The 72089-nt window shown below is 33.7% G+C and overlaps 2 protein-coding genes and 1 pseudogene across 4 annotated transcripts; 1 reads left to right on the forward strand and 2 right to left on the reverse strand.

Annotated features, from left to right (window-relative positions):
- Positions 1 to 89: 89 nt before the first annotated feature.
- LOC124372107 (glyoxylate reductase/hydroxypyruvate reductase-like) lies at positions 90 to 18523 on the reverse strand (the record flags this gene model as incomplete). The annotated part of the gene is made up of 7 exons (XM_046830475.1): positions 18332 to 18523; positions 17060 to 17073; positions 14806 to 14877; positions 13574 to 13710; positions 11979 to 12168; positions 1084 to 1215; positions 90 to 256 (listed from the first exon to the last, which is right to left on the reverse strand). Coding segments are annotated over exons 1-7 (715 nt in total), but the record flags the coding sequence as incomplete, so codon positions are not given.
- A 6325-nt stretch (positions 18524 to 24848) lies between these two features.
- On the forward strand, positions 24849 to 53839 carry LOC124372108 (serine/arginine-rich splicing factor 7-like). 3 transcript variants are annotated; one of them, XR_006923310.1, is made up of 7 exons: positions 24849 to 25003; positions 35035 to 35096; positions 44400 to 44553; positions 44760 to 44951; positions 49021 to 49200; positions 50320 to 50368; positions 53070 to 53223. XR_006923310.1 is itself a non-coding variant. In XM_046830477.1 (7 exons), exons 2-6 carry the CDS (start codon positions 35039 to 35041, stop codon positions 50327 to 50329), a joined length of 570 nt encoding a protein of 189 aa, XP_046686433.1. In that variant the 5' UTR covers positions 24849 to 25003; positions 35035 to 35038; the 3' UTR covers positions 50330 to 50368; positions 53070 to 53223. The 3 variants fall into 3 exon arrangements, 2 of the variants coding, with proteins under 2 accessions (XP_046686433.1, XP_046686432.1); XM_046830477.1 differs by having other exon boundaries at positions 49021 to 49176; XM_046830476.1 differs by lacking the exons at positions 24849 to 25003; positions 35035 to 35096 and having other exon boundaries at positions 44412 to 44553; positions 53070 to 53839.
- Positions 53840 to 65747: 11908 nt separating this feature from the next.
- Positions 65748 to 72089, reverse strand: part of LOC124372109 — a 40775-nt pseudogene continuing 34433 nt past the window's right edge.

A 72089-nucleotide genomic window follows, 5' to 3' on the forward strand; every position in this document is an offset into this window, starting at 1 on the left:
AAAGTTAGTTTGATAGTGCAAAGACAATTTGAGCATTGGTTCGTTAATAAATGCTGATGCAGGCACGACTGATTATCAAAGTCTACAACCTCTCTGGCAACATTGATGAGGATGCTGGTGGTCTTTCATCTTCCTGAACTGTTCTAAGCTAAGGAGATGTTTTGTCTCCGGTGTCAACGGAACAGTCAGGAACACAAAGTCACTCTCTGCAAAGCAGCTGGTCCAGAGAAACGTACTTTTGCTCCTACCTCCACTCCTGCAACATGAAGCTCAAAGTAGTAAAGAGTTCAGAATGTTTTTAAAAGTGGTGAACTGTTCAGATTCAGAAATTCTTTATTCACAAACAAATGCACAGAAGGTACAATGAATAGTCACATGAAGAACACTATAGTTAATCAAAAATTATCTAATATCAACTTATAAATATTCTATATTATGGAAATAAATAGTTGTCATATACATATACACAAACACATACATAAATATACACATATTGAGCTAAACCAATCAATTATCCCTCTCAAAAAATTCTTGGAATGAACATAGGAGCTTTATTTAGTAGATGCTCTTTAAGTTTAGTTTTGAAGTTATTAGTGTTGTAATGAGTTTTCAATTCAATTCAATTGGTAAATGATTTATAAACTTTTTCCACATGTATGAAGTTTTCTTTTTATAAAATTCCAGGTGATGACCACAAACAATTATGTTAGAACATTAAATTGATATCTATAATAGAATTACTCAGTATAGAATAAACTTACAATAGCCAAGACTTCCTTGTAAATCATTTTTTTTTTATTTCCATCCCTCAGATGACCTTAGAATAATTTGAGGTACCACAGCATGTCTTGTAACTATTTCTTAACTTTCTATTACTATCCAATTTCCAGCTTATTTCCGTTTGTGATTCTGTTGTGTAAATAAATTTTTACTGGGCCACTTCTCGGTATTTAATTGCTTATTTCCACTTCAACATTAATTAATTGCAAGCTTATTCCCACTATACAGTAATTTTTTATCCTCTCTTAGAAGTGTATACAGGTTTACCTTCTGGGCGTTCACGGCGGTTGGTGTACAACAAACTGGGCAATGTCGAAAGTTTTGATTCTCCGTGCTATCTTAGAGCCAATTGCTCCCAAGCCGACAATCCCAACTGTGGAACCATCCAGCGCAGGACCACACATCCATGTGGGATGGTTCACAACCCAGTTGTTTCTGAGGCACGAACAAAACCATATTTAAAAAATTTTGTATTGTTTGCATACATCCATTTATATACCATATAGTACAGGTTGTTATAATTTGTTATTGACTATGGATAATTTGAAAAGATAACAGGAGTTCAGCTTCTTGCTATTGTTATATGTTACAAAAAAGAACAAAGTTTTTTTGTTACATGTAACAATGGCAAATGTGCCTGTTATATATACACTCAATCGTCATATGGAGTTACAAGTGTAAAATATTCTTCATCCTTCCGTAAAAATATGTTTATGGAATTTAATATAGTTTATTATACCATGCGTGTTAGCTTTATAAAAGGAACTTTTGTATGTTTTGGGATTTGATCCATTAGTAGTTTTAAAGAATTGATTTAGTTTGACACCTTAACCTTTTCATTTTTCTTTTTGACATTTCAGAATGCCCACAAAATATCCCTGTGGCACATGTTCAGTTGGTGTGAGATACTCTGGGTTAAAATGCAATGGTCCTTGTCAGCTATGGTACCATGCTGGCTGCCAAAGTACCAGCGAAAAAGCTCTGAAAAAAATAACTTGTACTGAAATAAATCACTGGAAATGCGTCACCTGTAAAAAAGACTCTTCAACAAACCCTCCAAAGTCGAATCTCTGCCATTAGACTAGTCAAATGAACTTCATAATGAGATAGAGGAAGTTCATGATAAGATTAAAATCTTCAAGATCCTGACGACTTGGAAACATCCCTCACACTAGCTGCTGAAGCTGGAAATGCTTTGTTAGCTGAAAATAGAAATCTTAAAAGAGAATTGTATGATATGACACAGAAGAATTCTCAACTAACTCAGCACATAGGGTCACTTTTGAGCTTGAGAAAATAAAATATGAGGCCAACATTGAAGAACTTAAAAGTCAGATTCAAACCCTAGAAAACAGAAATTTCAGGTTAGCTGAATCTTTACAGGAAGCTGAACTTCAATTTTGTAGAGAAAAAGAATCACACACCAATCTTATACAAGCTTTCGAAGAACAGGATAGGGAAAGAGAATTGGCAATTTTAAACTATGAGAAAGAAATAAAACAATTACATACAACCTTAAAAAAATCTTAAAAACGGTCTCATCAAGAGAATCCTGACTCAGATAAGGAAATCAAAATTTATAAAACCTCGGAAACTCAAACAGAAAACATACAATCACAGTTACTGGTACAAAATTCTGGAAAATCAAACAACCTTACTCTTATTCAAGATATGATAAGCCTGAAAAGCCGCCAAGAGCAAACGGAAAACTCAGTGAAAGCACTACAGAACCAGTTTCAGAGTTATGCCAACAAAATTCAAGACTGGCCACAGGCACGCATACACAGAAATAAAAGAAAAAACAAAGACCCATTTTAGTGTATCCCTACAAATGGCTAAAAATAGGTCAAGTAATCAAAATCAAGTTGTAGCTCCTGCAACACAGATATCTAACTCCAAGCTAACAGAGCAAATAGAAAATACGTCAGTGGTTTGCTCGGATACTGTCCTTCAAACTGACTAAAAGCCCGCCTCTTAACTCAAAGCCATGAGCCAAGGATGAGACATGTGAGGAGTTTTTTTTGCCAAAAACATTGTGTTTTTCAAGGACCACATGATCAAGCATTACAACTGCTTGACAGAGAAAAATAACTCACTGCCTATCTTTCATCCTCGATCTCCTGTGCAGGCTGAAGTCCACCACCACACAATTTTTTATGCCACAGCAACATGACAAACAGCAAATTAAAATCATAACCATCCTTTAATTGAAATCCCTTCTCAAAAAGACCGTATACATCATTTAACAGTCCTTCATCAAATGTAGATTAGAATTAGTAATAAAATTGACCGTTTAAACCATTTTCTTTCCCAAATAGTGAAGCCACACTTAATTGTACTAACAGAACATGGACTGACTCAAGATCAGAGATACAAGATGGCGCCTAGAAACAAAAATTCGTTTGTGTGGTGTTTGTTCTAAAAGGGTCACTAATAGCAGCGGTGGCATTATGTGCGAGGGAATTTTGCAAGAGCTGGTTCCACTTTCATTGTGCAGGAAAATCTAAAAGTGGAATATTCATATTCAAAAGGGGAAAAATCGGATTTTAAGTGTGATGGCTGTCTGGGGCAAACCGGTCTGCTAGACGACTTGAATACATCATTCTAGAGTTGCTGTGGAGTACATCACCTGAAGTTGCTAGTGCTGTTGAGAGCAAAGGAATTGAGGACAGTATGTGTAAATGTTTTGATTTTTATTAAAATTTTGACCGATCAAATTTCTGATCTAACACAAAATCAGCTAGAACTCAGAACTCAATTAAATATTATGCAAAATGAAAATGCCAAACTAACCTCAATCGTGAATAATCACACAGAGGCTATTGGTGACATTTTATATTGGAAATAGCAGTGTTTTCTTATGCTGGTGCCATAAAATCTGCTTTGCCGAAAATTGACTCTTCTTTGGAAACCAAAGATTTGAATTTTACAAATAACTGTATGAAGTCAGTTAGAAGCGTAAATGACAAACTTATTTTGACGCCAGCCAGTTAATTCACCTTTTTCCTGTAAGAGCAAAGAAATTTTCAGTGCTACCACCTAAAACTTTTGCTAACGTGAAAAGAAACCTGTCTGAAATGGAAAAAAACGACAAGGTGAGGTCAGCCAGGCTACATGAGAACCAGGCATTTACCGTCCCACATCACGTCCCAGGTCTGCAAAAACAACAGATGTTCCGTCTGTCCCATCGTCCCAATGTGGAACAAGTGGTTTTGGAAGAGGAACGTGAGTACTCCAATAACGGATTTATTGAAGTGAAATACAGAAAGCGTAAACAAACGGGAAAGGTTAAAAATAACCCCAAAAGATAATCAGTTCTTAACGGGCCGCGCTTCGGTTAATGACGATAGACTGAAGATTGTGGAAAAACATAAGTATATATTTGTTTCTTCTAGGTTTGCCGAAAGGTGTTGAAAGTGACAATATTTAAGCAATATGTTAATGCTCGAGCCAAAGGTAAAAATAATTTTGAAGTGACAAAGTTAAAAAATAAGTTTCCAGGATACAGTTCATTTAAAATAGGTGTCCCTTTGTCGCTGTGGACCACAGTATATGATGAAGAATTCTGGCCTGAAGGTTCTTATGTAAGTCGGTTTTGTGTTTAAACGCCAAAGTCCCCGTGGAGAAAGAAGCCCATGAGGCTTCTTTTTTTGGAAAATGTACAGGCGAATCTGCAAAATACTTAGGCCTAGTTTTTGTGGATCTAAGCTTGTACCCTCTATTGAGGATGGAACTAATGTTGAGGTTAGTGACACTACTACGATTAGGTGCGACGGTGCCTACCCAGGGTCGCCGACACAAGACGTCATATATAGGCCTACCTCAAAGCCTAACCTAAAGTTTACTGTTCTTAAATGTACAAGGTTTGCAAGAAAAAGAAAATATTTTAAGTGTCCTGGGTGATGAAAAATCATTATGACCTGCTGTGTTTTTGTGAACATTGGCTCAGTGATCAGGAACAGGATTGTGTGGATGTGGAGGGCTATGTGCGAGCATCTTTATTCTGCAGAAGTAATCACATTAGAGGTGGAACAGGCATATTATTTCATTTCAGCTACTAGTAACTTAAGGTATAGCGTATAGCGGTGGATCAATTCTGTGAAGAGCTCCATTTTGAATGTACAGCAGTTTTGCTTTCTTACCTCAACCTACTCACAATAACTCTTTATCACTCTCCAGCTGGTGATGCAAATATATTTTTAGAAAAACTGGAGCAGCTTTTAATTTATTTGGGTCGCTTCAAGGCTTACATAGTTATAGGTGGGGATGTTAATGCTAAATTTGACGTCACTATAAACTCGCCTACAGTTAAGAAGTTGAAAATTGTTCTTGCTCAGTTTAACTGTCACTACGTCAAACAATCAACCCACAAGGAATAACAACTGTCTGGATAATATTTTCACAGATATTGAGACATCTGCTTATGAGTACAAAGTTGTATGCCCTGACATAGCAGATCATGAGGGTGTCGAGATGGAAATAAAATGTAATTGTTTGCTGGAAGTTGCGCCCAAAGAAACTCCTGCAGTAAAAATGGTTAGAAACATTTCTGTAAATAGCATTTTGTATTTTAAATTTTGCTTAAGTGAAATGAACTGGCTAGCAACTTCTCAAGTGCAAAACAATGACAGCAGAAACCATGTTTGACCAGTTCTTCAACAAGTTTTTAGAAATATTCAATGATTGTTGCCCTTTGAAGTGTGTAAAAGCTAAAGCTCATACCGTGAAGAAACGGTCCTATTAAATCACATCTTGCGTGGTATACTCCGGAGCTGGAAATTTTAAGGAAGAGGGTGATGGGTTTACCGAACAGTTTTCCAAAACTACTGGGAGCGAACAGGCTCTTAGGGCCTATAAGGAGATCAGATGTCGGTACAGGAAATCAGTAAATCAAGCCAAACTAGTAGCCAATGTCAACTTTATTGAGTCTGCGAGCAACCCTTGTCAGGCAGCCTGGTCTCTTATAAAAAAGAAGACATCCCCAGCCGTAAACGAGACAACAAACATTTCCGCTGATGAGTTCAACAACTTCTTCATCGAGTCAGTACACGCTATCAAGGCTGCGGAGTCACAACCTGTTGCGACTTCAAGCCACTTTCTGCGGAACATCGTGCAACCTCAGCAGCAACTTCATTGGGAAACTGTATCTGAAAAAAACTTGTTGTGTACAGTGAATAAAATGAAGTGCACCAAAAGCAAAGATGTATATGGCCTGTCCTAGTTATATTTTGAAAATGGTGATTAGTGAAATAATGCTGCCTCTTATGCTGTGCATAAACGCTTGCCTTAAAGAGGGTGTGTTTCCTACTTCACAGAAAGTGTCCAGAGTTGTGCCGGTGTTCAAGAAGAATGACAGAAACCAGGTCTGTAACTACCGTCCTGTATCTCTTGTGCCTTGTATTGGTAAAATCATAGAACATGTTGTACATAGGCAATTGTGTACCTTTTTAAGTGAGAATGATATTTTTTCAAACTCACAATTTGGTTTCCGTAAAAATAGATCGACAGTTGATGCCCTTGAGTCCTTAATTTCAAAAATGTTACAGGCTTTCGAAGACAGACGCCTTGCTCAGATCACAGCTTGTGATCTGAGTAAGGCGTTTGACTGTATTGACCACCAGATTCTTTTGGAGAAACTTAATTATTATGGTGTTTGTGGTCACCAATTAGATTTCTTTAAATCGTACTTACTTGGAAGGTCGCAATATGTAGATAATGGTAAGGATCAATCTAAAAAAGTTGAGGTAAATGAAGGTGTGCCTCAGGGATCTATATTAGGCCCAACATTGTTTCTTTTGATTATGAATGATCTGCCAAATAATATTAGTCGATCCTTTACCGCTATGTTTGCGGACGACACTACTTTTTTAAGTGTTGACAGTGATGTAAATAGTCTTTCATTAGTAGTAGAAAACACCATGAAGCAAGCAGTAGATTGGTTTGCAGCAAACAGTTTAACACTGAATCAGGGCAAAACCCAAAATCTTTTATGTAGCTTAAAAAATAGTGTAAGCCTAGGCCATATTGAATCCATCACAGAAATTAAAATATTAGGAATAATAGTAGATAATAAGTTAACTTGGACTCCCCAAATAGAATCAATGTGCACAAAGTTAGCCAAAGTAATTTACTTGCTCAAGAGTCTTTCTTCCATGTTACCATTACAATATTTACGTATAGTTTATTTTGCCTTTTTTCATTCTGTGATATGTTATGGTGTTCTCCTGTGGGGAAACAGCAGTCATGTAAATAATATTTTATTGCTTCAAAAGAAGGCCATTAGGATTGTTACCAAATCTCTAGTCAAAGCTCATTGCAAACCCCTTTTTTGTAGATAGTAGAATTTTAACTGTGATAAACCTGTATATTTTTGTCTGTGTGGTAAATGTTGAAAAATAACTCAAATTTAGTTTCCGTACATAGTGATTGTTCACAATCATGACACTCGCAATCAGTCTAAGGCAGTAATCCCACTTTGCAGATTAAGTAAGAGTACAAATAGTTACAATGTTGTTGGCCTCAAGTTGTACAATAAACTACATATTGCATCCAAGTCCTTACCTCTTAGTCTATTTAAGGTCAGATTTCACAAATGGTTAATTGCTAACCCTTTTTAATGACTTAAAAGATTTTTTTAAAGTTTGATAATATTATAATTTAACTAGGGCCTACTTGTTTATATAGACTATTAATTTTAGGCTACTTATGTTTCATACATTTAAATTATTGTAATAGCCTAACTTATTGTTACAAATTGACTATGTCTATCACATTTTTGTAATGTTTAATGACAATAAAGAACTTATGACTTATGACTTATCACATCAGTAACACTCGACTTGAAGATTTCTGTTTGATAGCAGAATATAGTCGACAAAATCACTTGAAGGGAGGTGTTGCAATTTATTGTAAAGCATCTCTAAGCGATCAGGTGGAAATGGTACAAGTGCAGAATTTCAGTATTGAACTTGTGTGCGAGATAGCCATGGTGCGAGTGAAAACTTTAAACCAATATGTCTATATAATGGGCATCTACCGTCCTCCTCAGAGCTCACTAACTGAGAGCATGGGTGTGATTGCTTCAGTGTTAGACACGGTGCCAACCTGGAAGAGCCCAATTGTTTTAATAGGTGATATTAACATTGACTGCCTTAAACTCGAACATGACCAAGTGCTATTTGATGAGACACTTTTTAGCTACAACATGACAAGAATCCCTCTTCCTTCAACTAGAATAACACCACAGTCACAAACATCAATTGACTGTGTATGTACTAATCAAAAAGGGGATGACGTGTCAATTAAGATCTTAAATTCTGGGATTTCTGACCACACAGCCCAAATTTGCACGCTCAATGTTTTTACAGAAGATACTGGTAATGTTAAAGGACAAAAAGAGAAATTTTAATGATGACAATATCCACAATTTAAAACTGGCATTGTCTAATGAAACCTGGGAAAGAGTCATCAACTGTAATGACACTGAAATCGCTTTATAAAAATTTCTCTAACATCGTTACATCAGCACTGAACCAAACATGTCCTTATAAAAAAATATAAGCAATGCAAAGGCAAAGAAAAACTATGGGACCCTGAACTGCACACTTTGAGGCAAGAATTCTTAGGTGCCAATGAGCGTTATCTTCTTATGGGCTCATTAGAACACAAGCAGGAAGTTGCTACTAAGAAAAAGAATTATGACTTGAAGATAAAAGAACTCAGACGTCAGTCAACGGTCGACCGAATAGCACGTTCAGAAAATAAAACTAAAGCCCTTTGGAATATTATAAATAATGAAAGAAGAACCAAGAAATCGTCTGTAGGACTGAAAGAACTTAAAATTGACAATAAAACTATCAACGATCCTCAGCAAATTGTGGAACATTTCAACACTGTTTTTACGACCATGGCTGACTCTGCTATTTTAAACAACAACCCTCTAAAGAGCAGAACTCCTAGTCCTATTCAGCAGCTTGACACTCGCTCTTTTTATCTCTATGACACAACAATTGAAGAAGTCATCAAAACGATCAACTCACTGCCAGCTAAAGTCTCTGCAGGAATTGACGAAATCTCACCAAAGTTGTTGAAGGCTTGTAAACATGAAATAGCTTACCCTTTAACCACTCTAATAAACATGTCCTTCCAATCTGGTAGATTTTCCACATCAACTAAAACTATCTAAAGTAATACCCATTTTTAAACAAGGTGATCAGTCTGAAGCATCAAACTATCGCCCAATCTCGCAAATTTCAACATTCTCTAAAGTTATTGAAAAGATTGTGCTTAATCGTCTCCTAAACTACATGACATACAGTGCCGCATTTCCCTATAGGCCCACTAGGCCCAGGCCTAGGGCGCAAAATTTTAGGGGGCGCATAAATTTTTACACAAAAGAAAAAAGTTGCGGCGGCGGGTGGTGTTGGCGCTCGGCGGGGCGGGTGGCCAAGGTCAACTAGGTCCGGGTGCGACGTTGACTCATTCATTGGTTCATTGCTTTTATTTATTCAAAACACTCCTATATATGTATATATACTATTATATATATATATATATATATATATATATATATATTATAAACTATTGTAATTATCTTTCATCAAAATTACGTAATTAAGAAATTTACTGGATTTCTACGTCAGTGTAATCAGAGTCCTCTGGGGGGGGGGGCGCTCTTTGGTCTGTAGGCCTAGGGGCGCCGAATTTGTAAATGCGGCCCTGATGACATACAATAATCTGCTTACTGATCAACAGCACGGTTTCACCAAAAATAAATCTACATCGACAGCTTTAAATTAGTTTTATTGAATACGTAATAGATCAAATAGAAGCTAAAAATACAACAACAGCAATATTCTTAGATTTAAGCAAAGCCTTTGACACCCTTGACCATGAACAACTGCTGACCAAACTAAATACCATGGGAGTACGGGGCACTGAAGCTGAGTGGTTCAGGAGTTACCTAACCAATAGAGAACAGGTAGTTGAAATCCGGCATACTCAAAACAATAAAATTGCACACATCAGATCCAGTCCACTTCCAGTTCTAAGGGGCGTCCCCCAAGGATCAGTTCTGGGTCCTGTACTCTTTACTCTATTTACGAACGATTTACCTAAGTACTTAGATGAATTTGCTACAAACTCTGATACTGTTCTACTTTTAGCCGATAGAACCCCAGAAAACCTGGAGATAGAGTCATTCACTGCAATGAACATGGCGGTACAGTACTGCCATATTAATAACCTGGTAGTTAATGAAGCTAAAACCCAGCAACTCATATTGGGCCCAAAAAAGGAACAAACTGTGCACCTGCCTAACGTCCAAGCAGCATCAGAGGCAAAGTACTTGGGAGTGACAATAGATGAAGATCTCAAATGGACAACGCACATTGACAACCTGTGCAGGAAATTAGGTACTGGACTGTATGTTGTTAAAAGAATAAAATCAATAAGTGATGTACCCTCTGCAAAAACAGCCTACTTTGCTTTATTTGAATCGAACCTTCGCTATGGTCTCCTGGTCTGGGGTAATTTATCTGCAGGAAATCTCCAACGTGTGCTGGTAACACAGAAAAAAGCAGTGAGAACACTTGCTGACTTACAGCCAAGAGAGAGTTGTCGACCAGCTTTTATCAACCTCTCAATTCTGACGGTTGTATACTTGTACGTGCTGGAGGCAGTAACCTGTGTGCACGAGAGAGGTTTTCCCAGAGGATGTAACACACATCATTACAACACAAGACAAGTGACAGATTTTCATCTTCCTGGGCATCGACTTTCTCTATTTGAGGAGAAGCCCTCTTACATGGGTTTAAAACTGTGGAACCACCTGCCAGAAGACCTGAAGGGACATGGTGCGGCAAAATTCAAGAAGGAGGTGAAGCTGTGGCTGCTGCAAAATCCATTCTACTCGTTAGAAGAATACCTGAACAGAGAGCAAAACTAACAACCAAACTGGACATTTACCTGTAAATTCATTGTTTGTAAACTACGCAATTGTATTTATATGATCTGTAACAAATTTTGACGAGTTACAATTATCAAAGAATTTGTAAATAAAGAATTTGTCTATTTGTCTATTTGTTTAATTCCAAAAATTTGTAAAGCTGGTGATTTCCCACTAAAATTTGATTGGAATATTTTAGGGCCATGGCGTTATTTAAAGGGCGTATAAAGGAATGGCATCTTTAAAGACAGATTGCTGAATATGTTTATATAAAGATTAGTATAGAGTGTAACTTTGGTTAAATGAGAGCTATCCAGAAATTAGATTACGTTTCGGTCAGTAGCCGCTAGGGGCAGGACTATCGTGGCCATTTTGATGTCTGGGCATTTCTCCGTTCAGTGGCTATCCAGCCTGGCTAGTGAGAGGTTACTACCACTCCTTTTTGTTCTACAATAACAGGTTAACTTTTGTGATACAATTGAAAATCCCACGAGTTGGGAATGTGCGTTCAGTAATAGGCCTACGTTTTTTATTGGCTAATCACAGTTAACCAATTGAGATTTATCACCAACTCTATGAAGTTTATGGAAACTATGTGATTACTGAAGGTGAAGTGTGCCAGTGGTGCATTAGGTTTTAAAATGGCTGAACTAATGTGCATGATGATGATGAACAAAGTGGATGGCCAAGCATTGTGACAGATGAAATTTTCTCTAAAGTCGATGAGAAGATTAAAGAAGACCACTGATTTAAAATAACAGAACTCTCACTTAAGTTTTCCTCAAATTTCAAGGAGTTTGTTACGCAGAAGTTAGATTACCATAAATTTTGTGCAAGGTAGGTATGACAACGCCCAACCACACATGGCAAATCGGGCTTGAGAAGTCCTGGATGCTTTGTTATAGAAGTGGTAGTTGTTTCCACATCCACCTTACAGTCTGGACCTTGAATCCAGCTACTTGACCTTCAACTACCACCTGTTTCCAGCAATGAAGACCTGGCTTGTAACACAGCGCTTTGATGACGATGTGGAACTGCGGGAGGTTGTACAAATTTTTAATTCTGGAAAATGGATTCAGGCAGTGAAAAGATTAAGAAACCAATTCAGCCCAAATATACTGAAGAAGTAAGAAATAATATGGCAGAAGAAGTTATTGCTTTGTTCATCATGTCAATATATCACCTTAGTCATTACGAAATTGTACAAAGTTAACACTAAATAAGTAATATAATGAGCAGGAAATATGCTTACTGTAGAATGCTGTTGTAGCCTTGCACGATGTTACGTGAGACAGCCAGTGCCAGGCCCACTGCCATGTCAGCCACTGCAGAGCTGAGAATGCTGGGAGTATTGCTGACTGCGATGTTACGTTCCCTCAGCAGTTTCACATCGATGTGGTCATAACCTGCTCCCATGCTGCCAACCACTCTCAGCTGACTTCCTGCAACTCTCATTATTCATATCTGTTACGTTCTCTCAATAGCTTCACATCGATTTGGTCATATCACCGATGCCAATCACTCTCAGCTGACTTCCTGCAACTCTCATTATTCATACTCTGTTCAGAGTTTCCTTCAGATGCCATATATGATTAGAGAGAATATGCAGATAGACCTTGTGAATCGGTGTTAAACTCAGTTATGCTCAATCAGCATATGTGATCTTTTTCCATTATCAATCAATCAATAGCATTATCTACCTCTTGAATATTTTTATTCATAAATTTACTGTTATACATTACAGAGAATTACTTTTTTTTTAGTTATGGGTAGTTTCAATGTGTTATGGTTATATTAAATTTGACTTCATAAACAGTATATAATCTATATTTTTGACATTGTGCACAATACCACTATTTATTCATATAAAAGAGTCTTGCACCAGAAGATTCGCACAAATAAGGACAAAAGGAGCAAAATACTTGATACTTTCTGATAGCAAGGCTGCACTAAAAGCACTTGATACCTGTTCGCTTGATTCGAAATCAGTCTGGGAATGCAAGAATGCTCTAGTTGAGCTGGCTAAGAATAACAGAGTAAAACTCGGTTGGGTGCCAGGCCATGAGGGCATTCATGGAAATGAAAAAGCAGACATCCTCGCCAAAAAGGGAGCAAAGTCCATAATGGTGGGGTCAGAGCCAGGTTGCGGGATAGATTTCTCCAACAGTAAAGCTCTTGTATAAGATTGGGAAAAGGGGATAAGAAACTTTAATTGGAGTAGGGACTAAATTAAGACAATTATTTTTAATTAAGACAATCTAAAATGTTTATCTCTCCTTATACTAAAAGGTGAGCATCTCTCCTAGATCAAAGTAAGGAGGATATAAGAATGATATTAGGGAAGGAAGTTGACAGGACATGGCCCCCTTAGAAACTATCTAATGAAGGTGGGTCTTAGTCAGACTGATGAATGTACTCTGCAGAGAAGCAGAAGAATCAGCAGAGTACAGAATATTCCTAGGGGCATATCTCCTCAGCCCCAAGGACGTCAGAGAACAGGAGCCCTCAAATCTGATCAGCTCCTGTAAAAGTCTCAGATTCTGAGGACACAAATATAAGTAAGGGAGGCGCAAAGGTCCTTTTAGGACTAAGTGCAGACACAATTTGTCTTTTTCCTTCAGGTAAAAAAGGGTAATTTTCTTTTCTCACTTTGAAGTAAATATTATTTACTTAAAATTCAAGTAACAAGTATTTTTTTGTTAAATTTACCTAAAATGAGTTCTTTTATTTTATTTTTCAATGTACCCTATCTATATATTAACTGTTTCTGTACTTCGTGAATGGCTTAGGTCCATGGAATCATTTGAGTTTAGTACAACAATGTAAAACTTAAATATCATAACTCACCAGCAGCATCGATCATTTCTCTGTCGACGTGCATGTGTCCAAACCACATAACAGCATCTACTCCTTTGATATCATTCAGTAAAGTTTCTCTAGATGGAAAAGGAGATCCTCTTGATTCACTGATAACCAGTTCACATCTAAATCAAACATGAGAAAATTATATTACTACTATTCCTCGTTTTGTCTCTAAAACAAAATAAAACCATCAAACTATAACTGAATTTGTCCTGATTAATTAATATACTTAAACCAAGTAAATATTTTAAACACAATATAATGTAACACATTTTTTTTAATATTAACTACGCTTGAGTAATTTAATTTTTCTTAAAATAGGTATTTAAAAACTTCTGAGTTTGTATATATTAAAACTTATGTGCATTACCTATAGATATGTATTTAGTTGTAAGTAATTCACAACAATACATCATCGACAATATTACCTCTTGCTTCGATCATTAAAGATAGCTAATGTTTTCCCTGTAGGATAATGGCCTCACAATTAACTATTGATGTTTTTCCTGTAGGTCAATGACCTGATATCTAACTACTGATACTTTCCAGATAGGTGATTGAATTGCAGCTGAATACTAAATTGTAACAATGAGAATTGATAGTTATTGGTTTAGAAATAATACTGCGTTCAAAATTTAGATGTATATTATTTGAGGAAGGGATTACCAAAATCACAAGAAACTGTATAATAAAATCCCCAGACCTCAGCGACATAGACTAAATTTATTTTGAAACCTTCTGTCTCAGATTTTATAACAAAGTCCCAGAATATATTAAATTAAAAACCAATGACAAATCATTCAACAGAAACCTGAAAATTATTTTTGGTCAGGGCATTTTACACAGTGGATAAATTTATGGAACATAATATTTTATAAATAACTAATTCAAATTTTAAGACTAACATTTTATTAGTTTTAAAACATTTTCTATTTTGCAATATTTGGATGTCTTCAAGGTTATACTAGTATTTTATTTATTTTCTAATGGTAAGATATTAGTAGAAAACACATTTAGTAAAATAATTGTTGTAGTCAATATCATTTACAACCCAACTTAGTTTTGATATTATATCAATAAAATATTTTTTGTTATTGTTATTTAATGAATTCCAGTAAAACATAAAAAAATTGTTGAATATATTGTTTACCCAATGACTTCAATTATCAAATATCTATTTCAAAAAACTTCAATGAATTATAGCATTCCAATTTTACCTTTCCAACTTCTCTGCAAAAACATCAAGCCCACTTTTAGGAATCTCATTATGAGCAATAAGAATCTTGAACCTGTAACATGCAATTTTCATGAGGTAATTCATAAACAAATAATAAAAACGTTCAACCAGTACCTAGAGCAAAATTGTTCAAACTCTGAAAGGGAAAGAGTTCAATGTACAATATTATTATTAGTCATAGTGTTTATTGAGGTGTTATGAGGAGTAACGTATGAGAACTCAATCTTTTCAGATTTTCAGTTCAATAGAACAATATGTTGGTAGGATGGAGATCAGAATAATGGCTAAGCCTTATGGCTATGGGTAAAAACATAGTGGAGCGGCGACAAGATTGGCAATAACAATCACGGATAACTTGTAATAATGACAAAAATACCCATTCACGAAATTAACTTAATAAGTGCCATGTTTTCAGGCATATATCTTGGTAACTCAGTTTAATTTACTTAGCGATTGTTGAGCTGTTGGCAAGACTGAGAAGAAAAATGCCAAGATTTACAGGACACACCAATGGTTTTTGCAAACCAGAAGCAGGTGAATAGTTTAAACTTCCATTATGACTGGATTTAAAATCTCAAACAATCATGTATTTGTAAAAGTATAGATTAAAAAATTTATCAACTAGTTTTTGAGTATGACTCAATTTTACTTTGTTATTTATTCACTATATTTGAGGAAAATTGCTAGACACTGCCCTGGAGTCATATTATTATTTTTTTTAGAGATCATTATAGTTATGGAACTATTTTATTGATTATGGGTTAAAATTAGTGATGGGAGAATCGAATACGGTGTATTCAAAAGCACCCTTGTAGTCAAATACTTTATCTACATTGAGTATTTCTAACAGACAAGTCTAGACTTGTATTACTTCCTTTCCATAATCCATTGTTTCTTGGTTATTTGGGATTGCCTGTCAAAAAGGTGGGAAAGTCGTTTGTCGTTTTGTGCCTCTTATAAACACGTAATACCCATCATTTATGAACTTTATAAAAAATATATTTGTTTACTGGCTACTTCAGTCCCATCTGAAAGATTCTTTCCTACTGCAGGTTTTGTCACCAATGGTCGTAGAAATAGATTGAGGCTAATAACCTCTATCACATTTTGTTTGTACACAACAACATGAAATAAACATTCATTTTTGTCTTTACTGTTTACAAATGTATTTATTTGTTGAATATTTGAACTATTATACATTTTGTCAAGTTTGAACATTTTTAATTACTTATTCCAAATTATGAATCTCCCATTAATTATTCGTTTCATAGTTGCAGATACACACACACACACACATATGTAAAAAAATATTAAAAGAGAATGTTTATTATTATATATCATAGAGCACGCCCAGTTTGTTTCTGAATATCTGGTCAGTATTGTGAACTAAAACAAAAACATAATCACGGTGTTAAAATGAAAGTAAAAAATCAAACTGAGATGATTTTTGGATTTGCCCATTGTTCGGAATAAACAATGGTAACAACACAACAACCATTGGTAACATGGTAACAATGGTCTTAGTGGTAGAGAGGACTTTATAGTCCTAACTTCGCCTCTAATAAAGTCATTTTTCATTTCATTTCATTTCGGAATGAAAATATTTCAAATAAACATGAAGTACTCAATAGTTTGTTGTGATAACAAGTGTGATCTACTAGAATGTGAGATGTCAAAGAAGACCTAGAGAGAAAATACTTGTGAATAAAACCTCAACATTTAAACTATAGCCTACAAAATTATGTAAATCAAGAAAGAAGAAAGTAAGGACGTAGTGACATTGAGGAAAAATGTAAATTGGTATGGCCAACTGGGAAATGCAGAACATCGTAGATTCGACATAAGGAATTAATTTTGTAGCCCTTGAGGGAGAAGGAGGAATGGATGTCTGAGAATGATGAAGAACTTTGGTGGTGAACTTTGAGTTTGTAGCAAATTGTAATGTCCTGAAGAATGGAGATAATCTCAATGAGTATGTCTGATGAGGATGTCTTGTGCTCAGTTCATTTAGGAGTAAATATAAGACTTAATTTAATTTATAATACTACACAGTACCCAAAAACAATGAAAATATCATTAAAATTAATTATTAAGTCGAGATAACACATAAATAGCATAACAGTATTATAGTCTTAAATAACATCTTATTTTTTCTCTTTTATTAAAACACTCTTCCTTAAAAGTTTTTCAGTGTATTTTAAATAATAATTAATTAATTTTACCTCATTACTCACCCTTTTTTAACACTCTGAAACAAACCAAAACACAAAAATTTAATAAGTGGAGCTCTCAAAGAATTTGATTAAATTATAAATATTAGTTAATCTAGAACGCACATACCTACCTACCTCGTCTATTAAAAATTGTTGAATAATTTCTACTTAAATGGTCAACCAGTTTTATTCCAAAATATTTCATTATTTATTAAAACATTCAAAATAAAAGTTATTTTATGTAGGTTGTGCATAAATGGTTAACAAAGTTTTCTAAGTTCTACAAATTAATACAAAAATGCATAGTGTAGTGTAAATGCATTATTACTGTTTCCTTAAGTATCTTTTCCCAAGTTTGTTCCTTATGTTCTTCTTCTAAAAACAATTTCTTCCTGAGGTTGAATGGTATAAGAGCAAATTGCATAATAGAGCAATATCAGCACACACAGATATGATACCATTCCCTATTCCATTATAAGTGGATCAAAGGCATTATATCGAACCTTTAAACACATGGGAGTCTAGGAATTTCTAAAATAATACATTCATAACCATTTGTACAATAATGTAGCAAAGAAACAATTTTGTGGGGGGCTCAAGACAACTGATAGTTTTCCAAAATGGAAAAAATTAAGGCCCCATTTTGTTCCTTAAAAAGTTCTTAACCCGTATCTTTGTTGAGAACAAGCTTTCAGCAGTACATGTCAGTAATAGTGAATTATTTAAATAATAATAACTGTTTACTAAAAAAAGTATTTGAAACAATTGAAAATTTGGGGGGTCCGGAACCCTTGGATCACTTTGCTGGCTATGTCCTTGACCAATTGCATCTGGGTATTTAAGTTTGTACTAAATATGTATAGTATTAAAATGTACTAATGTGTACTGTTTCTGAAATCTGAGCAAAGTTTACTAACAAAAGCTATAGATTGAACGAAGTTGTTCTATTTAATTAAAAAAAAATGTTAATGTAGTTGTTGTATTTTTACCAAGGAATCAAATTTATTCATCACTTTGTAATATATTCAGTTACACATAAGTTTCTGTTAAATAATATTATTTTAGTGCAGTATTCTTCTAAATATCGCTTAATTATAAATTGAAAATGGAGTTAGTGCATATTGAAAATGTAGTAGTGTTTCACCTAAAACCACCTGTACTGTTTATTGGAATTGTTTTTTACATATACATAATAATGCATATTATGCTTAAAACCTATTTGAATTTATTTGTTTTATGGGATAGAGAAAGTATTCTTAAGTGAAAACAGTTGCACAAGAATATATCACTTACCATTTTCTGTGACCTTGTAAACCTTCAATCAAATAGTTCCAATGCAGTAATTTGCTAGCAGTTCAAGTAACAAAGCTGTTCACCTTGTCTTATCTGATAGTTGCCATTACCTGTTGTAGGCCTTCACTGATCCTCTTCAATAAAATATCATATTGAAGTAGGAAGCACAGTGTCAGTGGCGTATTCAAAGGGGGTCGCCCCCTCCAATCCATCTAAGAAACAAAATAAAATCCTCTAACAAGTGTACTTATTCTTCTTTTTTTTACTTTTGTAATGTTTACTTTTAAGATCTGAAATAAATAAATATAGACTTAAGAATTATAAGTTTATACTTAGTTAACCTAACCCAACCATAAAATTGGGTTGTACCCCAAATCAGAGCTGTGGTGAGATGAACTTGGAATCAGGGTAGTCATAATACTGACCATAATAGTACATTTCTTAATTTTGTTGCAACCACCTTTCTTTATATGAGGAGGTAAAATTATGCCATAACACAATCATGTCACATAAGGTTTCACTAAGGTTGCATGGAAGATTTCAAATCTATACAGTTCATTTCATCTCTGGTTGTCTTGCCGATATATAGACAGATATACATACAATCAAACAGAAAAAAATGTTAACATCTACCTCTGGCAGACAAAAAAGAAATTGTGTTAGCCTACTGACTAAGTGATAGGAGTCAATGAAGCTCGGCAAATTTCATGGTTGGACATCCACCATCATAGAACTCATTCTTGTCTATGTAGAAATCAAGTTTTATAGAAAATTCAAATTGTACAAATAAAATATTTCTCGAGATATCTTGCCACATGACGATACATTCACAATTTTGTTCAGTAAGTTAGGTTATATAGCGATGTTCCAATAAAAATTACTGTAAGCTAACGAGGGTACTACAGCGTAATAGCGCTGAAGTCAAATATTGTCACTTTTAACTTTGACTTTTAAACATTGACTCCAGTTATAGGCGTATCCAAGGAGGAGTTGGGGGTTGTAACCTCTCCCCCTTATTACAAATATTTAAGGAATATTTTAACTGACATTAAACTGAAAATATACTAGTGAACAATGTATTATATTTCAGTTTTGTTTTAGTTTGTTTTGATATTTTAACTATAACAGCTGACTTAATATAGTAAAACACAAGACTCATGCTTCGTAACTGTTGGGAGAGATGAGTGCAACCATCTAAGAACATTCGAGCTCGTCTATGACCCGTGGGGGTTGACAAATTAGGAAAAAAATAGTACAGACAGACCTCACTTCCCGCATTTTAGGCGAGAGAGACAACGAGAGTAGTTGTCATCGCTTTCGTTGTTGGCGCTAGTAGTACTTTATTAGTGACGTGTTATTAATGAATATCGATAGTGGTAATACTAACAAAAATAAAATAAAAGTACAAAACCTGTAGATTGCAATATTTTACCATTTATAAATATAGTATAATTCTTAAAAGTGTTTACATTTTACTAGCTGTTACTATTACACTTCACCAGTATTATTGTGTAATACTTGTACAAAATTAGATGCGTAATAACCGTATTTTATAGTTGACCTCCCTATGAAAATAAAATAATGAACTTTCTACCTTGATGGTGAATTTCTGATATATCTGAGTTATGGAAAAACTCATTTAATTCATTTTATATTTTAATCAAAGTAAAGAAATATAGTGATCAAGTTGTAATTTTTAATGTTTTATTTTAAACAACTACAACATGTTTTACTTACATAAATTTCAGGAATAAAATATAAATAAATAATAATAACAAAATAGAATTGGTAAGAATAATATTTTCTATGTTGCCCTCAATGGGTTGCCAACAACAACAATCTAGCCCCTAGCATGGTCAAAGTTTACTCTAGCAATAAGTTTTATGTTCAAGCTTCTTTAATTTATAATAACTATTAATTCTGGTGGGCAATTCATATGCACAATATAAGTATCTCAAAGTTCTCGTCTGTTAATTTCTAACTTTTTGATTGAACAACTTTGGTTATTAAAAGTTATTGATTTTACTTTCAACATCTCTTTCATTGAATACTTTATTCCAATTATCATGTTTACAGTCTTTTCGATACTTTTCATACTTAAAATTGTCAGTTCTATTGTTTTCAGGTTCAACGTACCTGCTTCCAAGAAACCGTTGAATAAAAGGATATTTTGTTATGTGAAAGATTAACAAAAATGTTGCCTATACCGTGTTTCCTCTGTCATATCTCAGGTTGATGCCTGTAGTAGTTTGTCTAAAACTGTAACCAAAAGAAATGTATAATAAGGCAATAGAGTTTGTGTCATAATGAGATTAAAATCTCCAAAAAACAAAATAGATTTATTTTTCGTTGATTTATATTCGTGTACGTTCGTTCATTATCAAGATAGTTATTCACCGATCGCTTTAACGTGTTTTCTGTCCCACTTTATGTATGAAAACCCAAAATTACAAAATAACTAATGTGACGAAATATCGTGCTTTGTAAATAATATTTAACCTAAAGTTCATATATTGTAGGTTTATATTTGATCATCGCCGAGCATCTGTTGTGTCTATGTGCAATGCATGTAGTGGACGTCAACCGCTCAGTCACGGTAAAAAAACAAACAATAACTAATTACATGACTCAAAATCTGTGTATCTGTACACACAGTAAATATATCCTCTATAAATATACATGTCAATTTACGTCCCATTTTTTTTTTTTTTTTTTTTTTTTATTTGTCAGGGATGGCAATGGTTTAATATAAAAAACATTTAAATGTAAAATATATATTATTAGAGTGATCAAAATACAAGCCTATATTTTCAACTAAAATATATGTAATCTATTGTTAAAGATAAGTATCTAAGCGCAAACTAGATCGTATAAATTCTAGGTAAAAGATTTTTTTTCTTAGGGGGAATGCATTTGCACACGGAGTGTGGGACTCCCTTGCGGACTACCCACTAAACCCTCTACGGGCCACGGAGGACCCAGGCCGGAACCCTTTCAGATGATATCACAGCCTGGTCCGTGTGTCTTATGTCCCATCTAGGACAAAAACTACTTTTTTCGGAATCTAGAGCTCAGCCAGGCATCCGTCTTCACGCTTGTGTTGAAGGATCGCATGTACACTGCATTCCATGCGTCCTCACTCTGCAGCATCAGCTCCACAATGGTGTCTGCCGAAACATCGCCAACTGTGGTGGCGAGCGTTCGCCTGGCCTCGGTGAAGCGCCCGCAAGCGAAGGAGGTGTGATGAACATCATCATCTTCCTCCGGGCAGTAAGCACACCGAGGCGACCTGACTTTTCCCATCCTGTAAAGGTACTTCCTAAAGTAACTGTGCCCCGTCAGGAACTGACACAGGTAGAAATCTATCTCCCCGTGACCACGATCTATCCAGGGTTGAAGATCTCGAATGAGATGGAAGGTCCAGTGACCGTCCGATCCTTCCGTCCACCTCCGCTGCCAAACCTGCAGAGTCTCCACCCTGGCAGCAGCCAAGGCATCTTGTCTACCCCGCTCGGCAGCCTCCCGAAAGACGGTCTGTCTCTCAATGGCCAGCAGATCAATAGGAATCACCCCAGCCACGGGCCGAACTGTAAACGGTGCGGTAGGCCCAGGCGACCCTAAGTGCTGCTCTTCTCTGTACCGATAACAGCCTTTGACTGTATCGCCTTATCCTCATGACACCCGCCCAAACCTCTGCGCCATACAGAAGGGTTGAGTTTACGTTAGCCATCAGCCTGCCGCAGTCCTTGTCCGAACCTCTACACCCCCCACATTCATAGAGATCAGAGTGTGGATTCTCCGTCGAGTGAGCATAACGATCTCGGTCTTGGCGACCGCCAGCTGGCATTGACCCGAATCATTACCTGATTAAGGCGTAACTGGGCCAAGTCCGGAGTCCTCGCCGTGATGACTGCAGCTACGTCATCGGAATAACCCACGAGGAAGACGTCATGGGGCATCTCGAGGCGAAGCAAACCATCGAATGTTATATTCCATAGGTCTGGGCCGAGAATAGACCCTTGAGCCGCACCGGCCGTGACCTATTTCGTTTTTCTTTCGTCTTTGGTTTCATACAACAGCCGACGGTTCTTCAGGTAGTCCTGCACAACGACCAGGAGATAGTCGGGCACGCTGAAGTCCAGCTGCAACGCTTCTAGCATGTCCTCCCACTGAGCAGAGTTAAACGCGTTCTTTACGTCAAGGGTGACCAACAGCACTATCGGCCGAGCCCGGTGACAAGCTGTTTCGGCTTGCTGGATGGCACTGACCACCTCTGTAATGGCGTTCAGAGTTGAGTGTCGCTTTCGAAAGCCGTGCTGCCGGAGAGAGAGATCTCCGACGGTTTCGATGGATGTGTCTTTTAGTTCTTAAGATATAGCCATTTTGTGCACTAAACATATTCCAGGTGATGATGGTGGGGTTACCTCGGCTTGACTGGGAGGTACGGAAAATGTGAAGTGGTAACCTCCCCCTCCCCCATTAGGTAATCCTAGATACGCCTACGACTTCAGTCCATTATGTGTTTTTACTGTATGAATAAAAGTCTTACTGTTAAAATCTCATGTGATTGTGCACAGTTTGTTTACAAATATATTTATTCGCCTATTTTCTCAATTCTATCATGGTTGCCATAAGACCAATGTAAAAATATTCGCTAACACTCAGTAAAATCCCATGGAGTAAAATCATCAGTGTTCTTGGTGTATAAGTGAAGCTTCATGCAAAAATTTCAAATCTATAGGTCAGTTCATTTTCGAGATATAGTGCGGACAAACATACACATAATGCCACTTTAATAAAGGCATGTTTTCATTTCATTTTTACATATAGACAGACAGACAGAAATGATATTTTTCAGGCCCACAAGTAATAGGTTTCTCTAAAGCTCAGCCAATAAACATATATATGAGTCATATACATATGTATAAATTAAATTCGTCTGCAACTAGCCATTGTCTGCTTCAGCATACTACGTAATTTGAATTGTTAAAGTGTATAACTTTTTAATAAGGTTGGAACTTGAGTTGGAGAGATTACCAGAGAGAGAAACAAGTGGCTGAAGACACAAACGCATTGGATGTAACCATCGATGTACAATAGAGCTATTATACGGTACATTATTGATGGGTGTAACTGATAACTTGAAAAAGTACTGTTTGCGACCGACAAATAACCCAGTAAGGTAATTAAATTATATTTCTGTACCTTTATAGTTGTATTTTCTTTTGGACACTACATACTACTAATTTACTGTTCACTGCCTGCAGCTTATATTCGTAATAACGCCATTTAGTGTAAATTGGTTATTAATAAGTATTTCAGAACTAAGAATTTTAAACTCTTAATTGTTTCTATACAGATAAAGCAATTATGTTCATTGCTTGCTTTTGCTCAATACAAAAATCATCTAAACTGATATACTACGATAAAGAATATGTGTGGTCAACTTTACATCAGTGTGGATAGTCTAAATACTGCACTAGTAGATAGTGCAAGTATTTATTGAAGTATTAAAATTAACATACAAAGAGTGCAAACAAGTCTAATAGAACTAAACAAAATGTAATATGCTAATATAAACACTGAAAATTAAAAGAGACGACAAACTTAGTTAGTTTAATTATATTTTAGCCTAACAATGAATTTAATTCACAAATAAATTAAACAGTGCAGTTGATTTCAGACCCGCCAATACGTCCCAGCTCTATCTGAGTGTTTGGAGAGAGTTGTACATAAGTAAGATATCTATCCCCAAAGGTATATTATTTGTCTATTTTAATCATGTTTCTGTATAAATAATAGTAAAACTACTGCATTTCTTAAAATTACGTATGTTATTCCTCTTCCTCACAGTGTTGTCGTCCAGTAAGGCACAATCCCCCCTGTGAATGAAACCATCTGAGAAATCATAATTCCATAATTTTGATAATAATAGGATGATAAACGTAGACGAGGGCCCTAAAAAATCAAATAATATTGAAACTGTTGCTTGCATTTTGTAAGTAATTTGTCCAAACTTAAAGCGGACTTGGACCGCTCAGTTCCGCGAAAAGCAGATGTGTGTGAATGGTTGAACGAATGACGTTTTGCATTATTAGTACCGATTTGATTGACAATTTTATTAGATAATCTGAGTATATTAAAGTCCTTACTGTAATGTGTTGTATCAATGTTATTTCAGTACATATATTTCAGGTACGGTTTGCGGCATTGTGTTCTACTATAAAAGACCTTTCATTAAAATGTCATAACACTGTATTAATAATTACACATAACTTAATATTTTATTAATCAATAAAATGGTTGTATTATTATTACTATAAAGGGCTGTATATTTGAAAAATTAAATTTTTTTAACAGAAGTTAATTTTTAGTATCTTCATATGTCTGTTACTAATGACATATGAAGTAAACCGAATTTAGCAGCTTTTAATTTAAACGTGTTTGAGTTTTACTTTGGGTTTTGTGAACCCCATTTCCGGTTGTATTTGTGCAATGGCACATCCTCCATCTCCACCCCACCACCACTTCATTCATGCGTCTTTCCGTAAATAGCTTATGTTGCTTCGTTTGTTCACCGGTGGAAGTTTTGGCTGTGCCGAACATTGGAAGTTAATTTTTGCGTAGTTGTTGATGGTTTCGTTGTAAGTCCTCGTGGACTTCAAGACACAAGTAAGATTATTTTATATTACTCATTAATTTAAAGTGCAATTTTTCATTAGCTTTACTTTAGGGAATGTTAGATAGAAGGCGTCCATTGTTTTAGTTTACACTTGGTGACTCGCCATTAGTTCTGGTATGAAGAGGGAAGACAGATTATAAGTTTTACATTTGTGTGTCCATCATAAGTTCAGCATTATTGCTTTCTATGGTTAGTGTTTACCTGGAATCCAAACTACAATTGATGGTAAGGAATGCTGTGTAACTTCTGGAAGGCTTTCCATCTATAATACAAAGGTTTCAAACCTCATTGCTCTAGTAAATCACTAAAATAAGGCCCGGTTCAGCTGTTTACTCTTCAGTTTTTGTAGATTTTGATTACTCTTCAGTTTTTGATCTTATAATATAAGATTATATTATATATAATCTTATGTATATTATATACAATGCTATATTATGGACTAAGGGGATAAGGTATACAACTCTAATATTGTTACCTAGAGCTACATTGAAAGCAATAGTTATTTATGAGAAAATAAATAGCAGAGCTAAGGTAGTGTCATGGTACATACTGGTATTTCTTTATGACTTTTAATCTATGTATTATACCTTAATTGAAAGCCTGTGAGTTTATTTTAATGTTTAGAGGTATTTAATTTAATTTTATCTTGTTTCGGGTACGGTCCAATAAGCGGACCCGGTTTTTTATATCGAAGAATATAATCATCGATACCTAATATTCGCATATCGAATCATAGACTATCAATCGATATAAAAGTAATAACAATCATATGTTTAAATTAAAATGTGAATTTAATGATAACAAATAATAAATGAACATAACCAAAATCAGGGAAACTCATAACTTTAACTAAATGAAACAGAACGAAAACGTTTTTACTAAAGTTGTGTCCACCATTACCTTCTTTTTTTGCATCTGAAGACGACCATGTTAGCTCCTCTGACAGTTACATTTGTTACCTTTCCACAAATATCACATAATAGATTCTTAGGTACTAACCCAACATCCTGAAGCCATAAAAAAACATATTTTATCGTCTTTTAAAGCAATTTCGTGAAGCTTCCTAAGATTGACGGCCATTTTAATACACAATGTTACGTGAAATTTAAAATATTACCTTAATTGTATTATTTGAAAGTGTTTACAGCTGTTCATATAGATTATTTAAGTTGTTAAAAATAATTCATCAGTATCGATTGATTATATCGATGGTTATGATTAAGTAATATCGTTTGCCAATTTCGATATAAAAAAACCGGGTCCGCTTATTGGACCCTACCCCTTGTTTCTAGTTTAAAATCTGTAATTTTGTTGTTAATCTCTATGCAGCGGATATAGCCTATATCAAAATGGCAAACGATATTAAATAATCATAGTAAACATCGATACAACCTATCTGTACTGATTGATTACTTTAAACAATTAATTTAATCTAAATCAACAGCTCTAAACACTGTCAAATAATACACGTAATCTTATTATTATTATAAATACAATTAGCCTACGTGTATGTATAACAATAATAATAATAATTAATATACATACATGTAATAATATATAATTACATGTGTATAATCAATAATTATGACAAACAGTTTTCTGTTTGATCATTCTTGTTTTGGTTGATTTATTATTTATGTAATTTCTTAATTATTTATGAGTTTTGCTATATGTCTACATATTTATATTTTAAATTAAAACACATAGGCTAATTGTTATTTAGGATTACAGATATTTTATATGAATTAGGTATCGATGATAATATTCTTCGATATTAAAAATCGGGTCTGCTTATCGTACCCTACCCGTTATACATCAACTAACTTCATAAAAATGTAAGAAAAAAAATATTAATTTGCACGAGAGTCAATTTAATTATCGTTATGTCATTGTGTTGCCACTGCAATTTTCTCTATAAACATTAAAATTATATAACTTAATAGCATATAGGCTACCTATATGGGGTAGGGTCCAATAAGCAGACCCGGTTTTTTATATCGAAGAATATAATCATCGATACCTAATATTCGCATATCGAATCATAGACTATCAATCGATATAAAAGTAATAACAATCATAATATGTTTAAATTAAAATGTGAATTTAATGATAACAAATAATAAATGAACATAACCAAAATCAGGGAAACTCATAACTTTAACTAAATGAAACAGAACGAAAACGTTTTTACTAAAGTTGTGTCCACCATTACCTTCTTTTTTGCATCTGAAGACGACCATGTTAGCTCCTCTGACAGTTACATTTGTTACCTTTCCACAAATATCACATAATGGATTCTTAGGTACTAACCCAACATCCTGAAGCCATAAAAAACATATTTTATCGTCTTTTAAAGCAATTTGTGAAGCTTCCTAAGATTTATGGCCATTTTAATACACAATGTTACTTATGTGAAATTTAAAATATTACCTTAATTGTATTATTTGAAAGTGTTTACAGCTGTTCATATAGATTATTTAAGTTGTTAAAAATAATTCATCAGTATCGATTGATTATATCGATGGTTATGATTAAGTAATATCGTTTGCCAATTTCGATATAAAAAACCGGTCCGCTTATTGGACCCTACCCCTTGTTTCTAGTTTAAAATCTGTAAAATTTTGTTGTTAATCTCTATGCAGCGGATATAGCCTATATCAAAATGGCAAACGATATTAAATAATCATAGTAAACATCGATACAACCTATCTGTACTGATTGATTACTTTAAACAATTAATTTAATCTAAATCAACAGCTCTAAACACTGTCAAATAATACACGTAATCTTATTATTATTATAAATACAATTAGCCTACGTGTATGTATAACAATAATAATAATAATTAATATACATACATGTAATAATATATAATTACATGTGTATAATCAATAATTATGACAAACAGTTTTCTGTTTGATCATTCTTGTTTTGGTTGATTTATTATTTATGTAATTTCTTAATTATTTATGAGTTTTTGCTATATGTCTACATATTTATATTTTAAATTAAAACACATAGGCTAATTGTTATTTAGGATTACAGATATTTTATATGAATTAGGTATCGATGATAATATTCTTCGATATTAAAAATCGGGTCTGCTTATCGTACCCTACCCGTTATACATCAACTAACTTCATAAAAATGTAAGAAAAAAAATATTAATTTGCACGAGAGTCAATTTAATTATCGTTATGTCATTGTGTTGCCACTGCAATTTTCTCTATAAACATTAAAATTATATAACTTAATAGCATATAGGCTACCTATATGGGGTAGGGTCCAATAAGCAGACCCGGTTTTTATATCGAAGAATATAATCATCGATACCTAATATTCGCATATCGAATCATAGACTATCAATCGATATAAAAGTAATAACAATCATAATATGTTTAAATTAAAATGTGAATTTAATGATAACAAATAATAAATGAACATAACCAAAATCAGGGAAACTCATAACTTTAACTAAATGAAACAGAACGAAAACGTTTTTACTAAAGTTGTGTCCACCATTACCTTCTTTTTTGCATCTGAAGACGACCATGTTAGCTCCTCTGACAGTTACATTTGTTACCTTTCCACAAATATCACATAATGGATTCTTAGGTACTAACCCAACATCCTGAAGCCATAAAAAACATATTTTATCGTCTTTTAAAGCAATTTGTGAAGCTTCCTAAGATTTATGGCCATTTTAATACACAATGTTACTTATGTGAAATTTAAAATATTACCTTAATTGTATTATTTTGGAAGTGTTTACAGCTGTTCATATAGATTATTTAAGTTGTTAAAAATAATTCATCATTATCGATTGATTATATCGATGGTTATGATTAAGTAATATACAGTGTCGCTAGAAAGTTTAGGGACACCTGTCTGAAAGAGAAATGTTACAGTTGGCCCTAAACTAACTAATTTCTCAATGCTATTGATTGTTGGCTGTTTTAAGGACATCAATTCAAGTTTTTATTCAAAATTTCAATATTTTATCTCCAAAAATGTGGAAGAAGCATGCATTAATGTATTTTAAGGAACTGCCAAAAAAACCTTGTTTTTTAGATATTTTATTTATATAACTTCTTAACGGCTTGCCATATTGTAATGAAACTTGCACAGTACTTTTATTATAATATGATGATCATTTAAAAAAATATGTCATGTTACAAATAAATTTTGTACTCAACTGGTCAGGGTACAAATAAAATTTTATTTTCGAACATTTTATAACAAAAAATGTGAGTTTTAATTTCGCTTCTACAAGTAGACGCCTTCATTTACAGACATGCGGTCTGCACGTCATTGTTCCTCTGGCGGTTGTTTTGTGAAACAAGCCTGCGCGCGCATTCCACACTGCCATTGTGAGAGTTGTACTGCAATCTTCTTTGTGATTTGTTTATTTCGCTGTTTTGTGAAAGTTAAAGCTGTGATTATGGGCCGCTCATCTGTGTCCGAGGACATTAAATGGCAAGTTATCGGTATGTATAAAACCGGTAGTTCATACCGAACAATTGCATCCAAGTTACATGTGTCTAAAACGTGTTGAAAATACAGTGCGACGTTTTAACCTAGCCGGTACCGTGATTGATGCCCCGCGGAGTGGTAGGCCACGTAAAACCACGCCTCGGCAGGATCGTAAGCTACTCGTGATGAGCAAAAAGGACCGAAATGCAAGTGCACCTGATTTACTAAGCAGCATGAAACAAGATGATGATCGTTACAATGTGAGTGTAGCAACTGTGAGTTCCAGACTTAGAGATGCAGGTATGAAATCATTTTACGCTATCCGCAAACCTTTGTTAAATGACAAGGCCAAAAAGACACGCCAAGTTTGGTGCAAGGCTCGATTAGGGTGGACAAAAGAAGCTTGGCGGCGTGTTTTGTTTTCTGATGAAAGCCGTTTTGAACTATTTCCAAGGCGCAGAGTTAGGGTACGACGTACCAATACTGAAAAATTTCTACCAGCATGTGTAGTGCCTGCAGTTCAGGCCGGTGGCGAAGCAGTAATGATATGGGGTTGCATTTCAAGTGAGGGTCCTGGGGAGCTTCAGTTCGTTGAAGGCACAATGAACAGTATTAAATATTGTCAAACTCTAGAAGAATTCATGTTACCATCTGCCAATAAATTGCTTGGTGAAAATTACATCTTTCAACAAGACAATGCACCGTGCCACAAAATCAAGACACACACAAGAATGGTTCAGTAATCATGATGTTGAGGTTCTGAAGTGGCCACCACGAAGCCCGGATCTTAATCCGATAGAAAATTTATGGAATACCATGGCCAGTCGTCTAGCGAAGAACAAACCCAAGAACAAAGCTGAACTGAAGTTCATGTTTGGCACAGATATGGCGGAGTATCAAGAAGGAAGACTGTCTGACACTCATTGATTCGATGCCAAAACGGATCAAAGAATGTTATAAAGCTAATGGAGGACCTATTGATTACTGATTTGTATGTATTCATGTCCATTTTACTATTTTGTATAATTTAAATATTTGTTTCCATTAAAAACAAACTTTTGTCAGAAATTTGTGTTTTTTTTAAGCCTGTCCCTAAACTTTTTAGCGACACTGTAGTTTGCCAATTTTGATATAAAAAACCGGGTTTGCTTATTGGACCCTACCCCCTATATGTTGTAGAAATAGATTTATTTGTATTTTTACTTTGAAACTATGTAGCTTTATTCTCTGATTCTTAATAAGAAAAATGATACATAACATGTATACATATACTACATATAGGATTTTATACAAAATTTACAAAGAGGACCTCTGTAAAAATTAAAAAAAAAATTGGAGGACACTTTAGAATTTCTATTAGATGCTTCCAGGGTTAATTTAAGTTCTAGAAGGCAACAAACGACAATTGCTTCATAGAAAATTGAATCAAAAAGTCCACGACAATTGAATTAGCCTATTGATATTTATAACTAACTAAAATGTTGAACTGTATCTTATAGGTATTTCAAATTACACCTAGTTCAGCTGTTTTGTCTAAAAAAACAAAATAATTATAGTAATTTTATTTTATATATATATATAAAAAAAATAATAAGATAATAAATAATTTAGTGATGAATCAAAACTATCCAGGCTAGTCTTGTATGTTACAGGTATTTCAAATTTCAGTTTAGTTCGTCTGTTTTCATATAAAAAGATTTTAAATATTTATGTTTTGTGTGTGTGTGTGTGTGTGTGTGTGTGTGTGTGTGTAGGCTATATATATATAAAATAGTCAATAGTTTATTGATGAATCAAAACTATCTAGCATGTGTGGGCTATAAGTTTTGGCTGCAGTATAATAGCGGCCACTTTGACAAGCGAATCTTCGATATTCATGAATTATGAATCATTGGTGCAACCAAATTATATATTAGTCTATTTGTATTTCAAATACAGTATAGTTCGGCTAGTTTAGTATCTGAAAAAGTAAATAATTTAATGACGACTATGCTAATTAAACCTATCTTGACTATGTATGTATCTATGTATTAAAGTCATAACAGTGTAACTTAGTTACCTTTTACTATTTTGAAAGATATATGTGGCTTGAAACTTTGTGACACAAATAACACATGTACATCACCATTTTACTTGGCCATTATAAATGGAGGTATGTAATGTATTGGTATCAGTGATAGGGTTATTCAGTGGTAACCTATTCCCGGGATACCATGTTACCAGCAACACCCTGTCATATCAGTAACAGCTTGGCTAAATGATTTGGCATTCTTGTAAAATTTTTCTTGTATTGGTTGGTTGGTGTTATTAGTACTGTACAGTAATTTTACTTTAGAGTGAAAATGTTGAATTAGGCCTACCAGTTTATAATTAGTCTATTAGTCTGAATATTGTATTGCAGTGAGTTAGTTCAACTTTTGTATATTATGTGTACTGACTCAGTTTATTTTGAAATTTTGTAATGTTGATTTAGTAACAGCATGATGCTAATACTGAGAACAGATCAGCTAATTGCAGTGAGTTAGTTCAACTTTTGTATATTATGTGTACTGACTCAGTTTATTTTGAAATTTTGTAATGTTGATTTAGTAACAGCATGATGCTAATACTGAGAACAGATCAGCTAATTGCAGTGAGTTAGTTCAACTTTTGTATATTATGTGTACTGACTCAGTTTATTTTGAAATTTTGTAATGTTTATTTAGTAACAGCATGATGCTAATACTGAGAACAGATCAGCTAATTGCAGTGAGTTAGTTCAACTTTTGTATATTATGTGTACTGACTCAGTTTATTTTGAAATTTTGTAATGTTTATTTAGTAACAGCATGATGCTAATACTGAGAACAGATCAGCTAATTGCAGTGAGTTAGTTCAACTTTTGTATATTATGTGTACTGACTCAGTTTATTTTGAAATTTTGTAATGTTGATTTAGTAACAGCATGATGCTAATACTGAGAACAGATCAGCTAATTGCAGTGAGTTAGTTCAACTTTTGTATATTATGTGTACTGACTCAGTTTATTTTGAAATTTTGTAATGTTGATTTAGTAACAGCATGATGCTAATACTGAGAACAGATCAGCTAATTGCAGTGAGTTAGTTCAACTTTTGTATATTATGTGTACTGACTCAGTTTATTTTGAAATTTTGTAATGTTTATTTAGTAACAGCATGATGCTAATACTGAGAACAGATCAGCTAATTGCAGTGAGTTAGTTCAACTTTTGTATATTATGTGTACTGACTCAGTTTATTTTGAAATTTTGTAATGTTTATTTAGTAACAGCATGATGCTAATACTGAGAACAGATCAGCTAATTGCAGTGAGTTAGTTCAACTTTTGTATATTATGTGTACTGACTCAGTTTATTTTGAAATTTTGTAATGTTTATTTAGTAACAGCATGATGCTAGTACTGAGAACAGATCAGCTAGTAACAGGTTACTGGAAAGTAGTAACCACTTGGTCACGTTCTTTTCATAAAAAGTTAACACTTTGAGTGCTGGCCCTAAATGACATGTAACTCTGTAGAATGCTGGGCGTTTTTGGTGGTTTTCAAAAATTTATTGAAAAAAAAGTATTTAAGGTATGAAAAAAATACTTACATGCCTTAATTCAGCTTATTTTCGTCTTTCTTTTAACGTGAGATTGTTAGTGGTTTTTTTAAAAAAATACACATAAAAAAATGTTTTTTAAAAACATATATTTTTGGAAAAAAAATTATTTTTTGAGACAGTTTTTTTATCTAACTTACTAAACTAAGCATATATACAGTTATTTACAATGACCCATTTACAAATATAAACTGTCCTTTGAATAATACAAATCATGTTTTTATGTTTTGTAGTTTTTTGACAAAAAACTATGCCGTCATATTGATGCGTCTGCATCACTTTCGCTGTCAGCACTGTTTTCAGCATCTGTAACATAATAATATACTATGTAAAATATGAATATATTTTCATTTTATTCATAAGAATAAAATATTAGTTGAATAAAGTTAATTTATTATAATACAAATTATAGTTTGATTCACGAAAACAATAACATAACCAAACTTTTAGACTGATGTTTATATGATAAATAGACTTACTTATTCTTACCTGAAGTATGTGTCTAATCTTCTTCCATTAAATCAGGATCAATGTCAGAATCGTCAAAAATACTATCTACACCAATAAAACTATCTTCATCTAATACATCACTGATCGCAACGTCGTTCAAGCTGCGAGAAGCCATGATTGCGACATCGACTGCCGGTTGCAACGAACGTCACGTCAGCGGCACGTAAACAACGCGACCGAAGTTGCTTTGTCATTAAGCTCATACAATACATCTGACGCTTTCTAGCGGTGAATTGTGTTACTAAAAACCCAAATAACATTGTAGAGTAGGCAAAACCCGTTTAAATACGGACAATGTAATATAATACCAATTGAAATGACAACCACGTAAAACTACGGGATTAGCATTCTTTCGGAAGTTTCGCCGTTCCGTAAAATTACGGGATTAGCACTCTAAGTGTTAAAGACAAATAAGAGTATTTCTCATCTCTAGCAGTCATTATTCAAATACACATGATTTTACTTTGTTTGAATTAATTTGAAACAATAATTTTTGAACCGTTAATGTAATTATTTTTGTAGGCTTTTAGGATTTACTAAACAATACTGTTATTCTGTAAAATAAAAAAGCTGGCAATTATTAATAGCCTATCTACAAGTCAGATGTATTTATATTCGTTTATTATCTACTTCAAATTTCAAGACCAAAATTACCTCCAAATTAAAGGTATTGCTATAGGTACGTAGGTGGCTTTGTAATGCTAATCTTTTTATGGGACTACTCAAAAAGAATTTTTTAACTAGTCAGAAAATACACCTCCTAATTTGATTCAGGTACATAAATGATATTTTTTATAATATGGCTGCACAGAATAAAATTATCAATTTTATTAAATTTAGTATTTTAATTCTATGGCATAGATAAAAACAAATCCATGTTGAAAAGTGCAGTTATTTTTTGTGTGACTCTGCGGAAAGTTCCAGATGGTTTTGTAAGAGTGTATAAACATGGGTGGGGCTAATTTACCTGCAGCATTTGCTGTGATTAGTGTAGTAAGACATTCTCTGTCATTATTTCCAGTGATTGTATACACTGTTACGTAAACCTTTTTTCCTTTCGGGCAAGAGATAGCTGTTTAATCAGTTAATCACCTGGCTTAATTTCTATAGTTCTTTTTCCTCAAACTTATATCAGCAAACTTTCTGGATTTGCTTTGAGGTATTTTGCACTTTTTAATTTTGTAGGTTCCATACTCAGTTGCATTAGTTTATTCCTAACCGCAATCAAACACAATTGTTAGTGTTTTTAATTATACATTTGTGACTTGATTTTTATAAGCAAGTTCAGTTCACAGAGATGTCATTTAGTGGATTTTGTTATTTCTGTTGTAAACCTGCATCAATCCACCAATAAATTCAATGTTAAAAGCTTATGTAGGCTAAAGGGCTCCAAAATTAATATAAATTTTTTTCTTTCAGCACCATGTCTCGTTATAGAGATTCAGGAAATGCAGACTGCAAGATATATGTTGGAGATCTGGGTAAGAATTTTAAGTTTACAATTCGTATATCACAATCTTGTTGCATATCATTCTTTAAATATTACGAATCATGGTGCCTTGGTAAACGTTAAATTAATGAAATCTTAGTAATAAATTCTTCTGGCTAATGTGTTCTAAAAGCAGGAGACTTGTCTATAAGTTTAGTTAATTAACGTCAATTGTATCCTAAGTTGCAGGCATTAATATTGAAAAGATGAATTTACATGTATTGTTCTTAACCCTTTTACTGCCGGCCATTTTTTTACTGTACTTGTCAAAATTGCCAAGGAGGAAAATCGCTGTTGTGCATTCATTTACAAAAAAATGCTGTATCTTTTTTATTTGTCATTAGATTTGCATGAATTTTTATTTTATTTACTCGTATTTAAATGCTGTTTATTAAATAATAAAAAGACATTTTAATTTGAAACAAACAAATTATTTAATTTTAAAAATGATGTAAATAAAAAAAAAATAAAAAAAAAAAATTGTGTTTGGCATCTGATAATTTATTTTTAAAATTATACTAAAATTATGAGCATGATATCATTATAAACTAGAGCAATTGCTTAGAACATATACCAAATTTGAATGTGCTACCTTGAAACATAGCTGCATTATAAGGATTTTCCCAAAACTGGTAGGCCTCCTCTAGGCCTACCAGTGGAAATTGAAGGTAAACTTATCTGTGCCACATCCCCCTCACTATCTAATAACTCCTCATTATCTGATGGTAAGATACAGTCAGGATCGTCATCAGTGTCATCCACATCACAATAGCCCTAACAATAATATCAGATTCGTTCTCGGCATCTGAATCTGACAAATTCTGAAGGAAATCGTCACTCAAATCGTCTTGCACTTAATTATTGTTCCCTCACTCACAGGAGAGTTAGATGTAACTCTTTTACTCATTTTATCCTTGATCAACAAAAGTAACACTTCAAAAAACTTTCGATAACATTGTAAACAACAACAATGAACGAAGATTTCAGTAACATAACCCGATCAACTGGTTTTGACAGCTGTCTAGGTAGTTCGCCAATTCTAGTCAAAGACGACGAAAATAGAAATCCGAAGTTCTTCAAATGGCTTCTTTCATTATCCTTTGCTCCTAAACAACCAAAATACCGAATATTTTGGCATTTGAACATAACAGAAGCCAGTAACGATAAAAAAAACAGACGTCCGACATATCGGACGTTGGCGTTTTCGGCAAAAATGCCGACGTCCGATATGTCGGACGTCGGCAGTAAAAGGGTTAAACAATTGAAAGTTAAGAATAGTTGTTATGTCATGTGATTGATAAGTCAAAAAAGGCCATAGTGAAATATTTTAGAGGCGGTCTAGCAATCTATAATTAAGGGGGTTCACGGGTTGAAAAATTTAAAATTTTGATTTTTTTGGATTATTAGTGTAAAACATTATTTGTTTCTTCCTTAATAAAATAAAAAAAACACTCATGTATATACCTAATATACTTTTTTTTCTATGATTTTTTAAACAAGTTGCTACACAACATTTTGTTCCGATTTGTGCACCAAAATATCAGTTACAGTACATCATTGTTTAGTGTTGTGTTTTTACCTTACTCTATGTAGGCTATAAGGCAAAAATGTGCAGCCATATGTTCAGCAGACAGCTGTAGTTTGTTTATGTTGTGCTTTTATTATATTAGTCAGTTCTGCTACAATATTGTGCACATATTGAAAGTTAGTGACATATTTTTCTTTTAGTTCATTAGAATATACTGTGCTGGTTTTGTGATAAAATAATGACTAAATCCAAAGGTGTATTTAAAAAGGTTAAGTTTAGGGGTAATCAATATACTAAGAAAAACTGTTCAAAATATTGATTTGACTAGTGTACGCCTACAACCAACTACATCAACGCTTAGGTCTAATACTCCTAATTCCAGTAAGTCTATCCCTACTACAAGTACTAGTGCTTCAACAAAGAAACTGTCACCTGGGTTAGGAAACTATGACAACTATATAAATACTGGCAATGATGGAAATATAATTGTAAGTGTAAATATTTTATCTGTAGCAATTAGTTCTTTTGTAAAATGTAAAAACTGTGATTCCACCGAAAGCATTGTTATCGAAGAAGATGTTACAAAGAGAAATGGTCTAGCTTGCAAACTACTTGTGAAATGTAAAACATGTTTGTTCACTACTTCTTTTATGACTTCTAATAGGCCTAGCCCATTAAAACCATATGAGATCAACACCAGAATGGCTTATGGATTGCGTGTAGTAGGAAAAGGGGTAACCGCAGGTCGAATGTTATGCGGTGTTTTGAATTTACCTGAACCTGTTACAGAATTTATTCCAATATATAAATATATATTACCAGCAATAATTCAGGTTAGTCAAGACAGTATGAAGTTAGCAGCTTCAGAAGCCCTTCAAGAAAACAATGGATGCACAGATTTGGCCATAGCTTGTGATGGGAGTTGGCAAAGAAGAGGACATACGTCATTGAATGGAGTCATAAGTGCTAGTAGCATAGATACTGGAAAAATTATTGATGTAGAAATACTAACAAAGTTCTGCTTTGCCTGCAAGAAAAATAAGAACAAGGCCCATGACTGTAAAAAAAACTTTGTAGGATCCAGTGGCAGCATGGAAGTTGCAGGAGTAAAAAAAATATTTGAACGATCGGTGGAAGATCGAGGAGTGCGTTACATCACTTACTTGGGTGATGGCGATAGTAAAGGCTTCATGAGTGTTCTTGAATCTAAACCATATGGTGAAGATGTGATCATATCTAAGTGGGAATGTGTTGCTCATGTTCAGAAGCGCTTAGGTACACGATTGCGAGGTCTGACAAAAACTATGAAAGGCGTTCGACTTGAGGACAATAAATTGTTATATGGTAAGGGTAGACTTTCCAAAATAGAAATAGATACCCTTCAAAATTACTATGGGGAGGCTATAAGAAGAAACAAAGGAAATCTTGAAAACATGAGGCAGGACATATGGGCCATTTTCTTTCACAAGCTCTCAACAGATGAGGATCCACATCACGGTCTTTGCCCCAAAGGTATCAAGTCCTGGTGCAAATACCGTTCTCAGGTCACCAAGGAAAAGTATTTGCATAAACACTCACTTCCAAAGCCAGTTCTTGATGCTGTAAAACCAATCTTTAGGGATCTGTCATCTCCAGATTTATTGAAGAAATGTTTACATGGACTTACTCAGAATCCTAACGAGTCTTTTAATAGTGTCGTTTGGAATAGGATTCCTAAGACAGTTTTTGTAGGATTAGATACTCTCACTTTAGGTGTTCAGGATGCTGTGATCTCGTTCAATGAGGGAAACATTGGAAAATGTAAAGTGTTGGCTAAATTAGGTATAAGTCCAGGCTCCAATATGATATCAACAATGAAAAAACTTGATGCTTTGAGAATTAAGAGGGCAGAAAAAGCGGTGACCGAAGTTACCAAAAAAGCTCGACAGGCTCGAAGAGGTGCCAAGTTAAGAGAAGAGGATAGGCTAGAGGATCCTGACAACCCAGAGTATGGAGCAGGAATGTTCTAAGGGAGTAATATTGTGAAATTTATTAAATTATATACATATATTAATAGTTTTGTGTTTATTTGCGAATTTCCGAAAACCCAATTTTCAAGTACATATGACCCATTATCTCAGGAACCTTATAATCAATTTACTTGAAATTTTAAGCCTATATTATGTACCTATACTGCTTTGTATACTAGCAATTTGAAGCATTAAAAAAAATAATTAAGCCTAGTACAAATTTTATTTGTTACAAATTTTTAGAAAAAAATTACGAAAATCTAGAAAATGTAATAAAAAAAAAACTATAAAGGCCATATTATTAAAAGTGCTTGGAAAGGTTAGACATGATGTAGTCTCCATACAGTAAAAAAATCAAGCTTGTACCTACTACTGTTTCTGAGATAACGGGTCATGTTTTTTACCTAATTTTAACATTGTTAGTATAGGCACCCGTGAACCCCCTTAAATATATGTAATTTTGAAAATAAATTTAAACCTTTTAGTGCTGAGGATTGTAGTGAGGGACAGTCGCCAATACACAGTGACTCAACCAGGAATCTCCTTGTAGAACCGGAAAAATCCCAAAAATAATTTTTCTGTCTTACCTACAAAACGTTAAGCAGATCTCCCACTCTTTTTTAAAAATGTTATACATTTTTTTAAATTTTTTGCAGCGTGTTATTTTAACCCTCCCAGCGTCCCGTATAAACCACCTTGAACGTCCAGCATCATTTAGCCGTTTTGCAGACATTCAGATAAAAATTTGTAAAAAATACAAATATGGAAATAGTCATACACTATAGCATACCATTGTAATCAGTAATAAATTCTTAGTAAGAAAATATTTAAATAATTTACTCACCAAAAATATGTGTTGAAACTTAGAGCTTATAAATCAAAAATTAAAAAAGAAAAAAAAATTTATCAACTTTTCACTTAGATAACCATAACTTTTTTATTGTTATTAAAAAATCCAAAATAGCAATTATGTTCAATAAATAATGTAGAAAAAGAAGATGTTTAAATATTTACATAAAACCTTATACTGACAACACTATTTACAATATACCGAACTTGGTACACTCTTTTTTTCTTCGAAAAATCTTAGTCCGAAGAGCAGCTGGGGGAGGCTTGCCTCTTTCTTTTCCTCCCTTTAGCAGAAGGCCTCCAAAAGTGATCCAAATAAGGGTAGCAATGTTTGTGGATGCCACAGTTGCACTCTGGGCACCAATATGTGCTTTTCTTGTTGCATACAACGCAAATCCGATCATTCTTGTTGGGTAAGTGAGTGAGCTTGTGAGAAGTATCACCTCCTGGACCTGGTTGTGGTATTGGTAGAACAGTATCATTTTCTGCCAGTGTCTCAATGATGTCTACAATAAAATTCCTTCTATCCATTGGTTGGTCAATGTTATTTGCATACAAAAGAAAGGCATTGAATAGAGCCATGTCGATAAAATTTAGAAAGAGTTTCTTCCAGTACTTTTGGGTAGGACGTGTACAAGATAAATGATAAATCGACTTGTCAGAGTTGTCTACTCCTCCCATAGCTTGGTTGTAATTATGTATAACAACTGGTTTGACACCTTCTTGGCCTTTTTTGCTTCTGATAATTTTATCTTCAGCATGCCCTGCAGTAGTAATAAGAAAAACCGGTTTTCGGGTAGACGTCTGTCGAAATCCAACAAAAAGTAATTCACCTTTTCTGAAATATACACTTTCTCTAGCTTTTAATTTCTGTTCAATGCCTTGTTTGCAAATAAATTTAGATCTTTTATTTATTGTACCAGTGATAAAAGTTGAACGGTTCAAAAGCTTCTCAGCAAGAGGGATTTTGGTATAAAAATTATCTGTGAATAAGTGGTGACCCTTATCCAACAAACCTGCTTTTTGCATGATTTCTAATATAACTTTTTCAGTAAAAGGTGCCGGGTTTCCTTTTAAAAAATCACTACCGCTATAAAGCTCAAAATGTAAAATGTAACTGGTTTTGCTATCACATACTTCAAATTTTTTTATTCCGTAGCGGGCATGTTTTTTATTGGGCATATATTGTATGAAGACACAACGGTTTTTCATTCCCACTACGGATTCATCAATACAAACATTTTGATAAGCAGTAAAGTAGGCTTTGAATTTTTTATTTAGATGGTCTAATAAAAATCTAATTTTCACCCAGGGATCATAATTGGGTTGTCCACGACGGAGAGTTGGCGCCATTGTCAGATGTAGGTTAGAGTTGATAAGCATGAATTTATTGTATGACATTACTTTATGGAAAAAAGGTATTGTCTGTGAGGCCCTAGTGTCCCAATAGGCTTGTAGATTCTTCTGTCTAATCAAACCCATATTCAAAATACAAGCGAAAAACTTTTTTATGTCTGACACAGTTATATCAACCCATCTTGTAAATCTAGAATGCGTTGGCATTGTTCCAGAATCTCTCTTTGTTTTAATTTTGTTCTGGGCATAGTAGTTAGTGTGTCTGACTATGTGGTTCCATACAGCATTGGTAAAAAATAAGTAAAAGTACTCAATAGGTTTACTATTTCGTGGTGGCACATTCTTTACTCCTGGCTGTCTAACCTGAAACCTATTTCCAACATTACATTCTGGTTCGGTTGAGTAAGTCCTAACCCATTCACTTGATTGTGGAGGTGGTAATGGTATTGATGTATTTCCGTTATTGGTATTAGTTCTACTGCCGTTGTCTGAATCACCTGAGTCTGATGAAGAAATGTTGTCAAGGTCCGGTTCGTATTCCTCGCCGCTGCCCGATGAGTAGTCTTGTAGTGATACATTGTCTGGCCATTCTTCAGCTTCTAAATCACTATCAATGTCCCCATCTTCTTCGTGAATCAATTCTCTCAAATCACTTGATCTACCAAAAAAATCTTCTGCCATTGCACTAAATAAAGAACAAAACAATAACACAGTAACGCACCGTAAACAAAGGCGACCCGCTCGAAACTAACGCACCGTACACAAAGGCGACCCGCTCGAGACTAACCAGCTGGCACACAACAAAAGGGGAGAAAGTTTTGGGTCAGTGTTGCCAAAATACCTAAAGAAAATTATCGTATTGGGTATCAAAATACTCGTGCATTTACGGCCTTTCCAACGATATATCGATCAGGCCTACCAGACACGGCTAGCTCATTCAGGAGTTGTTCTTTTCCGCACGTGTTTAATTCGCCGGAATTCCGGTGTGGACGCTACACGCGCTTATTTAATTCGCCGGAATTCCGGCGCGGGACGCTTGGAGGGTTAAGCATCTATACAAAAGTTTAACACATTCGAGTCTACGCTCGAGCCAGACGCGAGCGCCATTGTTTAAACCCCCGGCCGGCGCTCGAGCGTGATTCGAGCACAGCTTTGCCGATTGATATACGGAGTTGCTCGAGTGATATTCGAGTGCCGTCTGCTGCATTAGAAAGCAAGCTTTAATGGTTAGTTCAGAAAAATTCCGCTAGGCGCTACTACGTCATACCCGCTTGAGGCTTTTGTTTATCCACTGACGTGGCCTGGCGCGTCGTCAGTCTGTCTACGACAACAATCAATTTTTTAGCATTTGAAATATTTTTTGCAATTAAAATAATTATTTGTAAATACGTAAATAGTAAATGCCTTTAAAAAAATTGAAATTACTTGTTTTATTTATTCAAAAGTTAGTTTTCAAGTAACACAAGACATGCGGGAGTTTTTATTTTTCTTAAAAAAATGTAAGTTTTGAAATTTTTTAAAAATTAATTAGATTTTATTGGAATACAGTTTTTACATATCATTTTAAAGAGGAAAGATAGAACTTTCAAGAAAATATAATATCTTATACATAATATTTAACAGTTTTCTCAAAAAAATCTGAAAACCAATTAATTTATGCAGACCGGGTTATAAAAACAGCAAATAGCGAGCAGACTCCAATGTGTTGAAGTCAGTCTGAGTACTGTTTCTTTGGGGGGGAAATTGCAAGCATTCAGTGAGTCGTTAATATTCGAGTAACCATAGCGTGACAATGTGACAAACATTCCAATTCCATTCTAATGTATAAATTTAAAACAAACACTCCAATAATGTACTTTTTTTATTCGTGTGATGGTGTGTTCCTTGAGCACGAAAGGCCTCACAGAAATATAAAAATTACATATATTATTGGATGTAAGTTTTCAATTTATAAATAATTCCAATAAGAACAGAGCTTCTAGAATCCATTCTAATGGTTAATTATAGTATTGCATAATAATAATAATGTATGCAGCTGTAGTAGCTATGTAGTAAATATCTCTGAAACACGCATGTTTTGTAAAAATATCATATGCGCATATGCTTTTATTTAGTACCTACATAATACATTACATTTGTTTTTCCAGGTTCCATATAAAATAATCTTAAGTTTTAGTTAAACCCTTTGGTATATTGTACTTGTAAGCAAGCAGCTCTCCCTTTGAACATTGCCTTAATCTTACTCTAATCTTATTTATTTTGAGGTTATGTTTGGTGTTAACTGCCAGTCATTATTGGTTGTGGTTGAGCCAAGACCAAACCACAACCAATCTTGTTATCTTGTTTGCTTTTCGTTTTGTTGGTTAGTATGTACAAATAAAGTTGGTATTTATTTACAATACCGTGACCATGAAAAATTGACTTTTTTTCATGGGTTGGGCATTTATAGCCAAGTATTATTATCACAGGTGCATATAAACTGGGGGGAAAGTATATCATTGTATTATATTGATGCCTTTCGGCCATTATTGCATTAAGAATGGAAAATAACCGACAAAATTTTGTCGAACAACACTTCGAGGGTTAAGGATCAGGGGCATCACGTGATCTGAGATTCGACTTTTGCAAGCTCGAGTTAATTTTTTTTCTAAAAGAGCAAGCAGTGCGCAGCACTGCGCAGCGGGCAGGCATCGTTGACAGGATTAACGTCATCATTTCAGTAAAATTGCCAGAGGTACTGTCAAAAACAGAGTTTTCAGAGGATTTCAAAAAATCGTAACTCCTTTGATTTTCGTTGCCGACGAATTTTTTCTTCACTATTGTTTTCAGGAAAAATTGTAGTTTTCAGGAAAAAAAAATTAACATACCTTTCCATGGTCACGATTTTGTAAATTGATACCATAAAGTTAAGTACTGTGAACATTAAAAAACATTAGTATTGTGTTTATTATTGTAAACAATGATATGGTAAGAGTAAAGAAAGCTTATAAAATAACTGTTTAAAATGTTATGAGGAGATGGAGTAGGCCTAATGAAAAGGTCAGACTTCAAGTTGATGTAAATACTAATTCTACCACATTCAAAAAGACAGAAGAAGAATCTTCTAGCAATGTGAATTTCTTTCCATTATACACTAGCAGAAAATGAAAGGCCAAGAGGTTTTGAGTTTACAGCTTAACATTGCAAAGAAAATCTTAAAAAGTGTTAATTGAGAACTCAATAAATGGATTTGGTGTACAGATAGCTAATAAAGTTTCAGGAATGGCTGTTCTCTCAAAAAAAATTTATGCTTATTGGGAAGAGTTTAAAGATAAGAAACAACACCTTTGTTTAACCCTGAGAATTTGAATAAGTAATAGCCTCGAGTGCTGATAGCATTAAGCATTGCCCTTCATTGGTGTGCTAGATATTTGTTTTATCAAACTAAATAAAATTATGCCGGTACGTTTTATTTTGAACATCCAAATCAAAGTTATTAACTTTTTAATTTTACATAATATAAATTGTATTTCAAATAATATTGTAAAGTGCAGGTTGTTGTTTTTTTTTATAGGATCTTCAGCTTCCAAGCAAGATTTAGAGGATTCCTTTTCATACTATGGACCGATCAGGAATGTTTGGGTGGCCAGGAATCCACCAGGCTTTGCCTTTGTGGAGTTTGAGGATCCTAGAGATGCCGAAGATGCTGTGAGAGGCTTAGATGGGCGGTAAGTCCAAAGTTTCAAATGTTTTAGCGTGTTATGTAGATAAAATTTCAAATGTTAAGAAATAGAATATGCACAGGCTAGGATCAAAATAAAAAAAATAAGTCTTCTTGAAGTGTTTATTACATGTGTCTTGGTTTATTTGTGGTAGTTTTAATTCTGACGATCAATTAGTTGAACAATACTTTCTAGTGTAACCGATGTTCCAGCACTGTTTGTGGTCGCCGAGTGAGGGTAGAAATGTCAAATGGTGCTCGTAGCAAGGGTGGCTTCCGAGGCCCTCCTCCTCGCCGAAGTCGTCCGTTTCACCCTGAGGACAGGTGTTATGAGTGTGGCGAACGTGGCCACTATGCTAGAGACTGTACTCGCTATAGTAGCAGCCGACGTGGAGGGCGTCGCAGGTATGTATATAACAGTCTTTCTGATTTGCTGTTACTGTTACATGGTTGTTCAAACCTAAACATTCGTTTATGCTGTATATTTTATATTTTCAAATTGTTGGCACTCTTAAAGTCTGATGATTGAAATAAAACTAATCATGTTCTTATATCTGAATACTACTTTTAAAGATTTGAAATCCAAATATTGCTGCACATTTGTACTAAATAATGGTTCGATAGTAATGGGAAAATATTTAAACTGTTGCTCAATACTATAATATTTCCATTGAAGATATAAATTTGTTGAATAACGTATGAAATAAATAAGGAAAACACTTGAGCATGTACATGCCTGCATTAATTGTCATGTATAGTTAAAATACAGCAATAACAGTTTTTAAATATTGCAATAGTATTAAGATTTGTTCCACAATATGTTATTTTGCTTGTTTTATATTCGGTTATAAAGTTTGGTTTGTTCTGTATAAATTGTTATGTTTATTGGGGGGTAGGATTGCGGGTAAAGACAGAATTCCTAAACAATTGTCTTCCTGACATTTTATAGGAAGTCGGGCTGAGTGATGGTTTAGACAGCACACAGCCTGCTTCTAACGACGCGTCGCAGAGACCGTTTAACTGAACTGCGTAGAGAAACTACTGCACCTCACGCATGATCACTGCGCCCCTAGCCAGTCGCCACTACACTCTATATCTGCCAATCATCTCGTCCCCCACTCTCTTGTCAGCCTTGAGTAAAATACCATCCCTTCTAGGATTGAATGGCAGGCATTCCATTAACTACATGCAAGCTATCATTTGTACTAATATAGCTTATATACATTTTGTTTTATTTTTCAATACAATATAGATGTAACATTTCTTTTTTTTTGTTTTTTCAAATTCTTTTTATAAAAAAAGATTAGAAAATTACAACTCTTATTTCAGTGAAGCTCCAATGTCAATGAATATTAATAAAATATTCTCTTGGCTAATATTAGTCAGAGGTATTATTTTGTATAATTATAAATATTGGAGAACACGTTTCATTTTTGTTTATAGTTAAAGAATTTTTTTAGACAAAAGCTTTACTCCTGATTTTTACGAAAAACAAATTTAAAAATAAAATGTGGATTCCCGAGGATAGAGAGATGATTGGTGGAGGCGATGAATGAAAAGAAAAGACAGATTCTGTTGCTTCTAAGTTTTGTAGACTTCGTAGCACGACACTTCGGTTCTTGACTCTCTCCCTCGCTCTTGCTCTATATGTGAGTCTGACACAATGCTATAAATCAAACCCAAACATCACGGTAACCAACTACTTTTATATTTTAAACATAGGTTATTGAGTAGATGCTTTTAATAGTTGGGACTATTCAATGTTTGTTATATTATTATAATAATAAACTAAGGTATTGCCTAGTTCTAGGCCCTACACAAGTTTGTAATGTCGTTACTGTTGTGGTTTTACATATGCCATTTAATTTTCCAGGTTATGATGTCTCATTGATATTTTTCTTATATATGTGTTAGTAAAGTTGAAGGTTTACGTAAGGTAAATTACAAATAAGGTTTAGAAAACAGGTTTGAAATATCAACCTGACATTATTCGGAAGCTGCATTTTATAACATGTTTAGTCAGCTAGATGTACACTTATTACGTAAAATGAGCTTAAAACGCTATAGTGTAATCGTAAAAGTACACAAACATCTCTGGATTTTTACGTTTTTAAAAGTTACATTATCTATTGAAAAGTACTTGTTAAACACAGTAATATTGTAAAACTTGTTGAAAAAACTAATAGATGTGCTTTAAAAACATAATTACCTCATTTTTAAATGTTATTGTGTTTTTTATGAAGACATTACTATTTCTATTATAACCATACTTTTAATGTGTTTTAATTTCAAAATAAAGAGTGAAATAAATAATTAATATAGAAGATGAGGTTATTTTTCCAAATTGAATTTCGTGTCTATATTATCTGTTATTCGCTCAACTGCCATTGGCCCACACGAATCCTTTTATGTGCTGATTTAAAAAAATATTGACAAAATATTTTGTTTGGAATTCAGTATTAATAAATTCCACAAATTAAGACTTGTTAGGCTTCAAGTAGTATTATTTTCAACCAAGGAAGGTTGAAGTCCTGAGAAAGATTAGAATATTACGTTACATATTTTTGGAAGTTAAACGTGAGTACTTTTATATGGTTCGGACTTCTGTGTGTTTTAAGAAATTTAGTTCTCTTGAACAAAAGAAGATTATGGATTTCTTGCTTATTAAAAGTTTTACTATTAATTAACTATTAATATATTAATTATATTAATTAACTTCTTAACAAATATAATGTACAGATTCAGAAACTGCCAATACATTGGATTGAAACCGATTTTGAAGTAACAGTTATCTTTATGATCCTCGTTCACTTCTTTTGTAATTTGATAAATTTACTTCATTCAACTGCAACTATTAACCCTTGAACATGGTAATTTTCTCAAGCCCATCAACTGCATGTTGCAGGAAACTTTTGTACTAATGTGGAAGAAGTACATTAAGTGAACACGAGTCAATTAAGCTAGGTGTAATGGAAAGATAGCTCTGGATTTTTGAAATAATTTATGCCCAAGACTTGCCATAGTAAAAAAATCAATATTTTATCAATTTCTATAATTTTTACCACCCTACTTAAAAAGCAGTATAAAATGTATAAAACATGTCCCAAGTTGTTTACATTTCTTACAATAACAAATTAATTTTTATTTGCATAACATTTTTTTTTTTAATTGCCTCCAGAAGTTTTGAAATGGTTTAATAATAAATTTATTAATTTGCAGGGGCAAATAGATTGATACATACATTTGCCTAAATAGCCTTGGAATTGTTTTAGATTCGTGGGCCATTCAGAAAGTAGATTACGTTTTGATATAAATAAATAATAAAGTGAAATAAATGGTGTTATACACAATTGAAAGTGATGGTAAATTACTATTTTCATCATAGTCATGACAAAATTTAGACACTTGGCTAGCGGTGAACTACTGTAGTTTTGAAATTCTACCATTATAAAATTCTGCCATCTTAGACTGTAGTCACCCCCTCCCGCCGTTCTCTGATGTCATCAAAGCAATGCGTTACAAGTCAGGTCTTCATTGCTGGAAAGAGGTATTGTTGCTGTGTGCAAGGTCCGGACTTGAGGCAGATGTGGAAACACCTCCGCTTAAAAAAATTTTCTGTGATAGTCACGTCATTAGTGCCGACAGAGCAAAAAATAATCTACTTTCTGGATAGCCCTTGTATTTGACACACTTGTATATATGAATTATGGAAAGAGTATGTGGTAGGAATTTCATTAGTTCCACAAATAATAGGTCATATTTGTGGAAACTCGCGTTTTAGTTAATGGAATATTGAAGACTAGTGAATAGTAAAACTTTTAATGACAATAAGACTTATTTGTTGAATTATATCAGCTCTACTTTGGATTATCAGTATCTTCTAATCTATTAACTCACTTCTAATCAGCTAAAGCTTTGTCCACCAGTGAACTCCCCTGATATTTCCAACACAATATACTGTAAAACTGAATTTAAACACACAGGTCGGTAGTTAACAACAGCCGATATAATGTCGAAACGCTCAACTTATTCAGGTTAATTTATAAGTAAATAATGAAATTTTCATTGTGTTAATGTATTAACTATTTGAACCAGCTTCTCTTGTTGTGACAACATCATATATATCCCACTTAAAAGAGGTGGTGTTGATGTAAACTCATGCTGACAGTTAATAAGCTCTTGATTTATTTCAGTCTGATTTACGATTCTGTTAAAAACCAGGCCAATTGTGTTGAGTAATTTATTAAAGTAATGCTAAATATTTGTTTTAACATTATATTCATAATTATCAGTTTTTTAAATTGACAGTATCAATAAAATACAATATCTTCATTTTGCCACACACACAGTATAGTTTTTTATTAATGAACTTGTGATGTTGAAACTACTCTATGTGAGTTTTAAATTACTATATATTATTGTGAGGACTATTAAAAACCTTAGTACAATTTCTGACTGGCTTGTGTGCGTGTAGGTCATACAGCCGGAGCAGGAGCCGTTCCCGTTCAAGGGACCGTCGCTCACGCAGCCGCAGCGCTTCACGCTCCAGGTCACGCAATCGCAGCAAGTCCCGCAGCCCCAAGGACCGCAGCAAGAGCCGCTCCAAGTCCCGATCCCGTTCCCGCAGCAGGTAAAGAAGCTTCTCGTAACCCAGGTATTGCGCTTTTCCCACATGCTTTTTCCTCTAGCCATTATTGCTGGCTGCTGAAGTCAAGACCACTAGTGAACAACTAATTGCATGATTAACATCAGCTTTTTCGTACAGTTTAGTTGTTTTAGACAAAATTAAGAACACATTGGTTTGTTTAATGAAAAATTGTATTTGTATTATTATTTTTTTATTCTGTCCTGCTTTGCATGTCTTGAGTTCAGTAGCAAAAGTTAACATTAATGCCCACGTTAACTAAAAAAAGACAAGATTGCTCTGAAAAATTCTTATTTTCATCTTAAATATATGTATATAATATATATATATTTGTACAATCTTATTAAAATTGTTATTTTATTTACCATTTTAGGAATTAAATAATGTTCTGGAGTTACAAGTAACCGTTGTACCTCAAAATTAAATGGACCTTAAAGTAAAAAGCATAACTCAGATAGAGTGGACTACCTAAGGATTAATTCAAAATTGTATAATAATATCTCAGATTAACTTTACCTTGTGTTTAAAAAAATAAAAAACATTAACTTTCATGTATTTTTTGCTGCCTAAAATTTGAAAGCTTAGCATTTCCTTTCAGGATTGTACATTGTGTTATTCCTCGAGCTCTAACCAAAATTTTTGTTGCTATTTGGAATGGCATAATGCTTTATGTGATTTTGCGCTTGATTTGTTTTTCTTGCAAAATAGGAATTAGATTTATATTTCAAAATTTTAATTCACATATACAACTGTGTCATAGTAATATCAGAAAATTGCTCATTTATTACTTAAGTTGTAAATAGTATTTTCATTTGAAACATTTTTGACCTGTTTTGGTTGAATCAAAAAATCATGTTTGTCTATACCTGTTCTATTTTAAGTTAATATATTTTTAGCCCTAATAAGATACAAAATAATAAAAATCTTGTTTAAACTGTATTATATTGATTGTTGATAGTATATTTAATTGATTTAATATTCTATTGTTCTAATGATACAGTGTATAAATTATTAAAATGTTCTGAGTTATTATCATTGCTTTCTCTCAACTTGCATTGAGTTTTCTGTAACATTAAATTATGGCCATAAAAATTCTTTTAAACTGATAAATATTTATTTTGTTTCTAGGGCAAACTAATACACCATTCGCTGTTTCCATCGTGCACCAGTCAGAGAGGTAAGATGTTCAATCTTGAGTGTTTAAAATATCACAGAGTGTACAAGTTTATTATTAATTTAAAAAATTAAAATTGTCCAATTTTAAAAAAAATGTGTGTGTGAGACAAAATAAATTTTTAGATATAAAATGTTTAACCCTTTTACTGCCGACGTCCGATATGTCGGACGTCTGTTTTTTTTATTATTACTGGCTACTGTTTGTTCACATTCCGAAATATTTGGTATTTTTTTTGTTGTTTAGGAGCAAAGGATAATGAAAGAAGCCATTTGAAGAACTTTGGATTTCTATTTTCGTCGTCTGTGACTAGAATTGACGAACTACCTAGACAGCTGTCAAAACCAGTTGATCGGGTTATGTTACTGAAATCTTCGTTCATTGTTGTTGTTTACAATGTTATCGAAAGTTTTTTTGAAGTGTTACTTTTGTTGATCAAGGATAAAATAAGTAAAAGAGTTACATCTAACTCTCCTGTGAGTGAGGGAACAATAATTAACAGTCTAATCGATGGTGGTGTACAAGTGCAAAACGAACTGAGTGACAATTTCCTTCAGAATTTATCAGATTCAGATGCCGAGAACGAATCTGATATTAGTGTTAGGGCTATTGATGACAATCAAAATGATGTGGATGAGACTGATGACGATCCTGACTGTATCTTACCATCAGATAATGAGGAGTTATTAGATAGTGAGGGGGATGTGGCACAGATAAGTTTACCTTCAACTTCCACTGGTAGGCCAAGAGGAGGCCTACCAGTTTTGGGAAAATCCTCATAGCACAGCTATGTTTCAAGGTAGCACCTTCAAATTTGGTATATGTTCTAAGCAATTGCTCTAGTTTATAATGATATCATGCTTATAATTTTAGTATAATTTAAAAATAAATTATCAGATGCCAAACACAATTTTTATTTATTTTTTATTTACATTATTTTTTTAATTAAATAATGAGTTTGTTTCAAATTAAAATGTCTTCTTATTATTTAAAAAACAGCATTTAAATATGAGTAAATAAAATAAAAATTCATGCAAATCTAATGGAAAATAAAAAAGATACAGGATTTTTTGTAAATAAATGCACGACAGCGATTTTCCTCCTTGGCAATTTTGACTGGTACAATAAAAAATTGGTCGTCAGTAAAAGGGTTAAAGGTCATGTCTACCATTATTTGTAAAAGCTTGTAACAATATTAACAGATTGTAAGATAAACCGGTTATACGAGGAATGTTCAAAAAGAATCTTCATTTTGTTCTGTTCTATCCCTATAATTTTATGTAGATTTTTAAAATTATTTATTTTAAATTAAATGAACTCCTTTTGATTTTTAGTCTTGTACTGGAAGTTGCACAAAGACAAGACCCCAAAATATAGATGTTGATTGTCCAGTGAATCAAACTCAATATCCTCACTATATCCTCCGTTGTATTTTCTTATCAATATCCTGGATGTGCTTCTAATAAAACTCATTATTAATTTTTTTAATATGCCTATAAAGTAGAATTCCATTGAAAATACAAAGAAATGCATTTATGAGTTTATTCTGACATATTTAACACGTTCACTACGACATGTACCACATCAGGTACACACGATCTTTCACACTGTCGTTGTGTACCAAACTGGGTACACACCGTACTTTCGTAAAACGCAGCGTGCTCCTGATGGGGTAAATTCCTTATTGCAGATATATTGTTTGCGTATCTTGGTGGTTTATTAAATTTGATTGCTAAGTTTTGTGTGCTTAATTTTTAAGTTAAATTAATTTTTTTAGGTACCCCTTGGGGTACAAGGAGAAAGTTAAAAAAAAAAAAAAACATTAAAATAATAGTTTTCGAGCAAAATCGCGAAGCCTACATACTTTTTTTATGCTTAATTTCAAGTAAAAAAAAAAAACTGATTTCGGTTTTTCGCCATAATTATTGAAAAATACTATGGCAAATAAAAAGGTCCAGAAAAAAGCCATCGTCATGAACGTTTTAAACAGATAATATTACTATGTCCGCATATACAATTGATTTGCAACTTGTATAATACAGGGTCTGTATAATAAGTAACCGGACTAACTTCAGGAAATTTGTTATTGGCAAAATATGTACAATTTTTCTTTAGAAATCTTCAAAGTAGTCCCCATTGGAGTCGATAACATGCTGATACCGTATATTCCAATCCCTGAACGCTCCCTGGAAGTCGGCAACCTCGATGTTGTCTAGAGCCCTCGTCGTAGCACGTTGAACGTTTTCCAGAGTCCCGAACCGCGTCCCCTTAAGGTGTCTCTTGATCTTGGGGAACAGAAAGAAGTCCGGTGGTGCCATATCCGGGCTGTAACGAGGCTGTGGCAACGTTGCCCTCGACTGTTTTGCCAACTGTTCGGTGACGAGCAGGCAGGTGTGCGACGGTGCATTGTCGTGATGGAGAATCCACGAATCGGCAATCTCCGGACGGACTCGGTGAACCCGGGCGGTTAGTCGACAGAGCACCTCTCTGTAGTACTGGCCGTTTACAGTTTGACCGGCACAAACTCTTTGTGAACAATGCCTTTCACGTCAAAGAAAGCAATGAGCATCGACACTGTTTCACTTTTAGCTTCAGAGTAGACTGAATAGTAAAAATGCTCATGAACTTGTTTAATTTATTGATCATTTCTTTTTTCTGACTATGCACAAATTTCAAACTAATTTTGTGTTTCTTTCTGTTGCAGTGTTTGGCTGTTAGGATCACACCTGCTGAATGTAACTGAAGATATATGTTCTAGTGATATTCCCTCAGATGCTGTACGTAGTTTGCCCCTCAACAGTCCTAGGTTTAAACTATGTTTAATGTTGTCATTTATAAGGACATTTTTATTGATCGTATTGGACTTGTACATTGCTTTTTTCCCACATTGTGTTACGTAATAATAATTCATTTTCAATTGTCACAAATGAAGAGGAAATTAATTTTTATGAACTATTTTGTAAATAATACAATATACTTCTGTTAATCCGCTCACTTTTAATCTCATCATGTTTTAATTTATTTCCCGTTTTTTTTTTTTTTTTACCCACAAAGTCACTGAAGATGATTTCCACCCACATAATACATTAGTTATCTCTGCATTTGTGTCGACGATTAAGCTTAGTTAAATTTTCTTATGTAAATCCAGTGTTAGTTTAGTGCTAGATTAGAGTAATGTAATTTCACCTGTGCAATCTAGGGCATTCTCAATGTTGTTTCTTGGAATTAAAAAAAACTGGAATAAAAATAAATGTGACCTAATTTTGGGAGGATTTCTTGTTTGGTTACCGACCGCTGAAGTATTGGTGAACAGTTTTATATTGGAAGGCTGGATAGTAATATTCCTTTTGTTTATTTTCTTAAGTTGGAATGAAGCCATAATCGTAATTTGTTAATTTTGTCTCTTTAACTTTTGTAATAATTGAAGAGTATATACTATGATTGCGTGAAATATATATATATTAAAAACAGTTATTTATTGTTGATTCATAACCTCACAATTTTTGCCCGTCCTCTTCCGAGCAAAATTATTCTAATATCAATTTTGACTTGGAAACATGGGAACACTGTTGTATTCCCAGTGTAGTTGAAAGTTTGTGGTAACTTGATATAACCACACAAAAAAATGTTTCTTATTTTTTACTTTTTACAGAAATATTTATTGTAGGGGGTAAAAACAGGGTTATTGTTGATTTAAAGGGATAGTTGCTCGTAAATTTATTCCTATTTGTTTTCCTAATTTATTCAGCAAACTATACCAAACATATTCATTTATAATGTTAAAAAATCTGTAAGGTTACTTTAAAAGTTATATAAGGTAGGTTACTTTTTAAGTATCATCTAGTGTTACTTCTTAAAAGTGGTTTTTTAAAACATTTTTTACAAAATCCATAATCACTAATTATTATTCCAATTATCTAAAGTCTCTCTCTCTCCCCCCCCTCACTCTCTCTCCCTCCCTCCATCTCCCCCCTCTCCCCCTCTCTCTCTCCTCACTCACTCTCACTATTTAATAAGGGTTATAAATACAGTCAGAACTCACAAACTCAATTTACCGAACAATGTGTAACTAATCGTGTATAAAACTGAAATTTTTCAAAAATTCATATAAATGCAAACAATGTAACGTAAAACGTTAATTCGCATTCTCACTAGCTACAAGAAAGGAGGTAGGTATAATTTTTACAATTAAAAAGTTATTGAGGTTTTGTCATCTTACAGTAGTGTGTTTTTATTTTCACATTTCTTAAAATTTTAAACCCATAACAAATTTATAAAGTGTTATCTTAATTGTATAACACACTAGCTACAAGAAATGTATCATATTTTAATAAATGCATTTTTGGGATTTTGTTCTTATTGTATTTTTAAAATTGTAAAACCGGAAAAAAACATTTATTAAATTTTTAACATGTATCAATTGCATAATACATATTTGTGTACTGCTCATAAAACCTCATATGTGCTAAAAAAACTGCCATATGCAGAGTCAAAAGCTTGGGTCCAGAAGGTAGCTATTAAGTTATGTGTATTAAATTCCTACACAATTAAAGGCCTAAAAATAATTGTCGTAGTGTTTTAAAAAACAGTACTCTAAATTTAAAAGAAGCCGGATTGAAACAAAGTTTTGTAAATATAATTGTTTTTTTTTAAACTAAGTAGTATACAATATACTTCAGTGTATGTTACCATTTGATTTTTCTTTGAAAGCCCTTTATACAAAGAAGTATTGGAATAATGCATACCAAACAAATTCTGAAAGTAACGCATGAGATTAGGGGGGGGGGGGGCACTACTCCCTTACAAGTAGTTAAATTTCCAAATAGCTGCAAAGTGACATAGGAAATACTTTGTGTGTTCTAAAAACTTCATGTTTAAATTTCTAAATTGACAATACATTTCTTGATAAGCATTCAAATTTATTATAATTCAATTTCGGTCTTAAACCTTCACCATTGTAGGTTTTTTATAATGTCAATTATTGATTTAAGGCCGTATGGAAATTCTAAATTTTATTTGCTTGTCTCATTTTGTCAATATAGTATTGTCAAGATTTACCAGAAACACTTTTTACACTGTAAATGGTAAGGTAAAGTAGTGGATGTATTAAAACGTTCGACCAAAAAATATTTAAAGTAACTCGTAAAGAAGATAGGTTCTCATGCCGTTATGTGAATTTTCGAGAAAAAACTAGTAAACAACAAGAATTTTAACTTTCCCAAATCATTTTAAGTGACGTCTTGTCAATACAATGGGCTCAGTATGTTCCTTATATTAGAAAATACCTATCCTATAATCTGTGGTGAATATAGGAAAATATTTTGGGAGTCAATAACAGAGTTGGAAGAGGGGTATGGGAAAAAGTAAGAAATTGTCTCCAGAATTCACTTGTTTAAGCTATTTTGAGAGACTTAAAAAAGATGTATTTATTTGAGTGGGTTATACCTACACAAAATGTGGAAGAGTTGTGAGTAAAAAAATACATTTTTTAAAAAGTAAACTGGTTAATGATGTTGCCACTCGTATTTAGCCACTGGGGTATTGTAATAAAATACGTTATGTTCTTGTAATGGTGAACATAACTTCTGATTTTATTGTCAACTAAAATACAATTTCGTTGGAAGTAAGATTACATGAGGAGTTGTCTTGTATGTGTTAAATTTACAACACAAAATCAAGATTTCTGTGTACACTCGCAAATTCATCAAGAGTTTCTTGTAAAGTCTTAAGCAACGCTAGCCAACTAAGCCTATTTTACAAAGTAGTATTTCTCGAGTATGTTTTTAGACTTCTTAAACTGAGAATGTTCTCTCCACGGTAGCCACAGAAGCGGCAGAACTGCTAGCAGTTTTAATAGAACATAAATGTAAGGGAAGAAATCTTTGTAACATTTTTCAAGAGAGCTTACGGCTGACTAGAAAGATTTTCTTGGCTCTGATTTTCTCTCCAGATCATGAACACACTTTGCACAAACCTCAAAATCACAAATCCTCTTGGTAGAAATTAAAAGCAGGTTCCACCGCATGGAAATCAGTATTGATGCGAAATTCTGGCAGGATGTTCGTGAGGATAAAACTTTACTTGTGAGACTCAAAGAATTGCAACATTGGTCAAGGTAAGGTACATGAACAGCTCGGAGGTATTAAGTACTGCATAGAAGGTTGTTGCAGACTGTTTGAAGGCAGCAAATTCTAGGAACCTCATGTTTAATGTATTTCAGCTAGCTTTTCATGTGACTAGGGCTTTAATTTCTTATTAGCACTTTCCATTTGTTTTGAAAGCAGACCTAAGACAATCAAAACATTTTTCAAAGCCTGTGTGAGATCCAAGTTTTTTTAAATTTGTTAAATAAGTTAAGTGTATTAGACAGCATATGGTTAAACAAAATTAAAGGATTTTAAATTGAGTGATTGAACAACCGACCTAGAGCATGTTCCTTGAGCACTGAGTCGCTTCATTCTTCAATTTGCAAAAGGGGAAGAATGATATGTTCCTCAAATAAAAGCACAAAGTCATGCTTCTCCACCCATCTTGTTTCACATAAAGAAATATTTTTCTTTTATTCAGGACAACATTCAGAAATGGTTAATTTTAATTCTTCAATTTTTTGGCTCATTTATGGAGAAATTCGCATGCTTCAATTTTTCTTAATGAGGTAAGTTTTGAGTCAAATTGCTTTGACAACAGTGTCCACTATTATTTGTTTGCTCTTACTTGTAATAATCCTAACTAGTTGCTCTCCACTGCTGCTGGAAATGGATTGGTGCTGGTAGTAGCAACAAAAGAAGCAGCATCATTGCTAAAGGCACAGTTAACTTCACTAGGTTCACTTCTCACATAAGGTTTAGACTTTTCACAAAACAGTTTTAATTGAAATCTTCATAATGAACTGAGCTGAGCTAAATTAAATAACAAGTAAAACAAACTGATCACAAGCAAAATGGCTTTAGGTTAGGTTTCCGCTTAAAAGTGCATTATAACAATGAGCCTTTACAGCTGCCACTGATCTGTCAACAGGTCAGTTCAGCAGAACATCTCACACATCGTTGCTATACCATTACAGTGTTGTCATGTTTCACAATCAATTAATAATAGCAAAATGGCATATTCGAAAATTAAAGCGTAAAATATATGTATCAATGTCCATAAAATGCATCATATCGATTTATATCGTAGACCACTCGCTTCAATGTTTAGTAATGATATACAGGATGATCAACTCAAGGTGGCCACCATTGGGATCTCGGAAAGTTTTAAATTTGGAACTTTACCTTATTGTTAATGTTTATTACAATTGTGGCGTTTAAATTTTAAAATTGGTTGCCTTTTAGTGATACAATATGGGTTTAAAACGCAATTCTAGAACTTTTTAATTCTTGGTATTATCTTGATATACTTAGCCATTTAGTTGCTGGAAGCACTAAAAGTTTCAAAAACATGTATTAAAGAGGAATTTTGTACCATTTTCAAACAAAACATCCGACTCTGTACAATATTAGAAAGCGGATGAAATTTCACAAATTATTTTATATAAAATAAAACTTTCTGAGTGCAGATAATAAGTGAAAGGCAATGTGGCAGGTAATGAACAGTGTGAAGAAGAATTCGTCAGACCACAAACAAATAAAACTTGCCTATACGAAAAGTAAATTAAACATAATCAAACGTGTAAAACGCAGCAGTTATTCACCTATAGCCCCATTAACCAGTATCACTAATATATTCCTACAAACTGGACTATTTCCATAAGCATTAAAAATAGTATGGGTCTATCTGAAATTTAAAAGTGGTTGCATGAGAACTCCAAACAACTGCAGACTCAATGTCTTTCATACCAACCTTCTCTAAGGTAATCGAAAAAGTAGTGTTTAGTAGGCTGACGGACCACTACCAACAGCATAAACCTACTGATGGATAGGCAACACAGATGTAAGTGGCGGTCATTTGTGGTCTCAGTGGCAGGCCGTTTTTGGGTAAATTGCCGTGATCGTTAAAATTATTTTTAGAAAATATATAAGTGATAACCTAGCAACATTATATATTTTTGTTTTCCTTATGAACTATAGAATAATAATAAAATATAATATTTGGTGCCTTACCATTATTTTCAGATTAATATCATTGTAGATGTGTAAAAAAATGTTTTAGAAAAAAATAATTTTTAAGTTCTACTTTCCGTCACTTTGAAACTACTGGAGCTACAAAATAATGTCGAATTCACAGAATATACACAATTTTATTCTAAACAAATTACTTCTTAAAAAATTTTTTCTATTTAAAAGAACAAAAAAGTTAGATGGGAAAAACTAAATCTATGTATAAACTGGTTTTTTACTCCCGAGTCACTAGAAGGGGCTTGTCTTTTCCTCCCAGTAGTGTAGGGCCTATAATAGTATAATAGTGGCTTAGTTTGTCACACAGTATATTTCGTAAATATAAAACAGGAATTGTCTTATCGCAAACCCCTCCCCATCCTCAGACAGAGGTCAAAGTCGAACGATCTAGTAGATAACGTGACTACAGATTCTCGCCGCCCGTTCAGCTTGTGCGCCGCATTCTTGTACTTTTCTTGCCAAAGTGTCTGTCGCTTTGTTGTACTTCCGTGTTTTACTGTGTGTGTCATAGATTGGTGATGGGTGACACTATGAGAATTTGGGATTTACCCAGGAGCGAAGAGGGGGCCATTCGTTTTTTACAAGATCATGACTAGTTGTCTACATCTAAAATATGCGTTGCGGTCGGCAGTTGCTGCTGAAGGCGGAAATCCACTAGACTCACTCATCCTTGATATTGCTGCTTTCTGGGCGTCACAGGAAACCCATTAACAAATAATAATCATTGTAAGTTTGTAATTGAAGAGTTGCTTTTTCGTTCTATAATGTTTTTTTTTCTATAAATTTATTTGTTTGTGTTGCTCATACTGGTGTAGTCGGTATAATCCCAAAGTACCCCAACATTTTCCATGACGAACGAATAACCTAAACATTTACCGGTAACACGAACAACGCGATAAACAATAATATACTGACAATAACAGTACGCAAAGTCGCCAAACAAAACAGTGACGAGACGAGTAGACAGCTGTTCTCTCGTCTGCCGCCAGGTCATACGAAAACCGTCGGAATCATTTAAGCCAGCAAACATTAGTAACATGAATACACACTATACTGTATGATATGTATAGGAAATTTCATGGAGAATACGATAGTTCAAACTAGGCCTAAAAATAATGGACGGTTGCGCGGAGTAACCGCCTTAAATGTGAAGCGATGGCTGTGACGGCGCTTGCCACTTCGCGGCGGCGTGAATCATACGTCTCAGACGGCGCTTGCCACTTAGAGGGTTAAGGGGAAATCAATGGCTACTGCAATGATAGAACTAATTGAATATATCATTAACAATCTTGAAAAATGAAAAAAAATATTGCTTGACTTCAGCAAGATGTTCTTTGATAAACTAAGATATCTTGGGACAGGAAATAATGTTTACAAGTGGTCGGAGAAATATTTGACTGGGAAGGGTCAACTAGTAGAAATACCTCATATAGAAGATAGTATAGCACAAACCATTAGATCCATCCTCCTGCTAGTAGAAAGAGGAGTACCTCATGGTTCCATTCTAAGACCTGTGCTATTCATAAATGACATGCCAGCATATCTTGATAAGTACTGTTCAATTTTAATGTATGTGAACAACCCAACATTCTTACCAATTTGCTATTCTAACAGTATAGCTAAACCATATATTAAATCAAGGAACATCTATCAATACTACCATGATGATCTAATCGTCAAAAACAAACCAACTGCGATTTTGTAGCAGGAAAAATGTAAGTTCTCGCTCTACATAATTTGGAAGCGATATATCAAACTAAATTCCTTGGAATAATATTTATGACATCATGAACTTGCTATACAAAAACTAAACATCTACCTCCTTGTATTAGAACCCATAACTCATATTTCTTACATTATGAATTTTTGTTTCAAACCTCTTTTATGATGACAAGTCACTTTATCTGTTTGAGGAACACTTTATTGGGGGGGCAAATATTACTTGCATGCGGTTTAATGAGCATATTTTAAAAATTATAATGAGTAAACTCAACTCGCATCAGCTAGACTCAGATTTTAGTAATGGCTCTGGGTAGTGTGAGCACATCTAAGATTTGAGTGTGGAAATTGATGAACAGCTAAAATTTTATCTACATATTGAATATTGCTATGAATAACCTTTTTACTCGTAATTCTTTCATCATAGATCTTTATATCAACCACATGTTAACTATCATTTTGAGCTTCTTGTCACTGTCCAAGCGAACTCCAACTAAAACCTCGGCTTCACAAAAATGTGATAATCACTGGATGCTGTCAATTGTAAACCTCTCATTCAAAACTATCAATCAGCTCTAATAGTTTCCGTATCAGCTCTGTGTTGTGGATCAAACACACCCATGGATAAGTACAAGTTCCAACATGGAATGTATTAACTTTGACGTAACTATTCAATTTGTGTTTTCAGATCCTTGTGTATGTTCAAAAAGTAAAGGGAATTTTCATTTTTTAGAAAAATACTTATTCATCGACATTGATGTCATGTTCAAAATAGTCCCCATTAGATATTATGCACTTGTGCCAGTGCTCTTCCAATCCTCGAAATACTTCATAAACTTGATCTTTGGAGTAGACTTTAGCTCTTTCAGCAATGCCATCTATACTTGTAAAACGACGGCCGTTTAAGGTTTTTTTTAATTTTTGGAAAGAAAAAAGTTTCAAGAAGCCATGTCTGGAGATATGGGGCTGAGGCATCGTTACAGTACTGTTTTTGGCCAAAAACTTACGAACAAGCGATTTGTGAGCAGGTGTATTTTCCTTGTGCAAAAGCCATGAATTGTTTGACAATAGACAATGTACTTTATTTGCAACAATCATAGAGAATGCCATTAGCGTCAGAAATATAACATCACATTATAAGAACAAATATTAGTTGTGTCAATATTATTACATGTTTATGTCAAAAGTTCTCCATGATAAAAATTCATTTATGGAATAGAATGGGTGTTTCAACAGCCAGGTCTTCAATGTTTTTCCACAAATCTGACGTTTTTTCGGATTGCTTCACGCAAATAGCATTGAACTAACGAGTAGTATTCCTTATTGACTTTGTGGAAAGAATTCATGATGCATTTTGCCATTGAAATCGAAGAACACAGCATAACCTATGTTCAACTGCACTCATCAGGCCTTTTTGTGTAAGCGATCCAGAATGCCTCCACTGGGATGATTGAGCCTTAGTTTCGACGTCATATTCTTAAACCAATGTTTCGTCACAATTTAAAACACGTCTAAGTAATTCTGCATTTTCATTGACGCATTACATTTTGTGATAAAATTATTGGTTTTGCCAAAAATCCTTTTTCACAAAAATACCAACATGAATATAACCAAAATTTGTACCAAACTTTTTATATAATTTTACAGTTCAATTTTTTTCACTAAGACTTACAAATTTGAATTCAGCTAATAGAACCTAAATTTGGGATTACTGTGGTGTAACATTTGTTGGGCTTATAAATAAAGTAATATTTTATATTGACCTATAAATAAAACATTGCTATTTTAATCAATTTGCTACTTTTTTGTATTTATGTTAGTATGAATAAAGTGTAAATTTTATTAATCTGCAATAAACAACTAATAAAAAAGTATATCCATGAATTTATGTACAAAGATTATAATTTATGGGCAATATAATAATTTTTATTGAATACATGAAAAAATGAACATTTTTGTTCCTTCTGAAAAGAAATTAATAATGAACTATTGGATGATAGAAAAGAGTACACAAATGTTATACAAAATATTTAATTCATCCATAATTCGTAATAAAATTCATTCACATCTAATCTTATAACCTAAACAGAAATTGAAATATTAAAAGATACATACACTTAACTAAATTATCTTATTTACATATTTACAGAACACAAATTACAAGCATTCTTAAATTATACTTTCATTACCTACATAAAACTAATAATAAATTTTAATAATTAAAATTGCTAAACTAGCAATAAAATATCAAAAAATCTTGTTCTCATTAGAGGACCAGCTCAGTATAGGTACTCTTAACGAGCCCAAAGAATACTGATAAATATCATATCATGCTTTGTATAAAGATTACTTTAAACATAAAATTATGCTAGTATATACAGGTATAAAAATAAAAATAATGTACATGTTGAGGTTTCAAAATATTATACCTAAAATGATTTTTAATATTAACCCATTGCGGATTCAGTTGTTTAAGCACGTGTCCATCAGCTGTTACAAATTATTTGTTGTAACACAGCTTTCAAACTAAACTGAAGCGCTAAACCACTTTGAGTGTACCACTTCACTTATACCTATCTTTAAAATGAAGTAACATTTGGTTTTGTATTATGTGCCCCTTGATACTGTAAAATGACAGATGTTACTAATATGTTCAGGTACAGTTGGAGGAATTTAGCTGTGCTCGTAGGGCCCCAATACTACCCTTTCAACAAATAAACGATATCTGTGTGGCGGGTTGCGTTTATGTGCTAGCCGCTGAGATGAAGGCGCAACAATCGCTTTAAACGACTTTAAACTCACGATTTCGATTTGCAGATTAGTATTGACAAATACTTTATTTCTAAAACACGTTAAATAACACTATAACAACTGAAAAAGAAGGACAAGTCCTATTATTGCTATTATTTGGTATTATCTTATTATTTAATTCCACCACAATCAGCACTGTCACAAAACAGACTGATTTTAGCGAGTGTGGTGAGTTATTTGGGCCAATACGATTCCTGAAGAGAGGGTTTTACCCATGAGTCACAGGAAATGTTTTCGGGACGCAGCGCATAATGATACCCCGCCACCCCTCCCGCCTATCACCACACACTCAAGGTCACGCGTGCAGCTAAAGTCTTCGAACTGTATATCTAAGGTAAATAGCACTATTAAAACGGATATTATTATAAGCTGAGCTAAATACTGTTCAACTTGAACATACTAGTGCAATCTGTTGGTAATTTATGGAGGATAATTGAACTAAATGTACATTTTTATTATAAATACCGAGTTGCCCAGAAAACAGTACCACATTCTACCGAGATATCTCGTCAGCGATCCGCAATGAATTAATAGTAATTAATTTTATACAACTAATAATGTAAACACTAGCGACACTATTATTCCACATTAACACTTAATCTAATGCTACGTAAACTTTCGGTAGAACACATCGTAGTAACACAATAAATATGTATAAAACAGTTCTGTACACTAATACAACTAATGTATAACAATAAATAGTTACAGTAAAATATCACATGAGTTTTGTGTGGTGCTTAATCGTAGCAAACGACGGGACTTCAGCAGCCTTACAATGGAATGTTTCTGCACCTTATACTAATAAAAAATTATAAAATTATGTGTATCACTTAAATACAAAAACTATTTTAAAGTAAAGATTTTTTCATTAATGTGTACTTACATTAAAATTTTAAAATGTATACCCTTATTTAACACACCAAGGATCACACCTGCGACGATATTTTTATGGCTGTCATTATTAGCAGCTGGAGAGCTCATCTTATATCTTGTCAGCACATGACCTTGACCTCTAATTGTACAATACTAAGATGTACATTTCTTAGAAAGAATTTTATATGCAGAGCATTTAATGTGCATTTATATGCTGTAAAACAATAAAAAAATACTAGTCAAAATTCTTTTACAGAGTTTCTATAAGAAGGAAACTAAATAATATTATGATGAAACAATTTGCCTTTGTGCCCAGAAAATTGTTAACACATCTGTGTTAACACAAACACTGATGAATAATTTCACTAACACAAACGGTAATAGTTATTATTCAAAAAAAGTAAAAATCTCTTAATTTTTTAAATTGTAAAATTCCTCTGAATTGAAGTAAAATACATAAACATAAGAGAGAACTACTGAAAAGAACATAAAAATAAAAATCAAAGTTTTTCTACCAATATTCTCTGTTTAAAAACTAAACAAGATTTTTTCTGTGCTTGATCATACATTATAATATGGGTCTAAAAACATTATAGGGTTCTAATATTTATGAAAAATATGATTTAAATATTTGAATTTTCCAACATACTTTACTTTATTTTTTGGGCTTTTTACTGCAATACGTAAGCTGCATATTGCTGAAAAGCACCATAAACAAAATTTTGTTACACATAAAGGAAGTGAAGAATATTGTGGAACACAAACACATTTAATAGATGGATATAGAGATTAAATTAGATATGATTAATTTTACTTAAAACGTTATGATTCAGCTTTAAACTAAAATTGAAATAATTTAACTTCAGCAAACGTTTTTTCGGTGACAGCTGATGTTTATACACATTTTGAAGAAATGTATGGACAGACATTTCAAAAACGACTTTTTGACTCAAAATCAGAAAATGGACATTCACTCAAAAGTGGCTTGAAACAAAATGCAATCCTTGATTGTTTGTTGCCAAAAGTAATGTTACACTGTGAAAACTTTCTTATATACTGAGCCCTGCTTCGGCTAGTATAAGTTACAGTCTTACCAATATGGGGGTACATTTAATAATAATAATTTTAGTTGACAAATCATCAAATAACTGATGTATTTTTTTGTACCATTACTGACGCTTGCAATGCAAATTGTTGTAAATTGTTTTTTATGCAATAAAGGAATATTATTATTATTACATTAAAACAAACATTTTAATATTTTTGACCAGCTATACATAATTCCATTTTCAAAACTAATTTTTTGTGTGAATTCGTATTTTATAAATATAAATAATGTACGTGTAATACAATTATACATAGTAGTGAAAAAGCACAGAAATACCTATAAGAAGCAAATAAGTAGAAAACACCGTGACTTTAAATCTTGTCGAAAAAACCTTAAAACTAGATAAATTCTAATGTCAGAGAAAGGTTTGAGGCATCTACAGTTAGTTACTAAAAGGTATCGTAGAATTGTCATGAATGTTGCTAATACGAGTTAAAATGCTATCATTTGATCTTTTACCAAACGGTATAAAATACATATTCTCAGAGTTGTAGATTCGGTAGCAAGCAAACAATTCACTGATTTCATTAAGTCTAAAAACAATGTATGACATAAAAATAGTGATATGCTGCTTAGTGGGTTGACATGTTAAAAATTATATCTCAGTCTTGATATTGGTTAAGACTATAAAATATTGGAAGACTTAAGTAATCAATGACATAATGTATTAATTTTTAAGTATCATATTAAGTATAATATGGTCTTACAATGGATGGAATGTAAACATAAATACGCTAAAGTCATAGTAATTTGTCTCGTTATTTCCAACACATCAAGAGAATTCCAAAAAAAACTACAAGTAAATAAAACAATGATCGTGCTGCATGCTTCACACCTGACATTCTACTATTCCCCTTCCCATAATGCTATTGATATATTTCTATGAAGTTTGTTTTCTATTCTGAAGTCCTGTTAGTCTAAAGTAGCTTGAGGATTAGAATTAGGTTGTATAAGATGAATATTATTTACGTACTAAATGTAATATTCTTTTTTTATTTTTAAAACAATAAAAGGCTTTTTGGTAAATACTGATTGATTACCATATGAAAATGTTCATGTCACATTAGAAATTGAGATCAGGAATCTTGATAATCCAAATGCAATTTAGGAATGGTCATAGTAGAAAGACTGTACTTGTTTCTATAGGAACAATTGTGTCACAGGAATTGTATTATCAGTGTGATAGGAATAACAATATTGTAGCAGTAAAGAAGCTGTTACTTTTTTATTTTTAAAACAATAAAATGCTCTTTGGTAAATACTGATGATAAAATAATCGATTGCCATATGAAAATGTTCAGGTTATATTAGAAATTGAGATCAGGAATCTTGATAATCCTAATGCAATTTAGGAATGATCATAGTAGAAAGACTGTACTTGTTTCCATAGGAATAATTGTGTCACTGAAAATTGTGTTATCAGTGTGATAGGAATAACAATATGGTAGCATAAAAGAAACTGTTACTTTTTTTATTTTTTAAACAATAAAATGCTCTTTGGTAAATACTGATGATAAAATAATCGATTGCCATATGAAAATGTTCAGGTTATATTAGAAATTGAGATCAGGAATCTTGATAATCCTAATGCAATTTAGGAATGATCATAGTAGAAAGACTGTACTTGTTTCCATAGGAACAATTGTGCCACAGGAATTGTGTTATGAGAGTGATAGGAATAACAATATTGTAGTGATGTGAATGTTGAGTTAAGCTTCAGTTCACCTTCCTCTTACGTTCAGCATTTAAAATGTGATGCTGTTGCAGACTTGATTTCTGAAATCTGAAGTCATGTTCGTCAGAAGGGATCCAAAAATAGTTGGTGATGAAGAAGCTCAAAACGAAACCCCCGCATTGTTTTGACATCAGAGCATAAATATTGTAGCATAAAAGAGACTGTTAGGTACAAACCATTGCTTCATAAAAAATGAAAACTTTAAATTATTCTCGATTCTTGCAATGGAAAAATAAAATTTTTTCCTGATCAAGAAGGCATCTGGTTTTACTGTGTCTCGAAATAATACATCGGGTGGCTACTAGGAGGTTGCTATGTTTTGTTACTATTAGTATTCTAGTTTATCTCATAGTCAAATGAGATAACTTAATAGTAAAAGATAATTGTAACAATGTCTTTTGAGTCATGTTTCAGGTACTTATTTGAACAAAACACTGTATTTGATGACTCAAATAATTTCAATGTACAAAATTATTTACGTTCCATTTAGTTTGGATTATCAAAGTTCCACTATAGTTAAAAGTGAAATGTTCAAAATCAATAAAACTACAGGACAACTAGAAAAAAAAATCACTTTTGAGTGATTGAATACTTACTAATTTCTTTCATTTTGCTTTCTGAAGTGAGCAGCTTAATGTTGATTATGTCAACTTTTTTACCTCTACAATCATCCTTTTAAGCTAGTTTCTTATTATGATTGAAGATAAATTTAGATTCCAGGATACCTCACATAGCAGTCTCTAGGGGTTGGCTCTTGCTGAGCAGGGGCTGGAAGGTACGTAGGTCACGAGGACTGGGGGGTGGAGGGTAGTCCAGGTCCGTCTCCAATAGAGTCTCAGAACGGGGTCGCGGCGGAGGAGAAGGAGCAGCCTGGCGAGCGGAGGGTTGGGGCTCATCCAGATTAGTCTCCAACAGCGCAGCGCTCTTGGGGCCGCTCGTAGTACACGTTGTACTCTCTCTCTGTCTGGAAGTCAGGGTCTGTCTTCACTCCGTTTAGAGTAGAAGACGTAAGTGAGGTGTGCAGTGGCAGTGTCGAGGCATTGTTAAAGTAGTCCTCTTGTGATTGCCATGTGCTGTTTGTGCGTGATGCGAAGGTTGAGTTGTCTCGGAAACCTGTACACGAACCGAAGAATTTAATATTTCCACAATGAAATTATTTACATGGCAGTTCATTAATTTAATATAACTATTAGTTATTGGCTGAACATTAGTGAAGTTTAACACTCAAGGTACTGGAAAAATTGTCATTTATTTCTTTCTGTGTGTCTACTGTACAATATCTCGAGAAACAACAGACCTCAGACAACAGATATATATATGGGCAACATCGAGTTCAATGATAGCGCATGCAATTCCATAGGATTTGGCTGAGCATTAGCAAACATTTTTCATTGGTCTTATGGGCAACCATGATGACAACAACAAAACTCGCAGAATAAATAAATTTGTCAACAAACTGAATACAATCATGACATTTTAACTTGAAAAATAGTAAAGTAGCACATGAAATTTAGTGCATGAATCTAATTGGACAAAAAAACTACACGGACAAGAATAAGTTCTATGATGGTCCATATCCATATTGAGATTTGGCTGAGCGTCATTGAAACCTATCATGCAGTAGGCTGCACTATTTCTCTGCCAGGGTAAAGTAAAAATTTCCTTTCTATATGATTGTCTGTCTGTCTATCTATATAACATCTCAAGAATAAAATGAGCTCAGGAAGCTTGATGTGCGACACATGATGTCACATATTCCTACCTTGTTAACAAATGAGATGTTTGCGATATCAGCCATTAGACGGACGGTACTGTGATTCCAGAAACAGTACGAACACGTAAAAAATAATTTATTGGTATAGTTTTTTAAAAAGAAGTCTTAATGGCTTTTTGCTGAGGATTGCTTTCTTAATGCATTTATTGCCATTGATAACAAAAATCGTTTACTAATTTAAAAATAACAGTTCATTTTCATGTACTTCAAAATGATATATTTTCTGGAACTACATTAAATAACAATCACAGTTGTTATTAAATAACAATCACAGTTGTTATTAAATAACAATCAACAGTTGTTATTTAATGTCGTACTTATAACATTACATTTAATAACAACACATTTTAGTATTATTTCCTAACTCGTAAAAAAAACTATTTTCAGAAATTTTTTCCTAATGTGTTATTTTGTTGCAATCAAGATGAAAAGTGATAAAAATATAGTTTTAAGTGTTCTCACACCCTCACCTTGGTTTCTGTAGGACAGGTCGAAACTGGGGTTGACGGCCTCTGAGGCTGAGGGGTTGTGGGCTTCGTAGATGTCATAGCTTTGTGTTTCCTCCTCGAGCGAAGAATTCAGCTGACTCTTGTCCATGGAGTCTATGCTACCAGCCATCTTCTTATAGTCACTACTTTTGTTCAGGGTCGGTGTCGATGTCTGGCTCTGTGACACAAGTTATTCACCTCATGTTAGATCCCAACTCATGATATTGATATTGTAAGTTAGAAACCACATCAGACAATCAACTGAAACCGATTTTTACTTTGGATTTAGTAGTTAAACGATGATCTTACCATTATTTTTCAGATGGATTTTCTAGTCTGTAACATATTCCATCTTCCTACTTTTATTTTATAGGTAAAAAAAACCTAAGTACGCCACTTTTTAACTCCAAATGTTGAGTTGGGATTGTAGTGTTTGGGTGTGAGGTTGAGGAGGATTCCCAGAAATAAGTTAGTCAGCTGTCATTGAGAGGTTCACAGTTTTGTATTTTCATCAAGAAAGGAAGTTATAGGTTTTCAAAAGACCACTAGTGTAGATCTTGATTGTCTTCTCAGATATTACTAAAAACTACCTTTTCTTCCATACAGCCTTATCATAAGTCAATGATAAGAACTGAAACAGTTTGATGGCTCCGCAACCGGACCAATACGGAAAGGAAACATCCTCGATACATTTTCATAATGGTGTCGTACATTAATTTTGAGGCGAAACCTTTAACTACAAACCATTATAAAGGATTAGTTCATGTATTTGTGGAACAAATTTTCGTCATTTTATGGGTCAGTAAACATAAAAAATCGTCCAAACAACTCATACATCGTACATATTTGAAAGAGAGTTGAAAATCAATCAAGACAACATTTGGATAACAACGTAGCAAATGAGACTAACCTGCATGGCGTGTTTGTGCCTGTACGCATTGATTGTGGCAAAGCCACCGTGGCTAGATCCAATAGAGCGAACTGAGTGGAGAGACTGACGTATGGAGTTACGCCGCTGGAGCCGCTCAGCACGGCGGTGCCGATTCTTTGATAGCCACAGGAACACGAGCACAGCGACCAACAAGATGGCTGCCAACACAGATCCTAGCACAGCCACGGTGACCATATCATCCTTCCAGCTGAGCAGTGAGATGTGGACCTTCGGATCTGCAACGTGGAAAGTAATGTGTATTACATTTTTGGTGTTTTAGGTAAAACCCTCTCCCAGGCATTCACCTTTGATTACCTCGACAAGGAGCCTGCCGCTCAAGTCCAATTGCTTGTTTTGGAACTGTTAATGGAAATATCTATTGACAGTACTGTTGCTCTTGTTCTTTGGTTGTTTTTATCCCTAGTGATTCTATCTAGGAGTAATATGAGATGTTTTATCAATCTCTTCATTGATACTGATTTCATTATTTTTCATTTTCATCACAGTTACTTCCGATCCTATCATTAATTCTGTATAATTAATGATAAAACTAGATTAATTGTAGACAATTTTCAAAGCTGCAATTTATAAAGTCCTAAATTGATTTCCAAACCACCAACCAGACACTTACCCATCTCACAGAGGAAAGGGTTTCAGACGGAGGCAGTGATCGACCTCTATCGTCTGGTACACGAACACTGTGCACTGGTTGATCCGGTCAATGTGCTGAACCCACACACGGTCGTAGAAGTTGTACTTCTGCTGTTGTCTCCGCAGGAAGTTGAATATCTCCAGGGAGTTGCCCATCACGTAGGGCATTGATGCATTGTCCGACTGTAACAAAAATTTTACAACTGATATAACATTTACCTACAGAAAATCCTGTTCTTTAGGCAAGAATAACTGTTTTAGAGTAACTGAATATTTTAGATTCTCTAAACCAGATCAGATTTGTATAAATTATGTCATTTATTTTCTGTAGTATGTTAAATGCTATTATAAAAAACTCTGTTTCGGACAAGATGGCAAGAAAAGAGTAATGACTTACTACAATAACTTACATCTATTTCTTTAATAACTGGTATTTTTAGTACCATATCTGTTTTTTAAACCATCAATATTTATTCAAATGATTTTTGAAAAAAATTAAATTTTTTATTTTAGAAATGCTATCACTTACACACAGCAAAGGATGTAGCCAGCGAGGGGATCCGGACCCCCTCCCCAAATTTTCAATTACTTTTTTCATAAACGATTATTATTATTTAAATAATTCAGTATTACTGACATGTACTGCTGAAAGATCGTTCTCAAGAAAGAAACGGGGCAAAAACTTTTGAAGGAACAAAATGGAGCCTTACTATTTGACCACTACAGAAAAATATTAGTTGCCTGGACCCTCCCCAATTTTTTTCTACGTTCTTGCTCACAGTGAACAAATTTATATAAATTTCATAATTTTTATTTAAAATATAAATTTGTTTCTTTTAATGAATCAAAATATTGATTTCATGAATTTATTGACCAAAAATATAATTTCCTTAATTAACAACAGTGTATCCTTTTCCTGTAGTTGTTAAGATGCAGTGATTTAATAATAACATTATAACACCAGTCCCTAGAATAAATGTGTTGCTACAGATGCTATGGGCTTAGTCGTCAAAGTTTCTCTTACTGTATGGAATTTTCTCACTAAAGAACTTTGTAGAATGTTGATGAAATTAAACATCTCTTACTGATAAAATAAACTAATATTATTAGCTAATATGTAACTAAAATTAGCATTGTGTGTCAATAATATTATATGTAAAATACAAAAACAGAATTGGTAAACATATCACAAAATATTATTTAAAATGTTTAGAAATCCGACAAAACTTTGGTAACATTACAACTATCTAAATTCAAGCACATCTCTAATATAAACATTCAATTCATAAACTATATTCTGACTGTGACAAGGACGAAGCTATTTACCCGACAGAAGTCCCTGGCCTCCTGGAACGTCATAGGCGCCCCGATATAGATGTAACAAGTGTCAGCCACAAGGTCCCAGCCAGGAGGACATTTCCCAGACAGGATAGATCGGTTGTTCATCTGGAATGGCCTGGACAAAGGACAACCACGTACTGTGTAAATTATTCAACACAATCAAAGAACTTGGAATTTAC

This window comes from Homalodisca vitripennis, unplaced genomic scaffold, assembly GCF_021130785.1.
Source record: "Homalodisca vitripennis isolate AUS2020 unplaced genomic scaffold, UT_GWSS_2.1 ScUCBcl_2537;HRSCAF=7413, whole genome shotgun sequence".
NCBI classification, from domain to species: domain Eukaryota; kingdom Metazoa; phylum Arthropoda; class Insecta; order Hemiptera; family Cicadellidae; genus Homalodisca; species Homalodisca vitripennis.

Coding starts and splice junctions, on each gene's coding strand:
- LOC124372108 (XM_046830476.1), top strand. CDS start 44,798: ATGGTGCTCGTAGCAAGGGTGGCTTCCGAGGCCCTCCTCCTCGCCGAA. Junction 44,952..49,020: donor CGACGTGGAGGGCGTCGCAG/GTATGTATATAA, acceptor GTGTGCGTGTAG/GTCATACAGCCGGAGCAGGA. Junction 49,201..50,319: donor AGAAGCTTCTCGTAACCCAG/GTATTGCGCTTT, acceptor TTTTGTTTCTAG/GGCAAACTAATACACCATTC.